Source organism: Gossypium raimondii, chromosome 10 (genome assembly GCF_025698545.1).
Source record: "Gossypium raimondii isolate GPD5lz chromosome 10, ASM2569854v1, whole genome shotgun sequence".
Taxonomy (NCBI): Eukaryota; Viridiplantae; Streptophyta; class Magnoliopsida; order Malvales; family Malvaceae; genus Gossypium; species Gossypium raimondii.
In genome coordinates this window covers 14,689,314-14,761,402 of record NC_068574.1, presented here as the reverse complement: position 1 = coordinate 14,761,402, position 72,089 = coordinate 14,689,314, and the positions used below count along the sequence as shown (strand labels likewise).

At 32.8% G+C, this 72,089-nt stretch overlaps 2 protein-coding genes across 5 annotated transcripts; one reads left to right on the top strand and one right to left on the bottom strand.

Moving 5' to 3' along the window:
- Window positions 1-26,890: 26,890 nt before the first annotated feature.
- Window positions 26,891-30,559, bottom strand: LOC105777669 (exosome complex component RRP4 homolog). 2 transcript variants are annotated; one of them, XM_052622772.1, is made up of 8 exons: window positions 30,242-30,559; window positions 30,043-30,144; window positions 29,912-29,957; window positions 29,683-29,772; window positions 28,631-28,696; window positions 28,437-28,505; window positions 27,308-27,779; window positions 26,891-27,217 (listed from the first exon to the last, which is right to left on the bottom strand). In XM_052622772.1, the coding sequence occupies exons 1-7, from the start codon at window positions 30,394-30,396 to the stop codon at window positions 27,342-27,344; spliced, it is 966 nt and encodes a 321-aa protein (XP_052478732.1). In that variant the 5' UTR covers window positions 30,397-30,559; the 3' UTR covers window positions 26,891-27,217; window positions 27,308-27,341. The 2 variants fall into 2 exon arrangements, with proteins under 2 accessions (XP_052478732.1, XP_052478730.1); XM_052622770.1 differs by having other exon boundaries at window positions 26,891-27,779; window positions 30,242-30,557.
- A 10,825-nt stretch (window positions 30,560-41,384) lies between these two features.
- On the top strand, window positions 41,385-49,969 carry LOC105777692 (crossover junction endonuclease EME1B). 3 transcript variants are annotated; one of them, XM_012601065.2, is made up of 12 exons: window positions 41,387-41,788; window positions 42,494-42,649; window positions 42,802-42,887; window positions 44,090-44,272; window positions 44,356-44,509; window positions 44,595-44,704; window positions 45,476-45,651; window positions 46,234-46,297; window positions 46,417-46,535; window positions 48,198-48,287; window positions 48,614-48,728; window positions 49,593-49,969. In XM_012601065.2, the coding sequence occupies exons 1-12, from the start codon at window positions 41,503-41,505 to the stop codon at window positions 49,761-49,763; spliced, it is 1,710 nt and encodes a 569-aa protein (XP_012456519.1). In that variant the 5' UTR covers window positions 41,387-41,502; the 3' UTR covers window positions 49,764-49,969. The 3 variants fall into 3 exon arrangements, with proteins under 3 accessions (XP_052478667.1, XP_012456519.1, XP_012456520.1); XM_012601066.2 differs by having other exon boundaries at window positions 41,484-41,723; XM_052622707.1 differs by lacking the exons at window positions 48,198-48,287; window positions 48,614-48,728; window positions 49,593-49,969 and adding an exon at window positions 47,860-48,157 and having other exon boundaries at window positions 41,385-41,788.
- The last annotated feature ends 22,120 nt before the right edge of the window (window positions 49,970-72,089 follow it).

The following is a 72,089-nucleotide window of genomic DNA, read 5'->3' as shown; positions in this document are numbered from 1 at the left end:
GAACTCACTCTGTATTAAACTTTGTTTTCTTTCTTGTCATGTTTCATCATGTACAACTATTTACATAGTAGTTGTAAGTGACTATTGGTTTCAACACATTCACGTATCCTATTTAAGTACATGCATGACTACTAGATATATCTACTCTAAATATATTCATTAAATAAAAGCACATGTAAGTAATGAGCAATTATATTCTAGAATGTTACAAATTCTAATATCTAACATTTCCCCTTAATTTGAACTTTTCTTGATTACACCAATCTTTGCACCTATTATTCGAAAACCTTCCATTTTTAGAGGGTTTGTAACGATATCTGCCACTTGATCTTGAAAGGTTTTGTCACAAGGAACCATATCTCCTATAAATGTGTAACCGTTTATAGTTAAATACAACACCAAAAAGTATAAGAAATTAAGAACGGCGATGTTTGCAAGTGCACAAATCAAATTGTAATATAGTTGTACAACAAAATACTGGAAGTATTTCATAGGTCGTACCCAATGGAGGATGGAATAAGTAATGAAAATACTTTTACAATAACAAGCCTAAGTAGTAATAATTAATTCCTATATTACGATAAATCATAAAATAGGTTGAGAGATAATAGTAAATAAACAACGAAAAGAATTAAATAAAGAAAAACAAACGAACGAAATAAACCGATAAACCAATCAAGAAGATTAATTGACTTCAGGTTTGTAACTAACTTCGGATTAAGATTTTAGAGTGGATAAGTAATCGATTAATTAATTATTACCTCTCTGCCTCAAATTAACTAATCGATTGGTTGATACTCGCTTATCTCTCGACCTCACTTTCTCAACCTAGATAAAGTACGATTTACTCGGTTTGACTTATCTTCTAACCTCGTCTAGCCTATGATAACTTATTAGGGCTTTCAAGCCTAACAGTTTAAGAACACATAATTTATACTAACTAATCTCTCTCAAGAAAACCCCAAATCTTTCGTTAATCACATCCCCATCCACTCGTTAATCTTTCCTAAGGGATTTATCCACTCATGTTATTCATAATCTCAACTTCAATTTAAAAAACCATGTAAAAAAAACACGATGAATAATCGTGGATTGAATATCGAATGGGAAATAGAGTAGTAAGTCACTTGATTAGAATAAAGAAATAAAACAAATACAAATGAAAATATAAATTGAATACTTTAATTAAATAAACAAACTCTTGAACCAAAACTAATTCAAGAAGAAAAACAAGACAGTTATGAAATCCGAAAAGAAAATAAACTACAACTGCTTCTAAACTACGAGGGTTTTTGAAGGCATCTCGGATGACTTAGTTACATTCAACCCCTAATGTCTTATTTATAGATGTGTTAGCAGCCCAAATTAGGCCTTTAGCACGTCCTAGGTCTTCATATAAGTTTGATTGTGCGGACGAAAATAATACTGAAATACTTGGGTAGCACGTCAGCCTTGTGTTGCGACACACCCCTTGCATGGCGCAACACGACACCCAAATACTAGCTCGTCTCTTTCATTTTGTGCTTTGACGTCCCGAGAAGCTTATGCATCAACCGACCTTTGCTTCCATGTCAATTGGGTCTTTATATCTCACATCTTATACACTCAATTAAACTAATTAGCACAACTTAAGGCCCGTGTTGGCCTATCAGGTCACAACACCTACAAAATGTGTTAAAAACACTTATTTTTATTGACTTTCAATCCTAAGGCACAATTACTGAAAACATAAATTAAAATCATAAATTTCTTAGAAAACAATCTCTTTAAGTGTGAAATTGACCCAAATTGACTACTACATCTGACCGCAGGTCAAATACCCCCACACTTAATTTTTTGTATGTCCTCAAGCAAACTACCCAAAAACAAAAACTAAAACCGAAACTAAAACTAAAACTAAAACTGCAAACAAGAAATAAACATGCAAGAAGAAGAAAATATACTTGAGCCAACTTGATACATGAGATTGGATCGAAACATCGACATTAGAACAATTTGCCTAAATATATACCTCTAGCTAGAAATTTAAAAATTTACAATTATTTACATTTAAGCAGGCTAATTAAATAAATTAAAAAGTAAACAAGTTAAAGAAAATTAAATATATTTCTTCATGAAAATGTATATATGAATATAGTATCTATTTTTTATAGTTAGTTCGAATATTTTTTGCCTACTCGATTTATTTTTATCCATGCTTTAAACTCTAATGCAATAATACTTTCTTGATGACCCTTATGATTTTTTTAATTGTGTCAATATTATCGAGATATTTCTGGACACTTTTTATAAGGGTTATACTAGTCATACTACATCGTTTCAATAACCATGGATTTTCTTGAGTATTTTCTATGTACTTCCAACATCCTATATTTCTACAAATATAATTACCTATTTGTATTTACCTTTATCAATTAGTATATTTAATCTCTTTTACCTATTTACAATTAATCTAATAAACTGAACTAATTAGTCTAAATATAAACAACTTAAATTATTTAATTTCAAGCTAAATCTACAATTTAAACAAAAAATCTAGGCGTATGCTCCTAACCAATCACTTGTCTATAAGCTCAAGCACATGCAATTAAAAACTACAAACTACTAAAAACCAAAAAGATACAATAATTGAAAATAATTTTTGTTTTTAAATTTTCCTAAGTCATCCCATACACTTTATGCGGCACATTGTCTTTAATGTGCAATAAAAGATATAGGGGAAAGAGATTACCAAACTTTCTTGATTCGTGCAATACAATTGGTGGGACTACTTCCCCCCTCTCGGTTTTGACTTTATATTGTTGTGTTGTCAGGAGTTCCTATTAGGAAAAACTAAACACACTATATATGTATATAATATTAAAGTCTAAAATACTTAAAGACTAAATTTAAAACATTCCAAATAAAAATATTAAGTCCAAATTTAAATAGAAACTAAAACTTAAATGAAATTGTTTAAAATTAGTCGGAGGCAGGATTCGGCGCTTCATCCGCTTTGCATTGTTTTCCTTTTGACTCTTCTTCTGGGTCTTTCTCTAGATTTGCTTTGAGATCTTCCACTTTCTCCAGCTCTCTCTCTTTCTTCACCTTGCTCGATTCGGTCACTACCTCGTACTTAGCTATTGGGAATAATGGCAACTTTAGCCCATTTTTCCTTGCATAGTCTTCAAAGATTGGTCCAACTTTTTGCATCCATCGCACGATCCATTTTGAATCGGGGTAATGGATTGTTGCCTTGATGTGGTTTAGTTTTTATTGCCCTCTTTCATTTTTGATTTCCTATAAAATATTCCACACTCATTTTCAAGATTGGAAACTTGCTTGGTTGAAGGACACGACATGGTTGTCCCATCGGCACCTTTGCTTGTCGGCATATGGATGTTACTAAGTGCGGGAACAATAATTCTACATCATTTTTCTGCACAAATTGGAGCATGCACTGATATATCCATGTTCCCACACAAATCTGTTCTTTTGCTAGAATTGCATACAACAAGGTTGCTTGGAATGTATCGATATTGGACATGCCCGTCGTTGGGTAGATTCAAATACTAATGAATTTCAACCACATCCGTGCCTTTGGAGTTAACTTTGCTTGACAGAACGATATGGGATAGTATGTGCCTAAGTGGCACTTCCACTCACTCGTCTTGTCCGTTAGGAGTTTGATTATGCCGTTCATATTCTCTCTCGGGAAAAACATGAGGTCGGTTCGTTGAACAGAATCATAGATATATAGTGGAATGTCATAATACATCACTATATCGACTGGCGAGATAGTCATCTCCTTTCCTTAGGAAGAGAACTGCATCCATGGTACCTCTATTGGTCTACTTGTATCCACCTCTTTCAACGCAGAGTAAAATTCTTGTACTATCGGAAGGTACACTGACTTGGTCGAGGTTGTAGAGAACTTCTCCCATCGATGATATTGGATTAACTTATATGTTTCACTCTTCAATGTATTTATAGATTTGAAACCTCGTTCTTGTAATGGAATTTTTCTTTGAGCTACAAGAAGGTTACTTTCGAGTTCCCTTTCCTGAAGGTAGGCGTGGCTATCAGCTATGGATTCACTATTGGAAAGGTTGTTATGCATGGCTTTGTTAGAGTATGCCCAATAGCCAATCATGAGATAATTGTAATTACATATTCATTTTACCTTGGTTGTTAATATAAGGCATTATCATTGTTATTTCTGCTGCTCCTTGAGGCTCTCCTCCAACTCCTTTTCTTGAGTTTCCAAGGACTGGTACTTGGTCTACCAGGCGGAGACAGAATTCGAAAGCTCGATAGTTTGTTGGACAGAGGCTTCATACGATTGGCAAAACTAGTTAAGGGATTTCTCGCCAAAAAGAAAGGCCCTATCAGATTCTGTCTGCTTAGCCTCAGTTTTAGCACAAGCTTTTTGGAAGGCCTAGCTTGCGAGACCGCATTCTGCTGACAACATGGAAAAAGAACCCGCCAGCTTGGCAATAGTGGTTTTGTGAATGCTGGAGGAAGGGGAAGAAGGATAAAAGAACTCCTTTAACTCCTAGGACAGCTCCTTATCCTACCTTTTTTGAACAACAACGGGAGAAAAAGAATATTGGCCAGCGTCGATATGTTTCCACTAGGAGAAAAAGGTTTGGACCTCGCCCAAAAGAGGAGTATAGTATAGGGTGCCAATTGGGGAAGTATGGGGAGCTTCGCGAGAAGTGTTTAAATTTGAGTCCACAAGAGGTGGAGCCAAAATGGATGCGAGAAAGTCTGCTACATTGGCGGACTCAATAGAAGGTTCAAGAATGACTGAATGAAGGAACATAGGGCATGTTGCCGAGGTTGATGTTGGGAATGTTGGGTTAATTTACCTAAATAATTTTAAAAAAATTAAATACTGAAATAGGTTGTCAGCTGGATTATATACGAAATGGTATGTTTTTTGGGTCGCGCTTATTTGACAAGCCCAACCACTTTTTTATATTAAAATGTTTTTTTGTTTTTATTAAAAAATATTATTTTATTAATCGCGCCTTTCTCATAGGTGCCACTACTTGTATTCTTTTCCCGAATTAGTATATGACCCGTGTAGAGATACGAAAATGGTATGAGGTAGGTGGCGCCTATCTGGTAGGCGCAACTTGTGGAGGCTATCTGGTAGGCGCGACTGGTGGAGCCTATCTGACAGGCACGACTGGTGCATAATTTTTCCCCTATATATTCCCCCGAAAATCAAATGAGCAAAAGATATACACAAAATTTAGCAGAACAGAAGTAAGAAGATAGGGAGAAGAAATAAAGAAAAGAAAACAAAAAGAAGGATAAGTTATTTTATTTTATTTCTTTTTAAATAGAATATAGAGTTTTGTTAGTAATTTTATTATTTGAAAGTTATTTTGTTAGGTTATTAATTTTGTTAGCTTCTAAATGAAAAATTTTGCATTAAAAATTTTATATAACTTTTGCTATTTAAAACTGTTTTGAGAATTTTAAATTTTTTTTAACAAATCTAGTATTAAAGATGAAGAATTAGTTTTTCGTATACGTTTATTTCGATGGAGAAATTTTGACAACAACTGTGGGATGTATATTTGAATGTCGCAAACAAGTAGAAATGGGATTTAATAGAAATATCTCGTTTGATGATATCAAGGAAAGAATTTTCTAACGAATGTTCTGGACGTTTAATCCATGCGTGCGTGCATTTCCCCACTGCAAGTTGTTTGTGCAAGTAGATGGGACATGGCTATACGGTAAATATACACAGATCCTACTTCTTGCAGTTGCTCAAGACGGGAATAAGAACGTGCTCTCGATTGTTTTTGCCATCGTAGATAATGAGAACATGGAGTCGTGGGAATTCTTCCTTACAAACCTGCGGAGGTATGTTATTAGTAATGATAATATTTGTATCATCTTTGATAGAGAGAAAGGATTAATTGCCACCATTAGGTGTTCCGGTGTGCCATAGAGATCCATTTACCACATCTGGCACATCATGGCTAACTTCCACCGAGATTATAAGAATGCAAACTGACCGAGACAAGTTGTGAGAGTAGGTAAAGAATAATCTTATCCTTTCAATATATAACCTAATATTTTAGGGCGAGACTGTAACTTATATTTTCTTAATACATACACAATGTATGAGCTAGAGCCACACATTTTTCGGCAAATGATGACTCGACTTAAAAGTGACATGGAAGGTTAGACGAACACATCTTTTTGACAATTGGTGGGTACCATGGAACCATGGTAATGGGCTCAAAGTTTTGACGAGGGCTTTCACTATGGTCATATGACCACTAATTTGGCAGAAGAGATTAACCCCGTGTTGCTGAAAATACAACATCTTCCGATTTCATCTGTCTTCTCAGCTACATTCTACAAGTTGGCTACCTTGATGCCAAGAGTGGGGCAGCACCAAGTCAACCAGATGGAGGCGGGACACATGTTTGTCGAATATATCAGGAATGCAATGGTTGCAAACTGGCGGATGGCAAGGTAGATGAATGTAGAAGTATATTCACGACGTAATGAAATGTTTTGAGTTACAAAGACCATCAGTCGTCGACTCGGTGTACCACCTAGGTCCTACGGAGTTGATCTCTGAAACAGACGGTGCGATTACAGGAGGTTCCGGACACTTCATTATCCCTGTGCACATGTCGTGGCAGCTTGTGCTAATGTCTCGCTCAATGTAGAACAATTTATCGATGAAGTGTACACCCTCGAGCGCACGTTGCGTGTATGAGAGAACGAGTTCCCCTTGCTTTCTGACCTATCTGCATTAGAGGTTCCTCCGATGACCTTCAAGCTTGTCCCAGACAAAGGGTTGCGTAAGAACCCGAAAGGTCGTCCACAATTATCTAGAATCCATAACGAAATGGACATTAGATATAACACCCCTAACTCGTATCCATTGCCAGAATAGGGTTACAGAGCATTACCGAAGTTTACAAATTAATTTACAGACGTTTCATTTCATCAAGCATTCATATTTATAACCAATCAAAATCAAAACATTAATGAGCTGACGTTGGCCAATTTAACTAATACATGTCATTATTACCAGAATCAAATCATCCAAAATTACCGATAAAACTAATGGATAGTGTGATATATCTCTAGCAAGCCTCCAACCCAATAGAGCTTTCGATAATCATTTCAATGCATCTAATAATTATACATATTACCAATAATAATTCAATTCCAATAATAAAACACATATTTATATAATATTCATCACCAAATAACATTCACTTTAAATAAAATTATACAGAATATAGTTCATACGAACTTACCGAGCTAAATTGCGAAATCTAAAATTCATGGACATTTTGGTAATTTTTCTTTTCCTCAATTTCCACCCAATCTTGATCTAAATTAATATTTCATTAAATTTATTAATTTAAATAATAAAACAATTCATTTCATGCAATTTGGTCACTTTTGACATTTTTACAAAATTACCCTTAAAATTTTACTTTTATTCAATTTAGTCCTGAACCTAAAACATGTAAATTAGCTATTTTAAAATAAAATTAGATTAGCTGAATACATATATTTTCCTCCTCCTCCACTCCATTCCACATCATTGATATATACATAATACCACTATTTACTTGTTTACTCATAACAAGCTATTCACTTGAGTCATAGTCACTAAATTAATTATATCTTAAGCTACAGAACTCCAAATTGAGATCCAAAAATTTTATATAAAACTAGACTCACATATATTCTTATCGTAAAAGTTTCAGAATTTTTTTTAGAAAATAAGTACATTTTATTCTTTAAAATTTTCTCTATTTCACTATTTGACAATTCCGACCCTCTTCACTAAAAATTAATTATCTCCTTGTACAAAATTCAGATCATGTTCCCGTTTGTTTATATTTAAAATAGACTCATTCATAATTTTAAAAATATAAATTTAAGCCTCTAATTATTTTTATTCAATTTTTATGATTTTCTAAATTCAGAATAGAAAACCCGAATTCATTCGACCTTGTCTTACAAATTTAATTATATCTCATGATTTACAATTCCATTACTTACACTGTTTCTTCCATAAGAAACTAGACTCAATAATATTTAATTCCATATTTATTCATACCATAATTCGATTTCCACGATTTATGATGATTTTTCAAATTTAACCTACTGTTGCTGTCCAAAACTGTTTTAGTGCAAAATGTTGATTACTAAATTTATAACACCCTTATTCCCTTTCTCTATAATATTTCCCATCACTTTCTCTTATTTTCTTTCACTAATTTATCAAAATATAAGACCTTATATAAGAAAACTCTACTATAACATTATTTCGATGCTTTTTCAATAATATCAAACTTAAAAATATATTGAAATCTTGATATTCTTACCTTGTGCTATTGATTTCAATCTTTAACTTAATTTTCTCTCTCCTTCAGCTTCTATTTCTTGAATCTAACTTGATATTCTAGCTCCCCATTGTCTCCTTGTTATTCTCCTCTCTTGGAAGCTATGGAAAATCTTTTGATTTCTAGGTGAAAATGATAAATTTTTGGTGGAAGGACCAAATTGTAAAGAAAGTAAATTTTTCTTTCTTTCTCTCTTCTTCTCACGTTAATGCATGGGAAAAATGGTGGGATGGTGGTTTTTCATCTTTCTTTCCACATATATATATACTAAATAAAATAATAAAATATCATTAAAAAAATCAAATCAAAATATTATAAACTAATATTTATTTATTTAATTATCTAAAATATCTCCAACACATCATTGCCTTCTAGATTTCTCTCTACTTCTAATTGACCATTTTGCCCTTCATGATCTTTTAAAATTCCATCCTTGAGTCATCACTTAATTTGGTAAAATTACGATTTAGTCCTTCATAATTCTTCACTTATTCAATTTGGTCCTAATTCATCCATTTTCCTTAGTTTCTAGATCATTCCACCATTAAAATATTTGCACTATTGATCCTTCAACTTTTCATATTTACACTTTAACCCCTCAAATTTTAAATATTTACTCTTGGGCAACAAAACTTTTCTCACTTTTGTGAATTAGTCCTTTCTTGCATTAATGTCATAATATACTTTCCAATGTTGAAATAAATCAAAATTTTCCTTTTTGTCACTTTATTTCTTTATTTTACTATATCAAGTATACCTACTTTCTTATTGTAGTAATTTTCGAGATATTACATTAGGGAAAAATTCGAGAAGAAGCTGTGTGGCGTATGCAGATTAGCCAGTCATAATTGGAGTAAATGCCCCCTCCAAAACTATCATATTGGAAAATCGTCACGAACGGGTAGAAATTGAGATGCTGTTCACTACATGTTGAGAGGATTGAATCTAAAACTTGTCTAGAATTTGTTGCAATTAATCTAATTTGAATTACAAAGTTAGTCTAAAGTTTATTTATTTAAATTGCAAAAAAATCCTAAAATTAATAACTGAAATAGCGAAAAAGTCATTACATAAATACAAAATTGACTATTTAAATTGCAAAAAAAACCATACAATTGATAAATAAAATGGCAAAAAAGTCATTACATAAATACAAGGTTGACTACTTAAATTGCAAAAAAAAACCCATAAAATTGATAAATAAAATGGAAAAAAATTCATTACATAAATATGAAGTTATTTAAATTAAAAAACCCCCTAAAATTGATGGTTTGATGGTGTGGTTCTAGGGGTATATTCTTGTGGACCTCGAAGTTCACGTTGCGGGTGATTGCGACGATCAACATTCTCTTCATCCGCATGTGGGGGTGTACGAAACATAGCTGAAAAATCATATGTCTCAAATGCCATCGATGAACTTGAGCCAGAAGTAGTGGAGTACGGTGGTGGATACGGGCTGGGAAGAGTGGAGTACGGTTGTGGATACGAGCCGGAAGTAGCGGAGTACTGAGGTGGTAGTGGGCTGAAGATATCAAACTCTGAATGATATTTGTGGCCTGACGAGCCCGGGAAGTTGTAACAAACCGATTTTGGGCCTAGTAGAAACAGTGGTTTCGGGACCACAAATCCGATGAGGAAAAATTTATCTTTTATTATATTTTTATGGTCTACAATTTTACGAAATGATTTCGTGAAAATTTCGTTCAAAAATTTTGATGTTTGGGCACTCAATTTAGCCAAAAGGACTAAATTGTAAAAAGTGCAAAAGTTGAGTTCTACGTGTTAGAAGTGTCCAATTGCTATGAAATTTTAAATTGGAGGTCCTTAAATGGCAGTTAAACCATTGGTTACATTGTGGACAAAAATGGACATTAGATAAGTGAAATAGGAAATTTTTAATTTAGGGGTATTTTGGTAATTTGGTAATTAAAATGTATTAAAAAGACAAAATAGGCCAAAAATCATCATCTTCAAGCCTTGGCCGAATTTCACAAGGGGGGAAGTCATTTCTAGGGTTTTCAAGCTTCCAAGCTCCATAGTAAGTGATTCCAAGCCCCATTTTTAATGTTCTTTACGTTTTTGGAGTCTCGATAACTTGATTTAGCTCATTCTAGCAATAAATTAATCTAGGGTTTATATTTGGAAAATACCCATAGGTGAAATGTGTTTATTTTGATGTTTTATGGTAGAATATGAAGCTTGAAATTATGTTAAACAACTTTTGCTAATCGATTTTAAGTGAAAACAAGTAAAACGACATAATCGGTAAAAAGACCTAACGTGCATAAGTAAGGGTTAGAGTGGGAATATGATGTTTCCATAGAAGATAAAATTGTTCAGCATGTCATAAAACATAAGAATAAGAGATGAAGTTTAATTTCCGAGCTTTGAGGAAAAAGTGTAAATATGCAAAAGTTTATGGGCAAAATCATAATTTTGCCAAAGTTCGAGTCAAGGACTGTTTTGATGAATGTGAGTCTTAAATAAGTTAAATGTGTCATTATAAGTCAATAAAGACAAATAATTGACGTTTATCAGTGAAAGAAAAAGTGAGAAATTCTTAGTTGAACCTTCGGAATAAACAGGGATACAAATGAAGTGACAGAAATGATCACATGTGTGGAACGGACTGTGTGTAGGCCACTATGTGAAAGTGAAAGTGATGGTTACGTGTGTAGTACTATGTGGAGGCTACTACGTGTACCAGAAAGATAGGTCGCATGTGTAGTACAATGTGCAGGCTACTATGCGTACCGGATAGCTTCGATCACGTGTGCAGTACTATGTGCAGGCTACTACGTGTATCGGATAGTGATGGTCACATGTGTAGTACTATGTGTAGGCTACTATGTGAACTCGTATCATTGATTATAAGGTGGTTGCTAAGTGTTGATTCCACTGTATCCTTGATTGTGAAAGGGGTTGCTATGTGCTGATTCCCCGTATCACTGATTATAAGGTGGTTGCTAAGTGCTGATTCCACCGTATCCTTCATTGTGAAAGGGTTTGTTATGTGTTGATTCCCCGTATCATTGATTTTAAGGTGGTTGCTAAGTGATGATTCCACCGTATCCTTGATTGTGAAAGGGGTTGCTACGTGTTGATTCCTCGTATCATTGATTATAAGGTGGTTGCTAAGTGCTAATTCCACCGGGATCCTTTGAACATGAGGTGGTTGCTAAGTGTTGATTCCACCGTGGAAGGGTTAAAATTCGGAAGTGTTCATTGAGGAAATTGGATAAGTGAAAATATATGTGAATCGAATAAGGTTACGTGATGAATATTGGGTTCGATATTTAATCGACCCTTGAGAAAGATGAAAAGAAGTAATGAAATTATGAAAAAGTAAAATGTGCAACAAAATAGTTTTGGACATTAATAATAGTGTGACTTCAAAAAATCACCAAAACTGGTAGAAATTGAATTAGAGATTGAATGAGATATGAAATGAAAGCTTAAGGAGTCTATTTTTAAATAAAAGAAACAGAGCAAGCAAAAGAGTTATACATTTTGAGATATTTGAATTTTAGTGAGGCAGGTTGGATTGATTTCGGAATCCCCTGTTCTGATTTTTGAAAATCATTAAAAATTGTAAAAAAATAATTACATGTTATAATTTATATGTTTAGAATCCTTTATGAGTATATTTTCAAAGGAAACAAACGAAAATATCATCCCAATTCTGTACAATGAGATAATTCATTTTTAGTGAAGAGAGGTCAGAGATGTTGAGTAGTGAAACAGGGGTGAATTTAAAGAATAAACTATACTAATTGGCCAAGTCAAAAATTCTGAAAACTTTATGGTAAGAATACATGTGAGTCTAGTTTCGGGGAAAATTAACAGATCTTAATTTGGAGCTCTGTAGCTTCGGATAAAAATGATTTAGTGACTCTAACTCAAATAGACAGCTTTGAATTTAAATATAAGTGAATAGTGAAATTATGTATAATGCTATTTAAGCATGTTTTATACATAAAGGATGTGGAATAGAGAGGAGGAGGAGGAAAATTAATTATATATATGAATGATTTGTGTATAATTGGTTATATGCTCGATTATAATCGATAAACGTTAAAATAGAAACGATGCTTACATTTGTGTATTATTGATCATGATTTAAGCTCATATGGGAAAATAAAGTTTCATAGTATGTGAGTGTGGTATATTTGGTATATGGTTTGGTATGAAGTAAGGACATGAATGGTCTATGGATTAACTCATGTTGATAAGTTTGATACATGAATAAATGTTGAACTCGGCCATACTTATAATGCTTACGCTATATGTTTATTTGGCTAACATGTGTGGTGTACATGCTTAAGTTTTGGCCAAGTGGTGGCTGAATTATGCCACGTTAAATTTATAAGTTATGCATTGAAATGGTAAGTGCCTAGATAGGAATATGCTTGTGATCATGGAAAGGGTGGTAATGTTTAAATTATGTAAACTTACTTGAAATGGTTTATCATCTGGTTAATTCCAAAAATAATTATGTTTAAATGTACTAGCTTGTGACTATGGTTGAATGATATGTTATTTTTTGTGTGATATTCGTAGGAAATGGGTGGGGAAAGGAAATGAAATACTAAGTTCATACTTGAAGAATAAAATGAAGAAAAGGGGATGATGAGTTGATTTGATATTGTTATTTAAGCTTAAGTGATGTTTTCATTGTAATACTAAGAATTTTATAAATGTGTTAATGAATGGTATAATCGATAAGCGTTGAGTTAAATGGTGAATACGTATTAGTATTAAACTTAACGATATTGAAGTGTACATGAATTAAATGGAAGTTTCTAGTGATATGATTTGAATTAAAAGAATTATTGTGGTATTGAAATATATATATTGGATTGAGAAATTGAAGGATTTGTTGTAAAGAATTATAAAAGCATGTTAAAAATTTGAAGAGTTTAAATTTGAATGAAATTTTGTAACTTGGTTTAATACGTTTACATGTGTAAGTGTTCTAGTAATGCCTCATACCCTATTTCGGAGTTGAATATGGGTAAGGGGTGTTACATTTAGTGGTATCAGAGCTACGGTTTAGTCGGTTCTCGGACCGAACGTAGCATATGTGAGTCTAGCTAGAAATGCCATGTTATTACTCGTGATGGTGTGATATCTCCGGGCTCTAACGAAATTGTTTTGTTAAGACGGAGATGATTTTCAATCGAGCCATTTTCGATAATGCTGAAAATGATATTGAGATAAATGTAAGTTAGAATTTGGAAAGGTAATAATAGAAATTCGTGATATGTATGTGTTCATGTATGAAAAGAGATGATCATAAGCTAAAAAAAAACGAAATGAAAGTTTATGTTGTGATAAGCTCATCCAAGTATGATAGTGATCATATGATGCTATGTGCTCAACATATTTGATTAAGTGAATATGGTAAACGGATTTACTTAAATAGATGGAATGTGTGTTTATGTACATTTGCTTGAATAAGTGAAATCGGCACGTTCATATGATAGAATCTTATGTTTAATTGTTAAATTAGAGGTAATATGATATTTTGTTTTATGTCTTTATTATTGAATCATGAATATTATAATAGTATGAAAATTGAATTAGAAGATTAAATTGAGTAGAACGCAGGAATGAGTACTTTCGTTCTGTGATATGTGATAAATTGACGAAAAAGATCATGGTTGGACCATGGCAACATGTGATATGTGATTTCCGTATAAAACCAAATCCGGGATATGACATTAGTGTGATATGTGCTACTGTGTAAGACCATAGCTGGGTTATGGCATTAATATGTAAATATGTGCAAGACCATAGTTATACTATGGCATAGAGAAAACGAAGTACTCAATTCTGTAAGACGTTCTCTAATTGAATAAATGTCGGTAAGTAAAATGGAAGTTAAGTATTGGAATTTAATTAGATATTAATATTGAGCTCGAGTAAGTAAATTCATTGTGTGAAATTATGGGTGACAAAATATTCATAATAAATAGATGTGTTAATTTGCTTGGAATGAACTACGTGATTATGATGGTATTACATTGATGATGAAAGCAAAGTCATATATATGTATCTATGAGAGTAAGTTAGAAGCTTTATGACTTCACCATCACCCCCTTATCAGTATTGTTTTATGACGAAAATTATCTTGAAGAGACAGATATGTTTTTCAACTGAGTTAATTCTGATAGTATAGAAGTAAACACTTAAATGTTTGAGTGAAAATGTATTGATTATGAGTTAAAACTCATAAAGGTATGGATCAAAGAGTATAACATTTTGTTATTGATAAATGTTATAATTATATGAGCACATGAGTTATGATATTTGGATTATGATGCTATATAGAAATTTCGATTGTGAATTAGTGATTTGAGTTGACATCTGAATTATGTGTTAAGAACAAAAGTGATTAAAAGCAAATGTTTATTAAATGCTTTGAGAATATGAAATTAGTAATGAATTGGCTGCTTGTGATAGTATGTGTTATGCGCATTTATGTGTAAGATAAATTTGAGGCTCTACTACACTCACCCCCCATATCAGTAAAATGTTACAATGAAATTTGTAAGATTTTGGTTGAATAAACTTACGAGTGTAGTGTTACAGAAGTTTGTGTACGGAAGATTAATAATGTGGTCAGAAAAGTGAATGAATTAGCAAATGAAGACAATATAAAAAGATATATATTGGATAGTTCTGAAAACTACTCAGATTCTGCAAAATTACTGTCACGAAAGAAGTTAAATCCGATTAAATGATTTATTCAGGTATGTTATTTAAAGAAAGAATTAACCGGAAGTTTTTCTAGATCGATTTACATTAGTAAAGAGATAATGTAAAAATTTTGATGGTGAATTAGACAATTGAGTAATGTTTGTATTGTATTAATAACTGAGTACGATGAGCTATAATGGGGTAATTACTATGATTCCTTTTAGACATTCTGTGTACAATTATCTTGAAGTATATATGATTGTTTAGTTTCAAAAGAATTCTTATCGTATGAGAACATTAGCTAAACATATTAATAGATGAAAGTATTATTGATCTGTTTGGGTTATGTTCGACATTGCCAAGTCTTTTTCTGGTAATTATTCCCTTGTGTGAATACGAAAATTGACAGTAAAGTCCGAGTGAGGCTAATATTTTGTTTCTACTGGTTATTGTTCTGTTGAATACACGTGAAGATTATATTACCTCTGTTACTTTAGATTCCAGTATTTATGAGTGACATTTATCTTTCTAGACATTTTCTGGGATATCATCGAAATTGATATCATTCCATATGGGTTATAATTTTTCAAAATTTTGTGTAGCTTCAAATGTTGAAATATCGCTGTTCTGATTTTCTTATGAACCTATGTGATTATCTGTAAGAGATATGAAAATCCAAAGTTATGTGTGAAATTGAAATGTACTGTGTGGAAGTAAATTCTTAATCTACCATCTGGTAAGATTTTTGGGGACGATAAATTCTTAATCTACCATCTGGTAAGATTTTTGGGGACGAAAATCCCTAAAAAGGGGGAGAGTTGTAACAGCCCGATTTTGGGCCTAGTCGGAACAGTGGTTTCGGGACCACAAATCTGACGAGGAAAAATTTAATTTTTATTATATTTTTATGGTCTACAATTTCACGGAATGATTTCATGAAAATTTCGTTCAAAAATTTCGACGTTTGGGCACTCAATTTAGCCGAAAGAACTAAATTGTAAAAAGTGAAAAAGTTGAGTTCTACATGTTACAAGTGTCCAATTGTTATGAAATTTTAACTTGGAGGTCCTTAAATGGTAATTGACCATTGGTTACATTGTGGACAAAAATGGACATGAGATAAGTGAAATAGGAAATTTTTAAGTTAGGGGTATTTTGGTAATTTGGTAATTAAAATGTATTAAAAACACAAAATAGGCCAAAAATCATCATCTTCAAGCCTTGGCCGAATTTCACAAGGGGGGAAGCCATTGCTAGGGTTTTCAAGCTTCCAAGCTCCATAGTAAGTGATTCCAACCCCAGTTTTTAATGTTCTTTACGTTTTTTGAGTCTCGATAACTTGATTTAGCTTATTCTAGCAATAATTTAATCTAGGGTTTATATTTGGAAAAATACTCATAGGTGAAATGTGTTTATTTTGATGTTTTATGGTAGAATATGAAGCTTTAAATTATGTTAAACAACTTTTGCTAAGCGATTTTAAGTGGAAACGAGTAAAACGACATAATCGGTAAAAATACTTAATGTTCATAAGTGTTAGAGTGGGAATTTGATGTTGCAATAGAAGGGAAAATGTTCATCATGTCATAAAACATAAGAATAAGAGATGAAGTTTAATTTCCGAGCTTTGGGGCAAAAGTGTAAATATGCAAAAGTTTAGGGGCAAAATCGTAATTTTTCCAAAGTTCGAGTCAAGGACTGTTTTGATGAATGTGAGTGTTAAATAAGTTAAATGTGTCATTATAAGTCAATAAAGACAAAGAATTGGCTTTGATTAGTGAAAAAGAAAAGTGAGAAATTCTCAGTTGAACCTTCGGAATAAACAGGGATACAAATGAAGTGACAGAAATGATCACATGTATGGCACGGACTGTGTGTAGGCCACTATGTGAAAGTGAAAGTGATGGTCACATGTGTAGTACTATGTGCAGGCTACTACGTGTACCAAAAAGATAGGTCGCATGTGTAGTACTATGTGCAGGCTACTATGCGTACCGGATAGCTTCGATCATGTGTGTAGTACTATGTGCAGGCTACTATGTGTATCGGATAGTGATGGTCACATGTGCAGTACTATGTGTAGGCTACTATGTGAACTCGTATCATTGATTATAAGGTGGTTGCTAAGTGTTGATTCCACCGTATTCTTGATTGTGGAAGGGGTTGCTATGTGCTGATTCCCCGTATCATTGATTATAAGGTGGTTGCTAAGTGCTGATTCCACCGTATCCTTCATTGTGAAAGGGGTTGCTATGTGCTTATTTCTCGTATCATTGATTATAAGGTGGTTGCTAAGTGTTGATTCCACCGGGATCCTTTGAACATTAGGTGGTTGCTAAGTGCTGATTCCACCGTGTAAGGGTTAATATTCCGAAGTGTTCATCGGGGAAATTGGATACGTGAAAATATATGTGAATCTAATACAGCTACATGATGAATATTGGGTTCGATATTTAATCGACCCTTGAGTAAGATGAAAAGAAGTAATGAAATTATGAAAAAGTAAAATGTGCAACAAAACAGTTTTGGATAGTAACAATAGTGTGACTTTGAAAAATCACCAAAAATGGTTAAAATTTAATTAAAGAGTGAATGATATATGAAATGAAAGCTTAAGGATTCTATTTTTAATAAAAGAAACAGAGAAAGCAAAAGAGTTATACATTTTGAGATATTTGAATTTTAGTGAGGTAGGATCGGATTGATTTCGGAATCCCTGTTCTAATTTTTAAAATCATTAAAATTGTACAAAAATAATTACATGTTATAATTTATATTCTTAGAATCCTTAATGAGTCTATTTTCAAAAAAAAACAAAAATATCATCCCAATTCTATACAATGAGATAATTCATTTTAGAGAAGACAATTGGAGATGTTGAGTAGTGAAATTGGGGTGACTTTAAAGAATAAATTATTCTAATTGGACATGTAAAAATTCTGAAAATTTTATGGTAAGAATAAATGTGAGTCTAGTTTTGGGAAAATTAACAAATCTTAATTTGGAGCTCTGAAGCTTCATATAAAAATGATTTAGTGACTCTAACTCAAATAGACGACTTTGAATTTAAATATAAGTGAATAGTGAAATTATGTATAATGCTATTTAAGCATGTTTTATACATAAAGGATGTGGAATGGTGTGGAGGAGGAGGAAAATTAATTATATATATGAATGATTTGTGTATAATTGGTTATATGCTCGATTATAATCGATAAACGTTAAAATAGAAATGATGCTTACATTTGCGTATTATTGATCATGATTTAAGCTCATATGGGAAAATAAAGTTTCATAGTATGTGAGTGTGGTATATTTGGTATATGGTTTGGTATGAAGTAAGGCCATGAATGGTTTATGGATTAACTCATGTTGGTAAGTTTGATACATGAATAAATGTTGAACTCGGCCATACTTATAATGCTTACGCTATATGTTTATTTGGCTAACATGTGTAGTGTACACGCTTAAGCTTTGGCCAAGTGGCAGCTGAATTATGCCACGTTAAATTTATAAGTTATGCATTGAAATGGTAAGTGCCTAGATGGGAATATGCTTGTGATCATGGAAAGGGTGGTAATGTTTAAATTATGTAAACTTACTTGAAATGGTTTATCATGTGGTTAATTCCAAAAAGAATTATGTGTAAATGTACTAGCTTTTGAATATGGTTGAATGATATGTCATTTTTTGTGTGATATTCGTAGGAAATGGGTGTGGAAAGGAAATGAAGTACTAAGTTCATACTTGAAGAATAAAATGACAAAAAGGGGATGATGAGTTGATTTGATGTTGTTATTTAAGCTTAAGTGATGTTTTCATTGTAATACTAAGAATTTTATAAATATGTTAATGAATGATATAATCGATAAGCGTTGAGTTAAATGGTGAATACGTATTAGTATTGAACTTAACGATATTGAAGTGTATATGAATTAAATGGAAGTTTCTAGTGATATGATTTGAATTAAAAGAATTATTGTGGTATTGAAATATATATATATATATTGGATTGAGAAATTGATTTGAATTGTGAACATGAAAGATTGTAAATTGAATAAAATGGAAATGAAACATTGAATTACATGAGTAAGTATCGGGTCTCGTAGGCCCTATTTGTTATGAATATAATATTTTGAGGATATGTTGTAAAGAATTATAAAAGCGTGTTAAAAATTTGAAGAGTTTAAATTTGAATGAAATTTTGTAACTCAGTTTAATACGTTTACATATGTAAGTGTTCTAGTAATGCCTTATACCCTATTTCGGAGTTGAATACGGGTAAGGGGTGTTACAGAAATAGTCATCGCCCCCAAATCTGGATGATAAGAACTATCCCTAGAGTGTAGTTCCGACTCTGTTTCCGTCTCTGGTGCATGATGCGGATCTGGAAGGGGTTGCCCAAGTCGTGTCGTATGCGGGGGGACTACCATCGACCGCCCACCAAACAAAAACAGTTTCCCTATCTCACAGTACCACTGTATGTACTCTAACGAGGGCTGCAAATCCAAAGCACGATCCATCTGAGGTACCCTCTCCAACCGGTTGTTCCACATCGTGATATATTCTTCATGCACTTCTCCCCAATCATTTTCATGCTTCCCCCTCCTGTTAACTCGATGGATATCCCCCAATTGTATTAGCAGTGTCAGGATATACTATATGCAATCGAACTACCGAAGCACTCGATCACCATGATACCACTCCACTGTCTAAAATTTGATAATGGGTGCACTAATGCACCATAGGTTTGAGTGGACGTGGGCAGACGAGGGAATAATCGCCATAATTTCTAGAACAGAATATGACATCCAAATGAACTGCACAGTTAGTAACATTGTTATATTAACGTGGGTCGAGTGAGATGAGATAATAAAATTAAATTGATTTTGGAAAAACTTACCCCCTCTCCAGCATGATTCTCGATCATCAGACGATATATCAGAACCATGTATGACCTCCCGATACCCGGATTAGTGCTCCATCTACAAAAACAAATTGTTAGAACAATATAATCCGAAAAAAAGTCAACTAATTGTTATAACGAGTAAAAATTCATCACCTATTAACGAGTGGAAATACATATGATTGGTGACTAATGGATGCCAAGAATGGCATCCGATAAAGCGCCCACGATTGCAGAAGTATGAGGCATTCGCCTATGTCTATCACAGAAGGATCTGTCGTCCGACAAAGTTCGCGTTACAACATGGCTAACACTGCGGACCCCAACTGTATGAACGGGTGTTATGCAAATTGGATAATAATGGTAAGTACATCAAGTGGACCGCATTGCCGTTTGCATTCATCATGAGTACACCCCCTATAAGGTGCATAACGTATGCTCGAACGGCCTGCATCACCTCCGATTCATTGGCAGTACTCGACAAATACTCAAAATTTGCCTTTAGTCATGAAAACCTCAAACTAGTAAATTTCCCCTCACTTGGCGAGCGTCCAAGTCATAGCAAAAGGCAGTCAGCCTAAAGATCGAACTTACGCCTGTGACTACATTCCCGTCGATGGGGAGCCCGAGCTATAGTGCAACATCCTCTAGAGTGATGGTGCACTCCCCGCACAGCGAATGAAATGTGTGGGTCTTCGGATGTCATCGCTTAACTAAAGCGGAAATCAAGTCGTATTGCAGATCAAAAATCCGAGTCAATGCCGCTGATCCAAACCCGACTAACTCCAAGTATGCCATTAGGCATTCATCTGGCAGAAACCCTACACTATTAACACGGCCCCACAATACGCGGTATGTGTAACATCCCGATTTTTGGCCCAGTCGGACCACAAATCCGATGAGGAAAAATTTATTTTTACTATATTTTTATGGCCTAAAATTTCACGGAATGATTTTGTGAAAATTTCGTTCAAAAATTTTGACGTTTGGGCACTCAATTTAGTCAAAAGGACTAAATTGTAAAAAGTGAAAAAGTTGAGTTCTACATGTTAGAGGTGTCCAATTGTTATGAAATTTTAAATTGGAGGTATTTATATGGTAATTAGGTCATTAGTTAGTGATGGACAAAAATGGACATGAGATAAGTGAAATAGGATTTTTTTTTAAGTAAGGGCATTTTAGTCATTTAGTAAATAAATGAATTAAAAAGGGAAAAAGATGTGAAAATTTTGTGTTCATCATCTTTTCTTGCTGCCAAATTTGAAAGAAGCCATAGCTAGGGTTTCTTCACTTTCTCAAGCTCATAGTAAGTAATTCCAAGTCTCGTTTTTAATGTTCTTTACGTTTTTGGAATCCTAGTAGCTTAATTTAGCTTATTCTAGCAATAATTTAACCTAGGGTTTATATTTGGAAAAATACCCATAGGTGAAATATGTTTATTTTGATGTTTTATGATAGAATATGAAGCTAGAAATTATGTTAAACAACTTTTTCTTGTCGATTTTAAGTGAAAACGAGTAAATTGACATAATCGGTAAAATACTTAATGTTCATAGGTAAGTGTTAGAGTAAGAATTTGATGTTGTCATAGAAGGGAAAAATGTTCAGCATGTTATAAAATATAAGAATAAGAGATGAAGTTTAATTTCCGAGCTTTGGGGCAAAAGTGTAATTATGTAAAAGTTTAGGGGCAAAATCATAATTTTGCCAAAGTTAAAGTCGAGGGCTGTTTTGGTAAATGTGAGTATTAAATAAACTAAATTTGCTATTATAGATCAAGAAGAACCGAGGTTAGACAAAGGAAAGAATAAGGTTGAAGACTAAATGGGTAGATTTGGCTATATTTTGTACCGAGGTAAGTTTACGGTAAATAAATGCAATATTTCAATAATTATTATTAATGCTGTTATTTTCCAGAAATTATATATTTATTTCATAAATTTATTTAATGTTGTCTCAAGTATGATATGATAGAGAATTAGTATTAAAAAGTCCCGTTGAAACTTTTGGAATGTATCGGATACAAATGTCATGACATTTGGGTGATGAGATCCATGTAAGACCATGTTTGGAACATGGCATTGGCATCATTGAGATTATGAGAGGTCCCATGTAAGACCATGTGCAGGACATGGCGTTGTACCAAGATGAGAGGTCCCAGTAAGACCATATGCAGGACATGGCATGGGCACCGATATGAGAACTCCCATGTAAGACCATATCGGGATATGGCATTGGCGATACAAGAAACATCCCATGTAAGACCATGTGCAGGACATGGCTTTGGCATGTTATTATCAGAAAAGAGACCCAAGTATCCTTATTATTCCAATGTGGCTCAACGGGCTAGTAAACAAATTATGTTCCATGAAAGTTCAGGTAAAAGCATAAATAGCAAATTCAAGTGAGTTATAAGAGTTAAGAACATATTATGTTATCAATTGAGAACCAATATTTCAGCAAGAGAAGGGTAAGTTATAATCATGAGTTAGCTAAGTGAACAAGCAAGAGAACGGGTAAGAGATTAAGTAAAGAGGAAATTAGGGTTATAATTATTTGTGTTAAGTGTTGTTATTTATTTACTTGTAAACTTACTAAGCTTTATGCTTAATTCTTTTATTTTTCTTTCTTTTATAGTATTGCAAAGCTACTTGAGGATCTTAAAGGCGTGGAGGCGTCCACACTATCAACCACAACAACTCGGTATTTTATGATGATCAATGTTGAACTATGGCATGTATAGGGACTTAGTCATTTTGAATGTATGTCCTTATGATAATGCTAAAGGATGATGTGTGAATATGTGATAATATTTAGCTATTAAAATGGCTAAGTAAGAATATGTTTGGTATTATGAATGCCTAGGTGATAGTTTATACCTAGAAATTGTGAAAAAGTAAAAATTTCCAATGAAACAGATTTTAGACAGCAGTAGTGACGTGACTTTGAAAATTCACCAAGGATACTATAAAATTAATTATAGGGTGAATGATATATATAATTAAATATTATTGAGTCTATTTTCATAGAAAAATAACGGTGTAGAAAAATGAATTTTATATTCTGAGATATGTGGATTTTAGTTAGATATGGTCAGAACTGTTTTTGGAGTCCCCTGTTCTGACTTTAGAAAATCATTAAAAATTGTACAAAAATATTTATGAGTTGTAATTTATATGTCTAGATTCCTTAATGAGTCTCTTTTCTGTAGAAAGAATTGAGAACACCATATCAAAATCATACAATGAGAAAATTGAATTTTAGTGATGAGAGGTCAGGACAGTCGAACAGTGAAACAGGGAAGACTTTAACTAATAAAATGTACTAATTGGCTGAACTAAAAATTCTGAAAATTTTATGGTAGGAAGATATATGAGTCTAGTTTCAGGGAAAATTTACGGATCTAAATTTTAAGTTTAGTAACTTGAGTTATAATTAATTTAGTAACTGCTATGCAATTGGACAGGTTTGTTGAAAATAGTAAAATTAATTTTAAAAGCAAATTTTTATGTCTCAAACTAGTAAGTTAAGTCAAGTAACGCCTCGTGCTCGACTTCGGCAACGGTCTCGGGTAAGGGGTGTTACAGTATGGGCCCTGACATTATTAAATTAGCAAAATAGTTAATACAATATAATTTAATTCTACAAATAACATGAGCATCAAATAAAAATTTCGTTACCATCTCATTAATAGTACTTGATATGTGATTATTATTAATCAAAGAACTCATTTGTTGCAAATCGCAATTAAAAAAGAATTCATTTAATTTGTTTCAAAATACAATAAATTATTTCAAATTTCTGAAACAAAAAACACGGTAAATATCTCATAATTTCTCATAATTTACCTACAATAAAAAATTGTGTTAGTTTACAATAATAATATAATTAAAATAAATATAAACTATTTAAACATAAAAACATACAATTAAAAAATAAAAATAGAAATAGAAACATACCGATTAGTTTCTTTCAAACAACCTATAAAATTATATAACAACAAATTTAATCAACATTTTAATAAATCAATAAAAATTTTCAAATAAATAAAAATCAAATAAAATTACATTAAAAAATCACAAAACACTAAACTAAACACTAACAATTTATATAACCTAATCATAAATTACTAACAAAATAACTATAAATATTTTTAAATACATTACTAAAAATCACAAAACACATAACTAAACACTAACAATTTATATAACCTAATCATAAATTACTAACAAAATAACTATAAAATTGTTTTTTTTAATTACATTCCTAAAAATCACAAAACCCTATACTCAACACTAACAATTTGTAACCTAATCTCATAAATTACTAACAAAATAAATAACTATAACAAAACACAAAACACTAACAATTTATAACCTAATCATAAACCACTAACAAAATAACTATAAATTTTTTTTAAAATTTACATTACTAAAACTCACAAAACACAACAATTTATAATAAATTACTAACAAAATGTTTAACAAAATAATTTTACATTACTAAAACTCACCAAATACTAAACTAAACACAACAATTTATAACATAATCCTAAATTACTAACAAAATAATTTTAAAATAATTACAAACACAACAATTTATAACATAATCACGAATTACTAATAAATTAATTTTAAAATAATTATAAAAACAAAAAATTTACATTCATACAAAATATTAACCCAAAACCATAAACACTAAACATAAACAATTTATAAATAATAATTAATAACAACAAAATTTCACAACATCTTAATTGAACTCTTTAAATTATAAACAAAATTATTTACTAAAATAATACATTACCTTTTTTTTTCTTTCTTTCTTCTTCTTCTTCTTCTTTTTTCCCTTGTGAAGGGACTCAACACTGCCAATGCAGTGTATTTGTCTTGAGAACACTGAGGGCAAGAAGTCTGTGTGGGCGAGAGGGCGCAGGGAGGCGGTCAGCCTACCTATTAGGCGCGACCGGTTACGCCTATCTGATAAGCGCGACTAGTCTCGGGTATTTTTAATCCGTATTTTGACCTGTTGACTGTATTTTGACCTGTACATATATTTAAATATTTTTAATAAAAATAAAATAATAATATTTTATTTAAAGTAAAAATATATTTTTTAATATAAAAAAAGTGGTTGTGCCTGTTAGATAGGCGTGACCCAATAAAACATATCATTTTCATATATAGCTAACGACCTATTTCAGTATTTAATTTTTTTATATTATTTAGGTAAATTAACCGAAATGTTGTCATGCTCACTGGAGGAGCAGGGATTCACTCTCTAGAAGGATTGGTTGCTTGTCAGGCCTGTGGCAGGACCTGTTGTCGCTACTATCCCTGGCGCTAGAGGACCCTCTTTCGAGTCTCAACCTCTTGTGACTGCTACTGCCAGCTCGTGCTCTAGAATCAACTGCATTCATGGCCTATTGCGCACTCTCAAACAATGCCTCTACATCCATGACTTCGGGCTAAAATAAAGGTGATGGGGGCAAGAGAGAAGTAAGACCTACAATATGAACAGTGAGGTCAGCAATGTTCTCAACTAAGTCTCTACCCAATGACTCACCCATGAATCTCAGAGTTGAGGAAATCCAGTGGCGGGGAGGAATATTGTAGACAGTATAGAAGAAATCAATGGGCTCCCTCCATTTCCCAGTTAAAGCCTAATTTAACTCATTATTGACCTTAAATGGTCACGCCTCTTCAACAGATTGAACCATCTTAGAACTCACGCCAAGATAAAGGTTTGATGCCCGCCAACCATTTGGGTTCATTCCCTTCAAATAGAAACGAAAGATATTTCTAACGGTGAAGAGTTTTCTTAACTCCAGAGTGCGCTCGAGATTTAGCCTTTCAACTTGCACCATGGCGATCTCGGTGTCTAAGGATTGGGTTTGGGGACAAGTAGGCTCTATAGGAATTAACCACTTTGTGGGAAAATTGAAACTGCTGGTGAGTCTGCTTTTGACCAGAATGAATTTATTTCAATCTAGGCGAAAATTTGGAGCCCAATCCTTGAGAATGAGTTTGCGGCCTTGGCGAACACTAAAATAAGACATCCCCATCGAAGGCCCTTAAGTCAGGACTTCTAAACAATAGAACGTTGGAAGACGCCGAGCATGGGTGGCTCATTCTGGCTGCTACAGTGTAGAAAGTATTCCATCAAGATCCACCAAGATAAATCAGTCAGCTGCCCCGGCGCAATCCCATATTCTTCAAGGACCATGCGAAAGAAAGGATTGTAGCTAGGAATGAAGACAAAAAGACCTTAATTGGGTGTCTTTCCGCTGACTTTTTAAGAGTGAGTCGTGTGTGCTTATATGTTATGATTTGATTTCTAAGCCGCAAAATTCCTCGTTGGCGAAATAACGGACCTTGACTATTAGCAGGGTATACTGACGTGGCTTGTAACAGATGCATACAACATACTGCCATCCTTTTCCTTTGTACTGTATTAATCTGAATTTTTATCTTTTTTATCGAATCTGGAAATTTCTTGATCGAAATCTGAACCCCATGCGATCCATTGGTATCTTGTACAAATCTACATCATGGTACTCGGCCTTTCCATTTTTGCAAGACTTAAAACCCTTTATGCCAAATAATTGATAAATTTAAACTTATATATTATTTAATCGTGACAAAATTAATGGCCGATAATTGTATCTTAATAATTCAAAAATTAGTTGAACATAGGTAACCCAGGAATACTATCTCCTTTTTGATGATTTCACTTTCTTATTCTGTAGGGAAGGAGTTATTTGTTCAAGAAAAACTGTAAAATGAGCAGCATCAGGAATAGCCATGATAAGTATAGCAGCAGGCTACTAGTTAGGTAGTAAAGATAGCCCAAACTTGGCTCATTCAAGCTGTTCGATTCGAATCAATAATGACTGAAGTGAATTTTAACTTTTTCGAGCTACACTCAAATAGATAGATTATGAAGGCAAGTGTTTAATTTACATCCTAATTCTCATTATTCAATTACCATTACAATGAAATTGTCTTGCCTTGTGTTCCTCGGATTCATCATGGACATTCACTAATTCTTTCATAATTTAAAAATGTAAAGCTCATATTTGTTTCTTCTTTCCCAGCCTACCGGAACCTTCATTCTAGATGCTATTAACAGTCTCAGCTCTACATTTTAGTGTAGTTTTTCCTTGCATATATAAACCTCTAAATTCCATGGCGTTTCTTCCATCTCTGCCGGAACCATTAAAATTCTATAAAATAAATTATAATGGTTATGAACGGGAACAATTTTGCACTAGGTTCACCATTTTCCTCGCATTGTAGCAAATTAGCGATGTTACCTTGAAAGATAACTGCTGACAGCTGAATATCACATCATCTTTTCCGCTTTCCCATCAAGCTTCTCCGCTCAGGTTCCCTTTCCGCAACCAAAACATGAAACTCTGAGCCTAGCATGTCATGTATGTCAATTTTCACTGTGCTGCTCAACTCAACTGTCTCCAAGATCAAATCTGCATCGATACTGAAACCTAAAGTTGACAGCACACGAACAGCATTCGCTATTCTGCATATGTTCTGCCTCATCTCTAGAGGGGTATGAGTTTGGTTTTTTTCTTCAGGAACCCTGGATTGTTCAGAACTATTAGCTTGATCCACTACCATACTGTCTCTGGCTTCAACATGTTCACCAACCCATATGAATCCATTACGTCCGAGTATCAGGTCAATTCCAAACTGTTCAAGGTGATGGAAATGCTGTTTGCTTTTCTTCACTAGGTAAGGATCAACTATGAGCAATTGACCCTTCTCAAGCTGTGTACATGTCAATTCCATCAGCAAAAGCATAATTAAAAAAGACAGTGCAAGCAAATAGAGTATTGTATGAAAAAAATCTAATTGAAGCAACAAAACTTTATGGCAAGACTTACAAAATGCATAGGATGCATCAGTACAAAGGATTCACAGAAACAAAATTGGATTATGTCTTCATGCCGCAAAGAAAAAGAAAAAATAAATAAAGTTCCTAATAACCTAAATACTTCTCTCCTGGTTTTGATTCACAGAAATGCTTCATGGAGCAAATTGATTTGGGGTCTTGTTGAGCACCCTATTTCCCTTCCTTTTGGGTGATATCCAAGTTTACCGCCCAATTTCATGACTAAGTTAAAGTAACTAGCTACATTGCAAGTTGCAACATAAAGATTTGGCTTGCAGCACTATAAATTCAGAAAGTTCCAACTTTCTCTAAACATAAACCGGGAAAGAAAACAAACAAACAGACAACAGCTAATGCTTTATTCTCTCCATTTGATTCTGATTCATAATTGTTTTCAAGACCTGTTGCATAAAAAAGCTTATACTGTTGTTCTTTTGTCACATATTGCTTAATAAAGAGATAAACACACAGAAACTGAACAACCAAGCAAGAAAAAAGCACGAGGAATAAACAAAAGCCTTCTAATTAGATACCTTCCCATACTTTTGACTTCTTGCTTGGAGTTGCAAGCTGCCATCATGCTGGAAATTACGAACCTCAGCCTGAGAAAAGAAAAAGAATGTTATATAACATTGATGTTTATCATTTTATTGCATTTGTTGTCATATAGCATGTTTACATTGGAACTATATAAAACAATAAACAAAAAGTATGCCACTACACTTACACAGACAACATCGTTCTCTTCAAAAATACAACGCATGTTGAGTTCATCCAAAGCAGTACGCCGCCTCTAACAATCAATAGTGAAATTTAAAACAAGAAAACTTGTAAGCAACAGAGCAAAATCTAATAAGACAATTATGGTTAGTCAACATATCACATCGAATAAGCAGCCAGTATAAGCATTCCCCCCCCCCCCAACTGGACATATGGTTAATTAGAACTGTTGGACTCAGTGGGATAAGCCATCCATCAGAGTCAATCTTCTAGCATGTCACTTAAAAATATAGACTTTCTTTTCTCTTGGCAATTTAACTTCAGCTAATCACAATTATTATCTAAAGAGACAATAAAAGAACTCTGATCCTTACTAAGATAAATAAATACAAACCGACACTCTAACTATCAGATAATTAAAGAGTAGAGACAGAAGAGCAACAAGTGAAAGAAACCTCTTCCCTCTAGAGGAAAAGGTCTCTTTTTCTCTAGAAAAGGGGAAAAGTTCCTTCTGCTTCCATTGTCAAGTATGAGATTTTTGCACTAGGGATTATTGTGAATTCAGCCCGTGTAGCTTCCCACTGCAAGATGATCGGGCCAGAAATTTATGAAAGGTCAAGGGAAACTCCTAGAGTCACTTTGCAACTTTTTTTATAAAAAAAAGAACATAACAAGTAGGGAATCAAGTTAAATCAAGAGTGTGGTTTTTATTTATCCAGTTAATTTAAATTATCCAACAATAACTAATGCAGAGAACAAATTATTAATCTTTGAGCTAATTTGAACAAACTAAAATAAACAAACGATCAGAAACTAATAACTCTTATTAAGATCAAATTCTAAGAATACTATGAAGCAATATAAAAAACAATGGAAGGCCGAATAAAACAGTTTTCCTAATCTAGGATATAGGACTGCTGAACTCTTAATACAACATCCTACCTTGATACAATTTCAGCAAATATTCTCAATGCTTTCTACTGAATATTTTAAGAGATCCATCAAAGTCTTGGTTTAGTGTCAAAGGGTAGTACAAGTTACAATTGATATACTAGTTACCTGAATACCATCAGGCATGTTCATGGAGGAAAGCATTAAAATGGCGTCTAGGCTGAAATTTATCTCCAATCTCCATCGCTTTTGAGAAACCTAAAAAATCCAAAAGAAAGCTACAAAAATTGTATAAAAATGCAGAATCAATTGAGTTTGTTTCCATAAAATATATATAAAGAAACTTCCTGCAATCTAGAAATGGTGAAAGTATTTTTCTCGCATTTTTAGGCATTACCTCAACTACACGTCCCACTACGATATCCCCAACCTCAGGCTTGTACCTAAATGATTTAACATTTGAAATCAATCAAATTACCACAAAAAAAAAAAGGCATTTGAACTGAACGGTAAAATTTTTAAGAATACCTAGCGCGTAAGGCGCGTACATAGACCAGTTTGTTGATGCGCTCCACCACGCCACACAGAGTTGCCACCAAATCGCCATTTAGGTCCGTTGTCCCATGCCCTCTTAAACAATTTCAAAAGGAAAAAAGTGTTAATCAATTTATATATAAATTCAGGTAAAGATATAGCTTAATTGAGTAATTTTGGGGGATGGGGGTACTTGAGAAAAGCGTCTTCGTAGTTGACGGGAATGGTATCGGCGACGGTAACGGAAGCGTCGGAATTGGCCTTACAAGAAAGAGACTGAAGCTTTTCCAATGCTCTTTGAAGTCGTATTCTTTGCGTTTGGCTCAAGGGCAGCTGTAATCCTCTCATTTTTTTATTTGCAAATCAGCAAAAGCTTGATGTTGGAGTGAGTATTTCGATCTCTGGCTGTAAAACAGAAAAACCCCTGTGCATCAATTATTCCCCCAAATTTTGCTCTGCGCTAATTAGGCTTTCAATGTGCTATTAATGGATAGGTGAAGGGGTTGTTTATTAGCTCTTTTTGAAAATTGATTTTAAAAGGTGTTATGGAACAACTTTTTTTTGAAAATTTCATTTAAAATTTAAGCGTTTAGTATTACTATTATAAGTTAAAATAATTTTTTTATATTCCTATTAAAATATAATAATATTAATTAATTTAAACATTATTTAAATGCATATTTGTTACTTGATAATAATATGTCTAAAATGAACATTTTATTTCTCAAAAATATTTTTTAACAAGAATGCTAAACACTCAAATTTTAAACTAAACTTTTCAAAAGTATTTATCAAAATACTTTTACACAACATTTTTCAAAAGTATTGCTAAACTAGCATTAAGTTACTTTGGACCGGTTACATTAAAATTGTACAATAACTGTCAATAAATTTCTTTTTTATTATACGTGGCAACTTATAACATTTTCATGCTAACAATTTTAACTTTTAATATTTCACCTTTTAATAATTTTAAAATTTTAACTACAATGTCTACATATTATCTAATTTTATCATATTTTTTACATGAAAATATAATTTACATAGAAATAAAAACAAAAATAATTTTTAAATTATATTTATTATTAAACTAGACAATTCTTAAATACATTGCTTTCCTTATACTTTAAATGTAACGACCCGATAGTCAAGGGTGTAGGAAAGTGTACTCTCGAGACTCTGTACCCGTAAATCGGACCTATAAATATTTTTATTAAATATTTATGAGACTAACTTAATAGCTAATAAATTTTTAAATTAGTGAATTTTGTGAAATAAGGAGTTATTAAGATACAGAACTAAATCACGTTAAAGTTAAAAGTTGAATTATAAATTAAAATAAATTAAAGAGGTTAAAGTAGGAATTGTGCGACTTAATTAACGTGTGTATAGGTGACCGACCATGGGCTAAGTTAAATGCATGAATATATATTATATATGTTAACTTTAATGTATGTTTTATATTAAGTAATAATAATAATAGTTATAATAAAATCAAAAGAAAAGGAAGAGAATGTTTCATTCTTTGTTACATGCAAACAGAAAAAAGAAAAAGGAAAGAAGAAAAGTCACGCACGGCTAAGGGGGTTTGAGATTCAAATTCAAATTGGTTAGTGCAATTTAGTCCTTTTTCTTGTAATTTTTACATTTTTAGAATCTCGGTACTTAGGGTTACCCGACTCATATTGTAATTTTTAGTATTGTTCAAGATTTTAGATGTTGACATTGTTGAATAGTTTAAGTATTAGGGATTAAATAGATAGATTTTTTAAGTTAGAAATGGAAAATGGCTAAATTGTGGAATTAATTGTTGATTTTGAACAATAGGGACTAAATTGTGAAAAATTAAAAATTAAGGGGTCAAATTGAAAAAGAGGAAGCTAAATGTGGTCTAGAGTGAAATTAGTATAAAAATATGAAGTTAATTGTGAAGGTTAAAATTAGTCTCGGTTTAAGGACTAAATTGAAGAATAAGCAAAATATAGTGTGAAAATTAAAATTTAATGTGAAACTGAAATGTGTAAAATTAATGTGATTTAATTGTTTTATTTCGTAGCTAACGTCGTACTGGAATCCTCGAGTAAAAAGGGGAAGGATAAAATCGACGTTGAATAGCTTGAAATTCACCATTTGTGTTTCTATAATCCGAATTAAATAGTAGATTATTGCATATATAGTTGTTTGCATATGGTAAGCATTGAGGTGAGTACTTTGGGATTGAATTAAATTCATAATTGATAATGAAATGGATTGATTTTGTATATTATAAAATATATTGATTATGAATATATGTGTATTGAGAAAAATGTGATTATTATCAAATTGAATATATGCTTATATGTGATTATATACATTCATGAAATTGAGACATTGGTTGCATTGAAAAGTGAAATGAAACCCTATTAATTGTATCGGGCTAAGTCGGATATAGATGGCATGTCATAGGATAGGAAGAGTTTAGGGATTCCTTCGACCTTGAGTCGATGAGGCACTGGATGTCAATTTGCTTCGGTTTAACCGATGAGACATTGGGTGTCAATTTATATAGCGCTAGGCACAATTATTACCTCGGATTTATCCAATAAGGCACTGGGTGCCAAACTGGTGTGTTGGTTGAATCCGTGTATCTGTCCGAGTCCGAGTCGTGTTAATAGGGGAAATTAAATAATAAGTTTATGTGATTAATATTGAAATGGCAAAAATGGGAAATGAATATGAGATGAGAAAATATTGAAATGGAAAAGATGAGAAATGAATACGAAATGAAATATGAAATGATGAAATGAGATGTGAAACTTGAAATGAATTCAAGTAGTGATCAAAGAGATGAATCATGTCATTGCATGAGTTGATATATTCAAATGTTATATAAAATACCATTGATATGTATATTACATATATATAATTGAATATGTGAAATCTTAGTAAATGTGAAAAAGGAATGAGTAAAAAATTATATTATTGAATTGAAACTTTTGAACATGGCTTGCTTATTGCATGTTGTATTTTAAATACTTATATTAAGTTTATATTATTCGGATTATAGAAATACCACTGAGTTTTACTCAGCGTATGGTTTTGTTTTTCGTGCACAGGCTAGGTAATGTAACACCCCTAACCCGAATCCGTCGCCGGAACAGGATTAAGGAGCATTACCAAAATTTACAGATCTATATTAGACATTTTATATCATTTAGCATTCATATCAGAAACCAATCAAAACTAATCATATTGTCCCTTATATGAGCCCTCGAGGCCCAAAACATACATTAGAAACAAGTTGGGACTAAACCGGGTACTCAGAAAAATTTTCAGAAAACATCAAAAAAAAATTTAAATACAGGGGACACACACCGGTGTGGTCAAGTCGTGTGTCTCACACGGTCAAGAGACACGCCCGTGTCTCTGGCCGTCTGGACATTTGAAATAGGGGCACACGGTCGTGTCCCAGCCCGTGTCCAAACTTGGGAGATCATTGCTTGGGTCACGCGGCTAAGACACATGCCCGTGTGCTAGGTCGTGTAATTATACTGACTTGCATAAATAAGGTGCAGGGGTCACACGACCAAGTCACATGCCCGTGTGCCAGGTTGTGTGAGTAATTTGAGCATTCTGTTTTGCAATTTAAAAGATACAGGGGACACACGACCAAACCACACGCTCGTGTGCTAGGCTGTGTGAACAATTCTGAGTATACTGACTTGTGCAATTTTCAAATTACAAGGGACATACGGCTGTGTCACTTGATCATGTGTCACACACGGGTGAGACACACACCCGTGTCTCTGGCCGTGTGGACAAAAATAGGTCATTTCCAAGCCACATTTCTCACCCAATTAGTCTTCCACCTACATTAACACTTTAACACATCAACAAACCATAACAAAGCATTCAAATCAAGCCAAACCAAGTCTTATGCAAGGCAAATCATCATATATGACCGAGTATCCATGCTTATCAAATTGATCAATTACATATATAAACATATTTGTACCAACTATACCAAATCAAACCATGCCTCAATAGGCCTATTAGTTAACCATTATTCAATCATACCAAAACACACATCAATCATGATAAGGCCATATACTTATATATCAAAATGTATCAAACATAAGCCATTCAAATGGCTAATCACAACAAAACATTTACATGCTACCAATGGGCAAATTAACCTATACATGCCATTATAAACAAAGTTGATTTACTAAATATACCGAAAAGGCCGATGGATAGTGTGATGTAGCTCCGACCAGCTTCCAACCTTAATGAGCTTCCGAGTTACTATAAGACAGGAGAAAAAAACAGAGTAAGCATTTTAATGCTTAGTAAGTTCGTATAACATGGAATTTAACTTACCATTATTTCAGATATAAGGTAAGCATCAAAACATATTTCAACAACTTGGCCAAAAGCCTAAGCACATATCCTCAACATGTTAGCCAAGTAATCACATATAATAACCCATAATCATGGATGAATAAGTTCACCAAAAAAGTTCCATCCACGTATTACTCATCTCATAATTTCCATGTATCATGTACTATTATTTCCATGTAATTTCATGTACATACAAATAATAGTTGTATTGTATTCACATTTTCTTGTATCAGAACATTTCCCGTTGAACCGTTTAAATATCGTTGGATACATGAGACGAAGTGAACAAATTGAAATCCGTCAATTCATATACAGGTATACCCATGCGAGCATGTAATCGGAAAGCTCTTTTGAGCCATATAACGAGAAGCTCATGTGAGTCATGTAACGGGAAGCTCATGCGAGCCATTATCGAGAAGCTCATACGAGCCATAAATGGGAAGCTTAAGAGAGCCAAATTCAGGAAGCTCATACGAGCTAATATCGGGAAGCTCCGGAGAGCCTTTAATTAGGAAGCTTTTGAGAGGCTATTATTGGAAAGCTCCAGAGAGCCAAATAACGAGAAGCTCGTGAAGGCCAAGTATCGGGATGCTCATAAGAGCTGTGCTGTGTCTGCAACACACGTAGGACCACAACCAATCCGATAACCCTTAATGACAATGTCATTTGTATCTATCGAATTTCTTAAGTTCAAACGAGACTTGGTACTTGTCAGATATTTTCGGATATGTGATCAATGTTTATACATGGCAATCATATATTTCACAAACATAACATTCAATTTAAACATATAAACTTACAATTTAGTTACACGAACTTACCTCGACAAGTGTTCGTGGATTGAAAGCTATTAACCCGATACTTTTGCTTTTCCTCTATCCAATTTCGTACCAGGTCTATCCAGATCTATTCAAAGGAATTTAGCTCAATTTAATACAATTCATATTCAATTCAGTTCAATACACATCTTTGGAAAAATTACTATTTTACCCCTATACTTTCGATTAATTATGATTTTGTCCCTAGGCTCGGAAAATAAAATTCATACAATTTAATCATTATTCCAAGCCTAGCTAATTTTCATATGTTACAATAGCAACCCATATATTTCATAAAATTCAAAATTTTCCATAAATTTTCCATCTTTTCAATTTAGTCCCTAAATCACAATTTCATCTCTTTACAAAAGTTGTTTATCTATCAACAACCTTTCATTTTCTACCATAAAACTTCAAAATTCCTCATCCATGAAAAAACCATAACACTTTAATAGTTTTGTAAATTAATCCCGAGATAGCTAGATTAATATATTACGATCTCGGAAACATAAAAATCATTAAAAATTGGACAAGAATACATACCTAATTACCAAATAAGTTTGCTTAAGCTCAACTCTCATGGCTAGGGTTTCCATGTTTTAATTTTAGGAAAGATGATAAAATGATGATATTTTTATTATTTAATTCATTTATCATATTTATTTTATCTTCTTTCCAATTTAATCATTTTCTTTATTTAATTTTCCAATGATGAATAATCATTATTATCTACTAACTCTTATAAATGGTCTATTTTCCATATAAAGACCTCCAATTTTGAATTTTATAGCTATTTGATCCCTTTAGCTACTAGAATTCAACTTTCACACTTTATGCAATTTGGTCCTTTACATCAAATTAAACATGTAACCGGTAAAATTTCTTTACGAAATTTTCATACGATATTTTGATCATAATGTAGACCATGAAATAATATTAAAATAATTTTTCTTCAAGACTCGAATTTGTGGTCCCGAAACCATTATTCCGATTTCACTAAAAACGGGATGTTACAGGTACTGTTCGAATTATTGCCGACTCAACATCAAATCACAAATCTCAAGCTCAAGTGTGGTGATATTTCATTTTGTAATGGCATGTACCTAGAAAGTCATTTGTTGATATTGTTTATAAGGTGTTGTTATCTTAGTTGTTATTGAAATGATGGTTCAATATGTATATGGTTGTGGTTAAGGCTATGTTGGTATGTTAGCCTAGTTATATTTTGGTATGTGATATTTTAAAGTTTAGTAGCTTAGCATAATGCTTGGTAGGTGCTTATCTTCAAATTTGGTAACTTTAGAAGTTGAAAGTCAGTTCAATTATAGTAAATGTAATATGAATGGAGGTCTTGAATGTTTGATGTGTTGTTGATGTATTTGAACATATAAAATATGGTACCAATGAGGGTACATTGGTTAGGCACCTAGGATTATTGTTTTGGCATGTTTGATCGTACTTTGAATAGGTTAAATGATTGGTTTTTGAGTTGCTTAATGCCCAAGCAAGTAGGAAATGGTAAACTTGTTGTTTAAGGTACACTTTGGGTCCACACGGGCGTGTGTCTTTTGTTAAGTGCTTAGGGTGCAAGTCATTTAGCACACGGCTTGATACACGAGCGTGTAGGGCCATTTCGAGAATTACACGGCCTGGCACATGGGCGTGTGACATGGCCTGGCACACGGGCGTGTGATATGGCCATGTGACCCAAGTCAGTGAGTTACACGAGCAAGGACATAGGCTGGGACACGGCCGTGTGTCCCTAGTTCGAAGGTTACACGGCTTGAGACACGGGCATGTGTCTCAACCGTGTGAGGCACACGGCTTGGACACACGGCCGTGTGACCCCTTTATCAAAATTTTTGTAATTATTTCCTAAACTTCCAGAATTATTTCAAATTAGTCCCTGGCTATTTTTAAACTAGTTTTAGGGTCCTATAGACTCGTAATAAGGGCTATAAGAGTAATTTTTACTCTGAATTGGAATGGATTAGCAAACCTATATTAGTTGCATTCTACTAACATTATCGAAGATAAATTAAAAAGATAATTATAGTAAGAGTATGGACCAATACTCTGATGCTAATAATTGGAATAGTCTTGTATGTATCTGAATTTTGACATTTAAGAAGGGATAAATATTGATAAGAGTGTAGGCAGTGGAAGACCAAGTTTAGCATTGCATAGCATGAATCACTATTAGATTGTATAATATTCTAGTATGATATGATTTGATTTGTTTGTGACCTGCCTTTCTATATTTTATTGTTAATGGCTAGTATATATGTGTAATTATGATTGATTAATTGTTTGAAGTGTTAGTAATTCTCGTGACCCTAATCTGACGATGGATAGGTGTTAGGGGTGTTACATCAAATGCCTAAGAACTTGATACATCTAAATGACAATTAATTAATTTTTTGTTAGCTTGAGCTAATCACCATTGATGAAGTAAATCAAAGCTTGGAAATATATATATTTAATTTATTAGACTTATAATTAGATTGAATTAACGAAACAAATATCTTTTTCAATCAATTGAGTTGGATATTTCTCAAAATTTGAGGTCATTTTCTTCTTCTTGTTTTTCATTTTTTTATTGAATCAAATGCATGAATAATGTTGGAAAGTGTTGCAAAGAAAAGCAAAATTGTAAAAGGATCAAATTGCATGATGTGTAAATGTTGAGGGTTAAAAATATTATTATATTAATTTTAAAAGCTAATAATAAAAGAAATCAAATAATCATTTTGTGAGTAACAAAAAAAGAGTAAGTTTACCGAAAATTATGACAAGTTTTAATTTTGTCTGTTTTACAAATCTAATCACTTGTTTTATGGGTATGTATTCGTTATTCTATAAATTTATATTGATTTTTTTAAAAGGTAAATTAATTAATTCATTCCATGAATGGAACCATACAATTCAAGAAATAAAAAAATAGCAAACACTCGTCGTAGATAATAAAGAACAAGCTTCATCAACACAACAAAGGTTTTAGCCTTAGCATCAATAGAACATTATGACACGTTGACAATTGGGTTTGTCGCAACTCAAGCACGACATATCTGGAATGATTGCAAGCACTTAATACGATAATAAAATCAACTACGAATGACCCAAAGCGGCGAGCAAAAATCGACAAAAGAATCGATCATTCACCAAACTAGAGAGGACGACAACAAAATCATCCCTAACATCACTTGTAAAACTAAAAGAACATGCATAAGCAAGACTAAAAAACATGCTACAAGATCAAACAAAAACTTCTAAAACTGAAGGCTTATTAAACAATGAAAAAACAAACAAAAAACATATAAAACTTAAGAGAACACGAGTCTAAATCGACACGTGAAATTATATATTAATCTGGAATACTCTCAAACTAGAAACAAATTAAGAAGTTGGCGAATAGCCACCCACTTTCCAAGAAAAACTACTAGTGGCCGGTGGAGTTTTAGAGAACAACAGGCACCATCATCTGTCCATCACAACTTGTAAAGACAACAAAGATAACCACAAAATAGATCTGCAAACTGAAAAGAAAGAAGACGTATGTAGTGAATGAGAAAAGAAAGAAAGAAAGGGTTGATGGGAGAGAAAAAAGACGGGTGATAGCCAGCCCGGAGGTTGACACCGTCGCTAAGCAAAACAAAAGATAAGAAGCAAACAGCTTAGAGAATTTTATTGAAAAATATATGAAAAATATAAAATTTTCCAAAAAAATTCAATAAAAATGTATTAGTTTTTTATTGAATAGTTAGGGGTGAGCATTTGATCAAATTGAGTGAAAATATTTTGAGTTAATTAAGTTGACGAATCCTATTTTATCATCCTAGCTTGATTTGAATTTTTTTTCGAATTGAGCCGAGTGAAATGAAGTTTGAGTCGAGTCGGATCGAATCGAGTGAATTGTTCAAGTTAAATTGAAAAATTAAACATGTCAAATTAAAATTTTGTTACAGTATAACTAATTCCATATTAGAGCATATAAATTTGAAACAATATATATTTGAAAAATGATACTTTAGTATGGCAAACTTGAATTATTAATTAACTTATTTAGATCCCAAAATTATAATTTTAGAAAAAATTTAAAATTTTAACTTTATTTGTATATTCTTTAGAATTTTTTTAATTTTTATATTTTTAAAATATAAATTTTAGAATTTTCATAAATATGTTGAATTTTAACAATTATTTTAATTTTTGGGTAATTTTATTGAGAGAGAGATCAATTTGCTCATTTTCAAAATTAACAGGGACCAAAAGGGTATTTACACCAATCTATTATTCGAATTATTTGAATTGTAAAATTCAACTCAACTCGAATTTGAATTACTTATTCGGGTTGACTCGAATAACTCAAATGGGTTAACTCAAAATTTGAATTCTTTTTCGATTTTTTTCGAATCGAATCAAGTTTTGCTCACGCATATAAATGATAATAAGGCCTCACTAAACTTTAAGCTATTTGTTCAATCAATATTAAATCAAATTTGAACAATATTATTTTATTTTAAACAAAATTGATTATATATTAAAAAAATTCAATATAAATTTAATTATAAAATATTAATATAAATTTTTTTAGAAATAATGAAGCAACTCTAAATCCATTCAAACTATAATCATTTGAAGATGGGAAGGGAGATGAGGTTTAATGATACAGTGCTTGCTCTTCCTTTTGGGGGCTTAATTTTGATTTTCTGCGAATTTTTGTACCGTGGTTTATTTTAGATTTGAACCAAGTTTTGTGTACATATATTATATATAAATTATAAGAATTATATGTATTAAAAATTTTATCATACGCATATGCAAGTATGAATCACGTATTTAGAATATAATAGTGTGTTTAAAAATAATATTTAATAAATAATGACATCATATATGCAATATGTACAAAATAAAAATAAAAATTAGTTTAACTTGTAAGTAAAAAATTTGAAATAGGTAAATACATAATATTAAAAATATTAAATGACGTATTGTCATTTTTTATAGCACGTCAAAAAATTATAAAGTTAGTGAAAATAAAATTCAATATTAAAATATTATTTTAAAAAATTAAATATTGAGTTAACTTGTGACACCAATACAATTAGTGACATTATTTATACCGAAATTCTATCAAACACGTATGCATGTGAAAACCACATATTTAAAACATAGATGATTGTTTAAAAGTAACATACAATAAACAATTGAGCGTATGGTTTAAAATTAATTGTTAAATTGATGAAGATAATAAATTATGTATATGAAAACAAAATTGTATAAAATATATTAAAAGTTTTGAATGAGTGATAAATTTAAGGCTTTTGTAATCCCATTGACACGGTTTCAAATCCTACTACATACATATTTTAATTGGTTTTGTTAAAATTAAAATATTAAAATACCCTTAAACAATGTAAGTTTTTAATTATGAATGGATATTTTCATATTTTATTAATCGAATTAGCGACCCAGTTAAGGGTGACACTAACTTAGTCAGGAGCTTAATAATAAATATAGATATACAACTGATAGAGGTAATAGAGTATACATAATAAAATTAAAAATATAAAAATGTTAAAATAAAGCTTTAGTTTAGCGGTAAATTAAAATTTTTACTAATGTAATTGGTGTGGGCTTGAATCTCATCATGTGCATATTTTTATTGGTTATTTTTAAGTGAAAAGACTAAAATACCCTTAAATAATATTACCTATTTTAATTATGAAAGAATGTTCTCATAATTTCTTAACTGAGTTGGTGACCTAGTTGAGAGTGACACTAACTCAATCAAAGGTTTTATTAATAATATAGATAGTGCTGTGAAACATTGAATCCAGACTTGCTAGCGATAGATTAGGGCTAAAAGAGTTATTTTATCTTTTTAATAAAATTCACATCGGAAAAAAATAATTTAAATAAAAAATAGGGACTTAATGTCTCAAAATTAAATTATAGGGACTAAAATATGGCATATTTAAACCAAAATATATACTCCATATCTAAGAAATCAACCCAATAAAAATATCTGGGCCAACATATGGTACATTAAGATTGGATTACAGTTGAAACTTGGGCTGAGCTTTTTGCGGGAACCCCCAGTTCTAACTAAACTTAAGCAGAATAGCTTAATCCTTGTTACCAAACGCGACGTTCTCTTCACCGATCTCGCGCTTATTCGAAGCCGAAAGCAAAACACTCCCAAAGGCCAAATTTTTTGATTTCAGAGTCCAATTAGCAGCGCACAGTAGCTTCAATGTCGGATCCAATCATCCTATCCGATGGAGACGACCCAAAGACCCCCCGCCCTTCCATCTACAAGAAGCCCAGAACCGTACTGGACAGTCATTTACCTCCGGTTTTGATTCTCGACGATGACCCTACCCCGCAAAAACCGTCACTGGGCCCCCCCTTCACTTGCGGCTCCACTCCTTCCTTTGTGGCCGAGACTCCGATGTCAGAGCCTTCGGTCGTCAGGTGCTCCAATGCTGGCCCTTCAATTGAGGCTTCGGATCCTCAAATTGGAGATGCCAAGCTCTCTGGTCTATACCTTTCTCTTTTACATACTCACATTCTTTAGTTGAATTTTGGCTTCATTTTAGGGTTGCATTTTGGAATTTATTCGTTTTCATTTTATTTTGAAATAGAGATGGTTCAATTTTGGTAATTTTGTCTTATGTTGATGCAAAAGCAAATGGTAACGATGAAAGCTGTGTATGATGAAAATGGGTAAAATAGCTCAAATATAACTGTATTTGAACATATATTTGCTTGCTTTATGTAAAAGTAAACTAGTATATTTTGTTGTTAAGAAATGTTAAATATTTAACTTTTAATCATGCAAAAATGTTACATGCTTTTGTATCCAGAGCTATTCTTTTACTTCATTTTTCCTTGTAGAAGCAAAAAGCAAGCAGCGAAGTTAAAACGAAATAAAATTAAAGCTTTTACTAAATCATGACAAGTGTAATTTTTTGACATATTTATTGCAGTTAAAACTTAGGAGGTTAATTCTATTAGCAGTTTTTGGATAAAATAATTTGGCATTTGATGTTTTTATGTTTCTTTTTGAGTTTTTGTTTTTTAATTGCTTTTCTATCTGGAGTCATTTCGGAGTGGTTCATCTTTCATTCATTTTTTTTTCAAAGTTTTTTGTTAGTTGAAAAGAAACTCTGAGGGTCACCATCATTTATCCTTCTGCATAATGTTTACTTTTATTTTTCTACCTTTGTTTCCTTACCTAACAGGAATAAGCAGATTGATATGTTTGGAATCTGATAATGATTCTGAAACTGGTTCTAAAAGGGACAATGATCAGGAGAATGGATCAAAGTGTTCCTACATTGATGAGTCCGAAGAGTTAGAATGGCATTCTAGAGTTTTTGATTATGAAGCTCATCTAGGTTTGTTGATGCTGTCTGTTGAATTGTTCTATATGTGATTGTCTGGTTCTTGAAACCTTGCTACAATTTTGAAAATTGCCAAAGGAAGCATATCCAGTAGTTTGGAATCTGTTTTCTTGTATATTAATGGAAGATAAAGAATTATGTTTCAGGGAGTTCTAATCTAATCCAAATGTGTGAGGACAGTTCTTCTCAGCCATTGTATGAAGAGGATGATGGTGATCCACAACTTCTTGAGGTATGATTACATAAATGATGCATTACTCACCTTCTGAAGTAGCCAAATGGGTTGCTGTTGTGTTGTTTCCAAATTTCAAAGCATAGCCAAACATGTATTTGAAGTGCTAAACAAATATATTGATAAAATTTTCAAAAACTTAATATATTTGAATATATATTTTCATAAAAAGATCACATGAGAAATTCAGTTAGACAGTTATGCCAACTTAAGCATTGGAAATTTACTGGTTCTTATTGTATTGGATGATAGTGATCTAAATTCATTTTCTTTTCTTAATTGATCAATTGGACTTTAAATCAAAACCTATGACTCATTTAGGCAAATTTGCTTGGAACTTTGAGTCGGCAACACTTATGAGTATTCCTCTTTTAGTTCAGATTTTTGGAGCGGTGAATGTTGTGATGTTATGAGCCTGGTAGAAACTTGGAACATTGACTTAAAGTTTGTTGTGGAGGGTAGGAAGGTCTAAGAGTGAGGTAGGTTGTTTTCATGCTATATTTTGATAAAAATGAAAATGACAATGAAAACATTTTGTTTTTTCTTGTGTGTGTGGCATGGTTAATTGTTGGTCATCTTTTTAGTTCATTTCTCTATTTCTTCTCAGTTGCGTGATTGTTGCTTTTCTCCTTTTTTGGCATTATAAATGTCATGGGAGCAAGCACTGTAATTTAGCCATTGATGGATTTGAGAGGGAGTATTGTAAGGCTTGGAGTTTAATCTTGAAGAAGTTATGTATTCCTCTTCTTGAACTTCAAGGATGAAAGAGAATAGTAGACAATTGGAAGATTTAGAAGTTTGAACATGCACTTGGTTGGCAAGGTTGAAGACTTTAAGGACCATCTGCATTTTATTTTACATCTGGTTATTTTTGAGTTTGTTGGTACTTTTAGTTTCAGGTCCTACATGATGCTTCCTCAATTCCTTCTTACTTTACTTTCGTTTTTAATTTATTTTTCTTATTGTTGCTTGCAACATAGCCATTTTGCTATTGTTCCATCTTATTAGCAAGTTTTCACCCTCCTCCTCTTCCCCTCCCTCTTCCTCTCTCTCTCATATACACTTGCTAACACACAGACCTAACTTGCTTGTCTATTTGAATTCTATAAGTTTAATAAAATTTTGGAGAACTGTGAGAGAAACTTAGGTATTAGGAATTGTTGGCTGCTGTATTAAACATATAGTTTGATGAAATGGATCAGGTAAATGATGATCCAGACAAAGAAAATTTTGCCTTAGAGCAGATGGGGAACACAATAAAGCAGAATCGAGAAATGAAAGCTGATTCTGATAAGAAAAGTAGCACACATGGAGCAACGGTAAAAAAAAAGATGACGAAGGAGGAGCGGACTCGTATGTTGGAAGAAAAGAAGCTAAAGAAAGAGGCTAGTACCTTTTTTATTACAGATTATTGTTACCTTTTTTATACTTCTCTTGCATAAGTAACTCATCAAAACCTAACATGCAGCAAGAGAAATTGCAAAAAGCTGCTTTGAAAGCTGAAGCTGTTGAGTTCAAAAAATTGCAGAAAGAAAGGCAGAAATGGGAAAAAGGAAAGTTTGCTCTAAAATCTATTGTAGCTGAAATTGATACTAAGGTGGTTGAACTAGGGTCAATAGGAGGTAAGGGCTTCATTGATGTTCTTAGATTATTCATGATAATATTTGACTTATGCATATCCTGAGAAATTCCCTAGCTTTTATGTAGGACATTTACTTTCAAGGTTGGCTGATAAAGGCCTTACATATCGCATAACGTCAAATCCAATTGAAAAATCAATTGTATGGACTATGACAGTTCCCGAACATATTTCACAGGTAATAAGTTGGATTGAAGTTTTGAAAATTCTGATATCCTGCACAACTTTTTGTTGTAGTTTACCTTTATATGTATGCCTTTCATACCCTTCATCCGAATCTCTTGGTAATTTTATGCTAGCAGCTTGGATTTAATGAATTTCTTAATTCTATGGTCAGAATTTGATTTATCTTTACACTGGTGGGTTTGAGTTGATTTTTTTTAAACGTCGTCTATAACATATTATATTGTACTAGCCATCCATGGCCTCAGGATCACAGTGAGCTTTTAAATTAATTCTGCTTCTTTTCTTCTCCTTTTCTCCTATTTATTTACTTGAAAATTTTGGTTAATTTTTTTGATATGGTGGTGTTAACTGTTTAGTACCATTGGACTCTAGTCTTTGTGTAGCTTATACCTTATTACCTAATCATGTTGGCTGGGCTCACCTTTAAAAATTTAGACATGTTATATTTTCCTAGACTTTTCATGCTGAACTTGACTGTCAAATATGTTGCAATTGTTGGTTAGGTTTAGTGCTTCTAAGGTGCAAAGATATGCTTTTAGATGATATTCAGTATAGTGAAGACGCATTGTATCGTATGTTACTGATAAATTCCGGCAAAAGTAATTGCTCAATAACAGGCTTTCAAAATATTTTTTAATTTGGGAGTTTTGCTTCTTCTATCTATCAGTTGGGTATTATTCAATTCTTTGCTCGTAAACAAAAAAGAAAAGAAAACCTTTAGTAACTGTTTCTTGACATAGATCATCTGCTTTTCTTTTTGCAGCTTTCTCCTGAAGGACTAGAGATTCAGTATGTATTAATTGTATCTGAGGCTGCAGAGTTTTGTGATCTAGTAACTAGTGACACACTTTTGGATCACATTTCTAGAGTTCGAAGTAAATATCCATCGTATACAGTTTGCTATCTTACAAATAGACTATTGGCATACATTAATAAAAGGTCAGAGTTGCTGAACTTTACCTTTATATAGATGTTCAACCCTTGTTGTTTTTGATGATTTTGTAATTCCTCTCTCCTCTATGTTTGACTATGTATTCATGCCTTTTGGATGCAGTTTTCATGCTAGTAATGCTATTGTATTATGTTTTGGTTTTGTTATCTGCCATTTCCTTTTGTATTATTTTCTCTTTCCTGGCCCCCTTCCCCCTATGTGATTATTACTTGTGAAGTTGCACCATTTCTTTGTAGGCAGATAGTATTTTATTTTTCCTCTTTTGGCTTTTAAGATGAGATAGTGAATAAATTTTATGATATCATTAATGCTGTCTTGATAGACGTTTGTTGATAGAGAAAAACATGTTAAAATTCCAGGTTGGATGAAACTGTATTAGACCTAAGAAATGTTCATAAACTTGAGAGACAATTTTACAATCAAATAGTTTTGTTATTTTTTTCATAAGTGGTTCTGTTGTCTTTTTCTGCTTATAATTGATAATGAAGTGATTTGTAGTTTTTTGTTGGCTACTTCATGATGCTTAAATAATGTGATGAAATTCAATATGGATCTTGGCAATGTTTTAGGGAAAATGAACAATACAAGAACCCTGCAATTGATAGTGGTTGGAGACGTCCGCCGGTTGAGGAGGTCAAACTTCTAACTGCATATGCACTGAATCATGTCTAATGATATTGTCGTTTTAGCTTCTGTATATTATTTTAATATCATTTTTTTCTCTCATTTTCTGTCTGAATTTTGTTTTATAGGTGTTGGCAAAGCTGACCACATATTATGCTAGGGTACACTCTAGGCAATGTGCTGATGAATCTGAACTGGCCGAACATGTTGTTGGTTTGACATGCAGTCTAGCCTCGTGCCAATTCAGGTACCACTCTAGATTTCAAAATGAATTTTAAGGTCAATAACTCAAGTTCAGTTAGAGCATAGAGACAATTGTTAGTCTTGGGGTCACATTACATTATTTTGCCTTAACCTGCTTGTGTGAAATAATGGGAATAGATATTGATTATGTTGCTTCTTATAAAGTAATTCCTAAAGTCCATAAGATGTGCTGGTTGCCTGGTAACTGAATGCACCACGCTTCCTTAAAATGTAGTAATCAATTAGCTGCACTTGTTCCTATCACTTTCAGCAGGCAACTTACTACTCATACAGAAATATTTAAAATTTTGAGTTTAAAGGGGAATGTACTATGCCAATATGCCATTCATTCCTTTAAAGCTATGTAGGCAAAGTTATCAATGTTGTAGTGGACTGGTCTATGCCATTTTCATGGATAACTGTTACATTGTGCCTTCTTATACCATCTCAATATGTGTAGTGTTTTAAGTTATTATCGGCATACTTATTAGATGTAATGTTCTTACAAGTCATAATGGCCATACAATTAGTTACATCTTTGGTGTCCATAAAGCTTACAGTACAGTTATTATTCAATGGTGGAATGTTAATCCACCATCCAATGACCAAACTTTATGCTGCACTTTTATTGGCATGGCATGACTAATCAACATTCTGAACAGATTACAAGAACTTGTGCTCTTTTTAGTTTTATATATGGGAGGAGGCATCATGTGGTGACAGATTGCATCAATGACACCTCTATCTTGATAGATGGAAGGATAAAAATGATTTACCTGTTGTCATTTTATGAAAAGTCTATAGGTTGATCCACATTTAGGAGGACCTGGGACATATAAAATTTATGACTCATTAATGGTAAATTTGCATTATCCTTGAGCTGCTGTATCAGATTGCTTTTATTTTGATTGCAATACTGAATGCAATGTTACCCCAAGTAGTTGCCACTTGCCAGCATTATATTTCCCAATTGGTTAGTTGACAAAGCTCCACAACTGGCTTCTTTTACTCCCTAGGTTGGTGACATAAATTTGATTGAAATATTTGAGGAAAATGAAAAGAAAAAAAGAAAAGAAAGAAAAACAAAACAAAGAGGCCCTTCTTCAGTGTTACAAGAGTTATATTTTTATTGGTGCTGAATATGGACATAAGTGGTATGAATGATGAATCAATGTTATTCTGGGTATAACTTTTAAATTGCTACAAAAGTTATGTGATCACTTTCTTTTTTCTGTTTACATTATCCAATGATTAAGATTAACATGTAATGCATTCAGAATCATGAGAGTGTTTGATCCTGGTTACTTGTACGGTATTTTACTTGCTAGGCTAGCAACTCTTGGGGCTGGTGCTGTTTGTGGTAAATTTGAGCTCATGGTGGGCACTGAGAAAAGAATCCTCAGGCTTCTTAGATGGTTGGAAATAGTTTTAAATATTATTCTAACAAGAAATTGGTAAAATAATTACATTCCTCATACCCTATCACTTTTCTGAATCTAATATGCAGTTTTTGTTTGCATTGAAAAGTTCAGTGGCCTATTTTGTAAAATTGGAAAGCACTATAGATGCATATATTTTAGTGTCCTAGTCTGTTCAAATATTATCAATGCCTTCACTGAGCAAACTTCTCTGTATCTGCTAAATTAGTTTATGTATTTGTTTGCAGAAAGAAGTTAACGCGACTCTGTGTAAGTGCTAATGGATCCCTTATTCCTAAGGATTCTATTGACAAGAATTTAATAAAGGGGAACTTGTGGTGAGTAAAATCTCCAACACTTGTGTGTTTGATTTGTTTCTATTTTTTCCCTTAATTTGTTCATTCTGGTGATGTGATGCCATAATTGTTCAGAAACAGAATATGAATTAACTCCCATTTGTTAGTTGAGAAACATCAGATACTGTGAACATAGCATTTAAAGTAGTTATTGGTACTGGTGGCCAAAAAGAAAAAGAGAAAATGGTTCTCCATAATTCTATATATTTTTCTGCAATTATAACCTACTTTTAAACCTGCATTGACTGCAATTATTTCTTTCTTTTCGTGCATTGCATTTTATTGCTGATTTAGCTTTTCATATCCAGGTTAAAAGCTTTGCTCGCCATCCCAAAGGTCCAGCCACGATTTGCTCTTGCCATAGGGAGAAAGTACCCTACCATGAAATCTCTTTTGCTCGTTTACATGGACCCTACTAAATCAGTAAGTCAAACAGCCCTCTTTATATTATAAAGCGTTTCCACTGATGTCACATTATGAATGGCCAATGGCCATGTTTCCAACTTCAGTTTTGAGCAGCTTTAGATTTTTGAAGCTAAACAGGTGCAACTGTACTTTGCCGTAGACAAACTTTTTGTTTATCTCTATTTCAGGATTCTCAGTTTACTTTTGGACCTTTGGTAGCATTTATGGTTTTTAAGGGCCTAAGATTTACTATATGTGGCATATTTTTAGAGCGGGCTAATATATATTGATACAATGCCTACTTCTACCCATAACCCTTCTCAACCCTTAAATTGAAAGAAAAATATGCTTAAGTGCGCTCGAACCCACACCCTCCTAGTTGTTACAATAACAGTGCCAACTGAGCTAAAGCTCAATCAGCGAGGGGGCTAATATCAAAGACATGACTAATGTGATAGGAGAATTAATGCTTCTACCACCAAGAATTAATTCCAAACAGAAATTGGTTTTTAGCAGATTTGATTTTTCCTGCAAAATCAGAACAATATATTTTAAGGCATTTCTTCTAGGGGTTTGACTCTATTTACTTTTCAATACATTTATTGTTAGTTCATTGCTGTTCACCTATGTAAGGTTCTGGATCGAATGATTAAAAAGACAAAAAGGAATTTCAACCTTCCATATGAATCCTTGTCTGAAATGTTACTTGTTTCCTTTGTAACAACTTACTAAAAGAATGGAAGACGAAGTTCCATTTCCTCATCTTTGATCCATTCTCTTCATTTCCTTTCTTCCTACCACGTGAAGTATTACATTTCATTTCTCCAATGGGAGCCTTACTAAGTTGAGTCATTTGGTTTTGGTATTGTATTGTAATGGCAGGTGCATGACAAGGAATTTCTGCTCAAGGACTTGGTGGTAGAAGGGTTATTAGGTAATGACAGAAGATTAGGTGAGATTTGTTCAAAGAGAGTCTATAGAGTACTCATGGCTCAGAGTGGAAGCGTCAAAACTGATGATATTGAGGATGGTGCTGATTTCTTCACACATTAGTGATACTCAAACTTTTATTGTTTGCTTTCCTTATTTTTCTGTCTAGCTTTTAAGATAAATGATTGCATCATGTGGATAAAATGGGTGTCAATATCAAGTATATTGATAGCCATTATAAGGAGTAAAATTCATTGATAATTCGTGAATTTATATTAATGTTTTATTTTCATTTATAATCTTAGAACTATTATGTTTATCGTCTACAACCTTTAAAATGCATCATTGACGTACAGTATTAACGAAAGTTCTCAAATGAGCTTCACTTGTCAGTCCAAATAATAGTTTGTATACAACAGAAAACAATGGGCAGCATATCCCCTTGGGATTTCGTCCCATCGAAATTCTCAAATTTTCTGTAATTTTCTCTCAATCAGTAGTCTTTTCTTCTTCCGGGACAGTGTTTCGGGCTTCCCTTTTTGATTCCACCTAGATTTGGGAAATGCCTTTTTTTTCCTCTGGTTTTCATTACCTAGGGGATGGTTTAGGATTGGGGAAGTGCCCCACCTCTGTTTTCCTTTGTTGGGATCGGGTTCTTCTTACAGGTCTTCACTAATGTCTTTATTGGCGCTCTTTTCTGTTTGACAAAAGACCTTGGGTCTTTTCGTTTGGAATTTTGGGTTTTGTCTGGGTTTTTGACGCGGATTGGGTTTTCTCCAATTTTGTATACCGAGCTTCTGAAAGGATCCCGCCCAATAGCTGCATGTACCGTCTTTCTTGCCTTGTGAGTGGTGTTGGTTGCTACTGTTCATTCCTTGTTTTGGTTGTTGACCATTTCTCCTTGCCGAGGGTTAGGGAATCCATTAGCAGTTGGCGCACTCAAGGAACTACTTCCGGTGCATAATCCATCTACTGTTTTTCTGATGGAAACTAAGCAAAAGAACTCTATATTGGATAGACTTTTTTTTCCTTATGGAAACTAAGTTAAAGAAGTGTCAGATTGGATAGACTCAGAAACATTCTAGGTTTAAAGAAAGCTTCTATAAGGGTCTCCTAGGGAAATCGAGCAGCCTCGCACTGCAGTGGGCACAGGATTAGGATACCAAAGTGCTTAAGTTGTCAACCTACTTTTATTTGTTTATTTCTGTTATGAAGATAATTACAATGTGATGAACGGTTTGGTACTGATGTACATGGGAACCTTAAAAGAGAGGGAATGGAATGAGTGGAGTTTGGGATCACGTCACTAGATTACATAATCCTTAGGAAATGAAATGGCAGTGTATGGGGATCTTAATGCCATTTGCTACCAACATGAGGAAAGAAGGGGAAGATTAAATGACCGTAGACAAGTGGCGTTGTTTAATGATTTCATTAATGGCGCAAATCTAATACAAGTGGACTTCGATGGGGTAAGATTCTCGAGGTCCAACAATTGTCGAGGAGTCCAATGCGTTTTTTGAAAAATTGAATAAAATCTCGATTACCTCTGAATGGAGAATGATTTTTCCAAAAGCTTTAGGCTTATGCGAGGTGTCTCTTTCTTCAGATCATAATCCCATATAACCTTGGGAAGGAAGCTTAAACATAGAAGAGGAATTTTGTTGTTGTTTTTTTTTTTTGAAAGAATTAAGAGGATTTAAATTTGAATTAAAGTCGTTGGTTGATAGAGGAATGCGGTCCGACAATATAGGAGGCATAGAGTATCGAAACATAGGGTTCCTAGTGTTTGAATTCTCCAAGAAGTTTAGTCAACCAGAAGGGCTTGGAAAGTGAGGAAAAACTTAACTTCGAGCCAAAGATTGATGAAAAACTCGGTAGGATAAATTTTTTTTTCAAAACCAATCACTAACAGAAGATTTGCATTGGAAAAGAATAGTCATGAAAAAAGGAGGCTGAATTTTGGCAAATGGAGGGGAGTTTTTGGCACTAAAGATTGAGAATCAATTCGATAAGATATGGGGACCGAAATACTTGATTTTTCCATGTTATGACTATAAATCATAGAAGATGAAATGCTATTATACAGATTCACAATATGAATGACTTTTGGACTTAGATGAAGGGGAAGTTAAGGACATCATAAATGACTATTCCAAGTCATGTACTTTACTAGCATGGCCGAGGAACTTCTTAACTCAGTTCAAATGGTAGTCATGGATTAGATTAATGCTGAGCTATGTAAGGAAATAAGGGTAGAGGAGATTAAAGACACGATTTTTGATTTGGGATCCACAAGGCTTTTTTCCCCGATCGGTTTTTGGGCACTTTCTACCACTATTATTGGGACACGAGAGGATCTCAATGCTTGTGTAACAAGTTTTTCGTCAATATTTGAGGACAAGAGCCTATTTTAGATAGTTGTCTCTTGTTTTTATATTTTGTTTGGCTTTGTCACCTAATCTAGATTATATACATAATGTGTTTCATGTTTCAATGTTACAAAGATAGATTGGATCCTTCACATGTTATTTCAGTGGAATAAATTAGAGTTTGCCCAAGTTTGTTGTATAAGGGAAAACTAGTGGAGATCTTGGCTTGGGAGGTGAAGGAGTTAAGGAACAAGCAAATCCATTAGTCAATGTGTTATGAAGAAGCCATAGTGTTGAAGAGGTGATTTGGGAATCAAAAGAGTCCATGTGCTTATAGTTTTTACATCTCATTTTAGGTAAATTTTAGGGATGAAATTTCTTAAAAAGTGGGGAGAGTTGTAGTGCCCTGAATTTTGAGATATTCAATTTTCGATCAATTTGCTTAAACAAACCATTCCAAGAAGTCAAACCAAGATGTTTCTGGGAATGAACATGGTATATGTTCAAAGGTTCGTTAATAAGGAATAGTTGTTAATTAAAAATATTTATTTGGTTAGAATTGGTAATTTAGATACTTAGGCCTATGGACTAAATTATAAGTTAGCAAGACTATTGGGGTCAATGTGTGAATACTAGAAAATATGATTTTGGATGGGAGAGGTCCTTATTGGTAAATATCCCAAGCCTATTTTAGTAATTTTTCCATTTTGAAAATTGGTTAGGAGAGAGCAATTGTTGGAGTATGCCCAACAACCAATCATATAGTGCTTGTAATAACATACTTTTATTTACCTAGTTTATTAATAAATATATTGTCATTATTGTTTTCAATCTTTATTTCTGTGCTAAATAAGTTGTATGATGATAAAGTCATAAGAATTGTCATTCTTAAATGTCCTTAGTCAAATATTATTGTGGGCTTGGATAACACTAATGCACTGAGACTAATATGTGCTTGATTGATTGCAATTATCGTTATGGATATGTGATATCAAGTAAACACATAAGTATATGTTAGAGAACAATATACTGGATTGACCCACCATGAGAATGGTTCTTGAATTATTATGTAAGAGTCACAACATTTCTCTTAGTGTGGAGATCATCATTGTTTCAACATCGTAAGTCGTATGCACAGTCAAACTGTAACAACCTATTTTTCAGCGGTGCTGGAAACAGTGGTTTCGGGACCACAAATCCGACGAGTGAGTTTGTAAATATTATTACTTAACATTTATGAGTTAAATATGGTATTATATTGAATTTTGATCTGATAGTTTTTGCTAATTGAATGAATAGTTAAGTACAAGTGGTTTGCCCCTAAAGTCAAGTGGTTTTGGAAAATAAGGTTTCGGGACCTCGTTTCTATAAACCGAGCCAATACATATTAAATATTTATGGAGTTACTATATAGGTGTATTAAAATTTGATTCAGAAATTTTGAAGTTTGGATAGTTAATTAAGGAAAAATTACTAAATCGTAAAAATTGTAAAAGTTAATTGATATTGATGTTTATTAATTAAATGACTTAAAAAGTAAAAGTGAGAGATTTTATGTTACAAATAGACCATAATTGGTCATATTGGACGGTGTCTACTTACAAAATAATTAAATTATACGTGATTATATATTAAAATGTTAAAATAATAATAAAAGTTAAACTATTGTTGTCATCTTCCCCATTTGAGGTTTCCCCACTGAAACTCCATAGTTTCTAAGTCTTCAAGCTTCGGTCTTGGTTATAATCTTGAATGTAAGTTTATTTTTTACTCGTTTTTCATAAAATTTATGTTTTTGAGATCGTTGTAGCTTTTAGCCAGCCTAGAGACTATTTTGTGAAACTGTCAAAGTTTTGAAAACTTTCCATTGATATTATTGAAGCTTTTTAGTTGTTAATGGTTTAGTTTGAAGCTTGATGACGAGTTTTGACTAATTTGTAAAGTGATTTTGCATAGTTTTAAGCTGAGGGACTAAAATGATAAGACAAGGAACTTAAGGTGAAATTCTTGTGAAATTTCAATCATATTAGGTTGTAGATGAATAAATAAAAATTTGGCTAGTTTGGTTTTGAGCTTAATTGTGTTAATTGTAGTTCATGTTGAATAATGGTTAATTAATCATTTAAGCCTTTTAAATAATTGCTATCTAGGTCCTCAAGCCTTTTCTAATTCAAAACTCAATAGCAATTGAGCTTTTACAATTGAGTTCCTGAACTTTAATTAACTAATTTCATGATTTACTTAACCGAACTTCAACATATTTTCATACTAACTTCATTAATCTTTATATTTCATCCTTATGGACTAGGTTTACGGAAATGGGGTTCCAAAATTGCATTTTTTGCCACTATTGAAAATCGGGTTGTTACATGATGGGTCTCGAATCCATGAAAAATAAATTCCTACACCTAAATAATATATACATAGTAGTATAGTTCAATTTAACCAAGTTGCGCGCTAGGCAACTATAGTGCCCACAACGCGTGATGATTTGTGCAAAAATAAAAATGGGTTTAAATCCAATTAAAAAAATAAAGATAACAGAAAGAAATAGAAATTAGAATTGCAGTAAAATAAACTAAAAATAAATTAAAACTAAATAAACTGATTTGACGATGATCTAGCTTCATGCTCTGATTTCGAACTGATCCTGGACAATAAATTTTCTCCTCCAAACTGACAAGTCAATTATAGTGACCAAGGATGCCTCAGACCACCAACCCTTCTATGTGTAAATTAATTGCGGTAACACCCAACAACTAACCCTTATTGAATGAATAACCACGAAGTATGAGTCTATGATTTAACTTATTGGTAGCTTTGTGAACTAGAAGGGCCCAACTTGAACCAATGACCTCAGTCCTGCGGGTTGTTTAAATATGATTTTTGTTTCCCTTGACGGATCCAACCAAACACTTAATTGGACAAGCCAATGTGTTCTTCGGTAGAATGATTACAATAGACAATCATATTGATTCTTCCAAGTGTATGCCTATCAAAATCAAACCAATGAATTCTTTTTGACTTAATACCAATACAACTTTATGAGACCATAGTGTCTATCTCCTAAATTGGAAAAATAACAAATACTGGAATAAGGGCTTTACATACAATTTGAATCTTATGGCTCCAAAAATCAACCTAAAGCTAGATCAAACTCTTATATGTGAAATCAAGCTCTCATGCAACACACATATATGCTTGTTTCCCTACACATTGAACAATAACTGTTCCTACAAAAAAAATCGATTAAATTGTCAAATTTGATAAAATTCATATCCAAAGTTAATTAAAATGGATAATCAGTGACAACTTTTCACTATCCTTAATTATAATTACAATATTTTTATTTCAAAATAAAAATAATTTGAGTAAAAGTATTTCATGGTTAATAAAAGAAAAGATTAAATAAAATTTCTTAAAATTTGGGCAAAAAGCAAAGTAAAATAGTGTATACATAAGAAAAGATAAATAAAATATGCTTTCCATCATTAATTTTGTGCTGTACGGTTGATAGATTTTTTGATAAACATTTTAATATAAAACATTCTATTTTTGTGCATATTATCAAACAAAACTAAAAATAGAAAAGCATTCAAGATACCAACGGCATCTACGTAGTTGTTTGTATGACAACTTCCAACTAAAAATCACCAAGAAATGCTAGTCTCTTCTCTAATTTCTCGTACAGCCAAGAACTCTGCACCAATTTCCCCTATGTAATAACCCTTATTAGTCTTAAGTTTTTCCATTTCCCAATGAGTTAAAGACATTTTAAAGAAATAAAAAAAAGAAGAAAACAAAACCCATAGTTTCACTTCTTGCTTAAACAAAGAAAAACCATAGTTTTCCTTCTTCTAACTTAACAAGTTGAACCCTTCTTTGAACCAGCTCCCACAATGCTTCGAGCTCAGGTCTTCTTATGGGCATATATATTGATATTTTTCCCTGCTAGTGTTGTAGCGCAAGGCCTTGGTGTCAACTGGGGTGTCATAGCATCACATCCTTTAGACCCTAAGATTGTCGTTAATATATTAAAAGATAATGGCATAAAAAAGGTTAAGCTTTTCCATGCTGAGCATGACATTCTAACTGCCCTGTCTGGAACCGATATTGAGGTCATGGTGGGGATCCCCAATCATTCTTTGGAAAGTCTTTCTGAGAAATATAGTGTAGCACAAGCTTGGGTGAAAGCAAATATCACTGCATATATGGGTAAAAAGGGTGTCAACTTCAAGTAAGTTTCTCTTGTTACAAATAAAAATCAATTTTAAACCATGATCTTATTATAACATTTTATGTAAAATATTATGTTTATAATTTCCAAGTTTTGAAATGATTTTATCTTCCACTTTCTACTTAGTTAAAGTACAAGAGTTAACTAAAATATTAGTATTAACTCAGTTTTTCTAAAACGCTAACTATATGCAAAATTTTAAAAATTAATAGAATAAAATAAGATGAATGGGTAAAATTTTTAAAAGTATAAACTAAATCATTATGAAGAAGAACCTAATTGAAAGTTTATGAATTAAACATTAATTCCTTTAGGATGGTGAAGATAGTTTTAATTAACCAAAGAGAATTTAGTTAAAGCAATAAAAATGAATTATATAAATTATTGATGTACTTATTGAATATCTTCAACTATTTTACAGGTACGTGGCCGTAGGAAATGAACCATTTCTGGCAGCCTACAACGGTACGTACAATAACCTTACACTCCCAGCTATGAAAAACATACTGAAAGCACTAAATGAAGCGGGTGTTGGAAAAGATATCAAAGTATCAACACCGCTCAATGGTGATGTGTACATCACACCAACTTACAAACCATCAGATGGAACATTTCGACATGACTTGGCAGATATCATGAATGGAATATGTGAATTTCTCCATAAAAATGATGCTGCTTTTATCGTCAATATCTATCCTTTCCTAAATCTTTACCAAAATCCTGGATTCCCTGAACCTTATGCCTTCTTTGATAACGATGACTCAAACTCTATGGATGATCATGGTGTTAAATATCGTAGTGTTTTAGATGCTAATATTGACACTCTTGTCGCGGCACTTAAAGTAGCTAATTTCTCGGATATACCAATCATCGTGGGGGAAGTTGGATGGCCAACTGATGGTAATATTTACGCCACAACAAAAAATGCTAAAAAGTTTTATAATGGGTTGCTAAAGAGAATGGCAACAAATGAAGGAACTCCACTTCGCCCGAAGCAGTATCCTGATGTGTATATGTTCTCTTTGTTGGATGAAGATCTTAAGAGTATTGATCCTGGAATGTTTGAGAGGCATTGGGGGATTTTCAGCTTTGACGGGCAACCTAAGTTTCCAATGGACTTGTCAGGGAAAGGACAGAACAAGTCGCTTGTTGGTGGAAAAAATGTCAAATACATGGAAAAGCAGTGGTGTGTGTATAACAAAGATGCTTCTAACCAAAAGGATTTGGCTGTAAAGGTTGCATGGGCTTGCAATAGTACTGATTGCACAACCTTGGTACCTGGAGCTTCATGCTCTGGTATGGGTATTGACATGAATGCCTCGGTTGCCTTCAACATGTACTACCAAATGGCAAATCAAACTAAAGGTGCATGTGATTTTGAAGGTTTAGCCAAAATTGTCAAGCAAGATCCATCTAACGGGACATGTCGATTCCCAATTATGATTAAAACTATCCAAACTACATCCAATTCCAATGCGTCTGCTCCTAAATCATCAAGGTCTTCCACCCCTAGCTCTTCAACATCTCACTCTCCCTTTCAAACTCACTCTCCTTCTCCCTCTTCCTCTCCCTTTCATTCTCCCCTACTTATCTTTCAATTTTTTGTAGGTATTTTTACTATTTGGTTTGTGTAGATATCACCTTTTATTGAAATAATGAAAATAATTTAAAAATTTGAAGTTATTGAGTTGTTACTCATACAATTGTAACTAACAATGTAACAAGTAGCAAAAACATAATGCAAATGAACACAAGCAAATGTTGTAGCGACCCGAAAGTTAGTGGTGTCGAAAATTATGGTTTCAAGACCTAATTTTCGTAAATTTAGCTCGTAAATTAAATATGGATATTTACGGAGCTAGGATATAGATAAATTGAAATTCGGCTAAGTAATGTTGCTGAAATTGTGGTTAATTAAGACCCAAAGACTAAATTGTAAAAGTTTCAGATTTTTAATTGGGATAAGGCTTAGAGACTTAAATAGAAATTATCCAAAGGAATAAATGGTTAATAAACCAATTCTATATAGTAGATAGTGGATGATGGTGATGTTGGCCGTTAAAATTAAAATAATTATAATTAAAATAATTAAATAAGATTAATTAAAGAATAACCATGATTAATTAAACTAAACATCACTTAATCTAATTATAAATAGCAACGTTAGTGGATGATGACAAAATGTCATCTTCTCCCTAAAAACATACCATCCATTGAAGAAGAAAATAGAAAGAATCACCATTGATAGTTAGCTTTTGACCATTATTTGTAAGTAAGTTCCTAAGCCATTTTCTTTTGATTTTTATAGATTTTTTTTTTATCATGGGAGCTTGATTTAGCTAGCTCATGTATCAATTTTTTTTTAATTGTTCAAGTTTTGATAAGTTGCCGATATTGAGAATTGGATGTATTAGGTGTGAAATTGATAGAAATTAATCTTAGTTTAAGAAAAAAGGACTAAATTGTAAAGCTTAATTGTTGATTTCGTACATTAGGGATCAAATTGAATAAAATAAAAATTGTCATGAAATTTTGGTAGGAATAAGATGTAGAGGGTCCCTAATAAATATATGTGAAATCAGATTTCAATCTGAAGCTCTAAATAGAAAATTATGCTTGTCTTGGTTTTAAAGACTAAATTGAATAATTTGAAAAATATGTATGACTTTGAATTTGAATGTGATTTAATATGGAATTTGATATTATGTTATTATTGAGTTATTATTCTTAGCTAAAGACGACACAAGACCATCGAGAGGGAAAGGAAAAGAGAGAGTCAACGACAAGTGATGCGAGCTTTCAATTTGTATTTCTTTGACCCAAGATCAATCTAATTATTGCATATTCATGTTAAATTGCATGATTTAGTAATGAGGTGAGTATATAATACTAGTATGAGTTAAATTATGGTGATTGATATGGTATATCGAGATAGAGAACTAAATTGAATAAAATAGAAAATAGCATGATGTAATTGATATGTGATACCGAGTATGAAATTGAGTTAAAACATGTTATATGCTGTATTTTAATGGTGAATTGATGAAGAATTGAGAATGATGGAATGTGAATTGAACTATTTGATGAAATTGGAAATTGGTTACCTTATTAACTGTATGGGTTTATACTTCAGTTTAGCCGATGATGCACTTATGTGCTAGTATGATTGCTTTGGTTTATCCAATGATGCACTATGTGTGCTAGTATAATTGCTTCGATTCGACTGATGATGCACTTAGGTGCTAGTATTTTTGCTTCGGCTTTCTCAATGATGCATTGTGGTGCCAGATTGAGATGCAGGTTGACTAATCCGTGTATCCATTTGAGCCCGAGTTATGTTAATAGGGGATATATTTTGTGAATTGGTTGATTGGCATTTGAAAATGATTAAATGTTACAAAGTTTCACTACAAGTACTTATATATGATGTTTGATTTTTGATAGCATGTGAAAGAACATGTGAATCGATTAATGAGCTTGAGGGCCGATACGGTATGATAAGATATAGATTGTTTAATTTGGTAATGAAATGAGGTATAATCAAATGTTGCAAATTAAGTATATATGCAAATATCATTGGCAATATAATATCGGTATGAAATGTTCATATAATTGACTAATTCAAGTAATGTATAGGTTATTCATTTAAAGCTTTAGTATAAATATGGCATTAACATATATAGATGTGTTGAATGAAATTTTATACATGATGTACTCATATTGGCTGACATTAGAACATATAAATTGTATGCATTTGATTATAACCTAAGTTGTATTGTTTTGAATCATGGAAATACCAGCAAGCTTTATCGCTCAGTGTACTGTTTGTTTTCTATGTGCAAGTTTAGTCCTGAGCAGTGAATCCAACATCTAGCCTAAGATCCCCGACTTATCAATTTTTGTAAACTCTCTTTTTTTTTGTTATACGGCTTGTACCTAGGTGGAGTTAGTTTTGGTATAAAATGTGATATTGTGAATATTTGATGTTTAAATGGTAACTTGAAATGATCAAATAGGTTGAATCCTTGTACTAAGAAATGGGACATAATGAAATTTCTCAAATGTAGCTAATTTCGTAATCTATACATAAGAATGACTAGGTGAATGAGGGAAAGGCTAAAAATGATCATAAGTGTGAGATTTTAACATGTATCCTTGAATTCTAAATGAATGAATGGTAATATATGTTAGAAATGAGGTGTTGTGAATGGCACAATTTAGTTGAAATTGTATGTGACCGCCACCAAATGTGTTAACATTTGGACTGGAAATGCTATAGCAAAAAGATATGAAATTAAGCAGCGATGTTCACAAGTATACGGGTCAAATTATAATATAGTATTGTACAACAAGATACAAGAAGTACTCTGAGGATTAAGGGTGAGCAAAGCTCGATTCGGCTTGAAAAAATAAAAAAAAAATTGAATTTCAAGTTAAACGAATCGAGTTATTCAAGTCAACTCGAATTTTTTTGAATTTCGAGTTCAAATCGAGTTGAGTTTTTTTATTCGAATAACTCGAATAATTCAAATATCAAACTATAATATTTTACATTTTTACCTCAAACTCCCAAACCTTTTTACTTTTCCCTCAAAACTTTTACTCCTTCCCATTTTCCCCCCAAAACTTTTACTCCCCTCCCATCTCATCCCCCCATCTACCCAAAAGCCATTTCCCACCAAAATTTTACTCTAAAAAACCCTCAAAAATTTTTTCCCCTCAAAATTTTTACTCCCTCCCAATTTCCCCCTAAAACTTTTACTCCCTCCCCATCCTACCCTCTATCTACCCCAAACCCATCCCCCCCAATTTTTTTTAAATATTTTCCCCCTAAAATTTTACTCCCCCTCTCACTTTTACTCCCCAAAACTTTTTATTTTCCTCTTAAACTTTTACTTCTCACCCTTTACTCCCAAATAAAAAATCAAAATTATCCGAAAAAACCCCCTAAACATAAATACTAATAATTTTATTTATATCTACTATTTATATTATTAAATTAAATTTCACATTTTATATTATTTATATTATTGAATTGTTTAGTCATATTGAATATTTATATTAAAATTGAATTATTAATGATGCCATAAAATATTTGTGTTAAAATTTTATATTGGTATCAATTTCACATTTTATCTTTAAAATAACATTTATTAAAAAATCACATTTTACATTTAATATATTTTTAATTCCAAAATACATAGTAACAAGAATCAAGATAATTGAAACAACTAAGCAATCAAAGAAGCTAACTCAGTATATAAAAGATTAATAAATAAATTATGAGGTGATGAAAGTTAAAAAAAAATTAATTACGGTGGACAAATTTTATTACAGTGGGTGATAGTGGTTACAAGGACCCAAAATTATTTTTTAAAATTTAACTTGAACAAATATATTCAATTTTATTCGATTTGAATTATATTTTACTCGAATCGATTTGAGAAAATTTCAAATCAAATTAAGATGATAAAATATGATTCGTCATGTAACAGCCTGGTCTAGCCCCGTGACACTAGTCAGACAATGGTTTTGGGACCAAAAATCTGAGTCAAAAAAATATTTTAATATTATTTTCCGTGCTTATAGTATGTGAATTGATATGTGTGTAATTTTCGTGATTTAATTTATCCGTTTGTGTGCTTAATTTGTGAATAGGGCTAAATCGCATAAAAAGTAAAAGTGGCATTCTCATTGTTAATATGCTAATTTGTTATGATTTGATTTATGGGAAGTCCTTAAAAGGCTATTATGCCATTATAAGGTTAGTGGACATTTATGTCCATGATTCAAGTGACTTATATTATGATTTTATTAAGGTTAAAATGGTAAAAAGTAAAATGACATGTAATTAAATAAAACAAAACATGAAAATGGCCATGCATGTTCATATTTTTGGCCGAAAGTTGAGAAAGAAAATGAACTCTTGAGCTTTTGTGTATTCGGCACTTTGAAGCTTAAAATTAGGTATGTTCCTTGTTCGGTTTTTGATAATTTTTACGTTTTTGAGATCGTTGCTTCGAATATTAGCTAACCCATGTTTGAATTTTTGAATTTGTTGATGTATTCATGAGTTACCATTGATGATAGCTTGTGGTTTTTGTTGTTTAATGATGGAAAATAAATAGATGTTGATAGATTATTATGTTTAATTAAGTGATTTTTAGTAAAAATGCCTATTTAGGATCAAATTGTAAATTTTGTAAATTTAAGGGTAAAAATGCAAAATAAATGAAAGAAATGGGCTGCTAGGGACCCTAGTGAAATTCGTCCAAGCTTGGGTGTGGTGAAATTTTGAATATTTTGTGTTTTGTGAAATATGGACTAAATTGTGAAAAATATGAATTTTAGGGGATAAGTGCAAATTGCCCTAATTATGTGTTTTTGGTTTGAATTGAATGAAATGTGTTATTAAATAGCTAAATTTTAATTTATTTAGATCAAGAACAAAAGAAAACGGAATTAGATTGGGGGAAGTCGAAAGTGGTCGAGTAGTTGATTCCATCAATTTGTCTTTGTCCGAGGTAAGTTCATAGGTAGATATATGTTGTTAAAATTCGAATATATATGCATTACATGTTCTGAATTTATTTATATTAAATATATGTGTATATGTCGAATTGAATTAAGCTTTGGAGGACTAGTTATGAGCTTGAATCGATCGAATTACTACAACCGAAAGCCCCGTACAAACCACAAGAATAGTTAGGATACATATGTCATGACATAGGGTTCCGATACGTGATTTTGTGTAAGACCACGTCTGGGACGTTGGCATCAATTTGAGATTTATGTGTAAGACCCTGTCCGGGACAGTGGCATCGATGTTTGATAACATGTAAGACATTGTCTGGGATGTAGGCATTGTACAAGCTTTTCGAGTTAGCCGAGTATCCTTATTGATTCCGAATGGTTTAATGGGAAATGATAAGTTAAGATCGAACATGAAAGTGAGCTAAAAGGTTCAGGTATGTGAGAAATTAAATGTTTATGAATATAGAGTAAGTATAATACTTGAGATGATGATATAAGTTATACATGTTAAAGGTGTGACCATTATGTATATGAGATTATTTATGTTCGGCCTTATTGAAGCAATTATGCTAATAATCATTTGATAATTTATTTTCTTATGACTTACTAGGCAATTTAAGCTTATTGTATATGTGTGTTTGTTCGTTGTTTTATAGATTTCTGGAAAGCTTGTTACGAGCTCAGGGATTGTCAAGGAAGTCCGTCACACTATTGATCTTAATTTCGGTATTTTAACAGCTTGAAACTCTTAATATATGGCATGTATAGGCTAGCATTTGTTATGTTTGGTCATGAAGTTTGTATATATTTAGCCATGCAAAAATGGCTTAATCTTGACATTAATGTTTATGTGTATTCGATCATGGAAATAACTTATTATGGAAGTATATTTTATGGTATATATATATGTGTGGTATTTGGATATATGGCTTGGTTATAATGTTGAAGTTTGTGTATATGTGGCTAGAATTTGAACCTATTTTGTGAAGTATGTATATTGGTATATATATGCTTGAGATTTTGGTTATATAATTTGGCAATAAAAATGGTAAGTATGTTAATTAGTCGGTTTAATAGTTACCTAAATTCGAAGTATGAGATGTGGAATAATTTGAGTGATGGATAATGGTACAATTTAGCTTAGTAATGAGTTAATGGTGGATATGTATTTGATGGTATTTTGGCTATGTAAGTTCAGTTGCTAAATGTAAGTAATGGGTATGTTCTATGAATGTTTTTGGTTGATTGTTTTGGTATGGATCTAAATGATGAAAGATGGTTATGATTTAGGTATGTAATGGTTAAGCATACACATACTATATACTTGTATGAGAGAGTTTTTAGGTACGGTTCAAGATGAAAATGGCATGAATTATTTTTGGAGGTTGAATGTGATGACCGAATATGTGGTTAAGGTATATGACATGTTGTATATGTCTTGGTATTTGATGGTCAATTTGGTTAGTTTAAGGTTAGATTTTGTTTAGGTGTATTATGTGTTAGTCAATTTGGTTAGTAGTATGACCACATTAATTCAATTATTTATTAGTGATAATTTGCTATGTCTAGGTATGCATTCGGTTTTAAAATAGGATAATTTGGATTGATCACATTATTATGTTATAAGCATGTTTGTATTCAGCTAGTAGTAGGTAAGACCAATAAATATATGCTTATGGTATCATTGGTTGTGAATTGATCATTCTATTAATGATAGGAAATGGCATAATTCAGTTTATGAATGAATGGCAAAACTTGTACCATTTGTGTGGTTAACCTTGTTCGCCGATTAAACAAGGAATGAATTTAGAAAGCATGTGTAATTTTGGCATGACGCATAGCTCTTGAAAATTTGGTATATTTGATTCAGAAATTGTATTTAGGAAATGGAAAATATTAGTCAAATGAGTAGTGCATGAATGGAGTATAGTTTTATATGGTAACATGCTAGCCGAATAGAGGATAAAAGGAATGGCAATGTGTGCACATGATTATGCTTGAATGATTTATTTCAATGTAGTTAAATGTGCATAAGATTTTAATGTTTAATGAAATATGCTTGATCATATTATGGAGTGGTTAATGCATCATTTGCTTATAGACATTAAGCCGTGTATAAGCATGTACAGAAATATGAAGTAAAGTATTTAATTTATGTTAGGTATTCGAATATTATTAAAGTGATGTGCATATGGTTCGAGGTATGTGTTTTGTAAAGCATGTATATATTATTTAACTTTGAGCCGTGTATAGGCATGGTTCGAGGTATGATTTGCATTTGCAATATGAGTAATAATGTATATTTAAAATTTAATTAGCTATATGCTTTATATATATATATGAATATGACTTGCATGAATGTTCGAATCTGCAATTGAGTTTGGTAATACCTCGTAACCTTAACCCGACGATAGATATGGGTTAGGGGTGTTACACGTCAACTTGATTAGAGCGAAATTTTCTCATTCGATTCGATTCGATTGAACGCTCACCCCTACCGAGGATCATACCTAAGGGAGGATGGATTAAACTTAATCTTATCTTCTACAATAACAGGTTTAAACAATAATAACTGAAATTTATATTACTACAAATAACAGTAAAATCTAAGATCATAAAATAAATTAAATTGATTGAAAAGAAATTAATAATTAATGAAATCTCGAATAATAGGCAGAACATTAACTAGGTTCAGTGTTTGTAATTAACTTCAAAACTCGAGTTTTAGTGAATTAGCTAATAACTAACCAATTATTAACTTTTGACCTCTAACTGATTAACTAATTGGTAAAAACCCACTTATCTTTCAACCTCAAAGTTTAAAATCGGGATAAATTATGAGGTGCTTAGTAGACTTATCCTTTCAACCTATCTACCTAGATTACTTCCTAAGTTTATCAATCCTAGGGTTTAAACATGCACAATTTAAGCCAACTAATTCTAAGATAAACCTTCGTTCTTCCGTTAATTACTCCCATATCCGCTCATTAATCTTCCTAAAGTAATTAGATACTCATGAATCTAAATACCATTTTCCCTAGAAATAATTTAATCATGCAAAACACACAAATTAAATTAAAATGATAGGAAGATAGAACTTGATCCATTTGATAAGCTGGATGTGTTTGATTTCGCAAATTCCTTTAACAGCTAGTGAAATATCGATGTTGACAAGAGAGAAGTGAAAGAAGAATACTAAAATACTTAATAATGAAAAATTGGACTCAAATTGAATCCAAATTAAAAACAAGTATTCCCTTCGGCAAGAATGGCTACTGTATTTTCTTATAATCCATTGGGATCCCGGATTTGTAACAACATTAAGTACTTGTTGAAGAAAATCCTAATTGATATTTGTTATCATGGCTGAGTACTCATCTTCTTCGACATCAGGTAAGTTAGACAAATCATTAATGGACTTAGAAGTAAGGGGTACCTTCTTTTTACGAACAAGAACCTCAGTGTGGTTAAATTGGCGTAAAAATCTTGCACTAATTCCTCTTTTGGTAGTCACCGTGCATCACAAAATTGATTCTAATTTAAGGCACCAGTTGTGTTTTGACTTGAAAAAGGCACAATAATCTTGTCATTGCTCTCCAAATTGAAACATTTTCTTTGGCATCATGGGTTGATTTTTGAAGATGGAATCAAAATTTTCCCTTGCTCATTCATCTCGAATCACAATTGAATTTTCGGTAGAAGTTTTGTAGGGTCTAGTTCTTTTACGAGACATGATGACTTTTCTCGAAAAGCAAAAAGAATTTTGACTTTTTACGGTGAAGGTTGCGAGAACAAGAAGTTTGTGGTGGTGATAGAGATGGTTGCTATGGCGAATGAATGTCGCACGGAGGGAATGCTACGGTGAAAGGAAGAGGTGGCAGCTAGGAAATTTTGGAAAAGAAATTTAAGGACTTCTTAAGGCCGATGGCAAGGAGAAAAGTAGTTGGTGGCTAAGGTTAAGGCTAATTGCTTGAGTGGTGTGAAAAATAGGATGGAAGACAGGGGTTTATATAATAGTAAACTAGGGTAAATTTTTAGCTAAAATCTAGCTAAAAGGGATTCTTGGGCGGCAAGGCATGGAGGGAAGGAGATGTGGCGGTAAATTAGGGTTTTGAAGGGTCTTATGGATGATAAAGTGGGTATTTTTCCTCCTCTTTTGGGCCTCGAGCCCAAACTACGATTACTTCTTAATCTGAACCAAAACTAGACTAATTAGTACTTGGGCCAACTTGACCTTCTTATTGAACATAAAAATAGAAATAAAATTGAAAACAAGAATTAAAAAAATCATTTAGGCTATTTAGAAAAAAAAAATTTCTCAGAAAATTACGATAAATTAAGTTCCCAAGAAAGGTTGCTTAAGTCCCAATCTCCTTAGACACAATTAATTTAATTTACTAATTCAAGAAAATGTTTTCTAATTGTGTCATTTATTAAAAATAAATAAATTAAGGGTCCATTAAGTCGAACACGGTCTCAGCTTGCTCAACATCATTATTGTAACAACTCGATTTCCAGTGGTGTCAGAAATAGTGGTTTCGAGACCATAATTCTGATAAAATACTTCGTGAATATATTTTAATTAGTATAATTATGAGGTCTCTAGAGTCATATTAAATTTTGGTTGAAAAATTTAATTGTTTGGCTAGTTTAATAAGTAAAAAGGACTGAATTGTAAAAAAATGCAAAGGTTGAGAAGTTAAATTAATGGGGTTAAAAGGATAATTAAACCATGGAAATTAGTTAATGGATTGGAGTGGTGATTGGCTTAAGTAAAACTGGTTTAATTAGGCTTAAGCACGGTTAATTAGGAAATTAATTATGAAAGTTGTAATAATTACCAAAAAACCTAACTACATAAAAAAATTAGAAAATTAAAAGATGAAATTGGATGAATTATCTCATCTTCTTCACGGCAAGGGTGAGAACTTTAGGGTTTTTAGTTTCCAAGCTTTGAAGCTGCAATTTGTAAGTGAATTCTAGCCTGTTTTTAGTAATTTTTATGTTTTGAGTTCGTATTAGCTTGATCTAGCTAACTCGAGGATCAATTTGTGAAAATGTTAAATTTTATAAATGTTTCCATTGATGATTTGAGCTATTCTTTGAAGTTTATGATGGAAATATGAAAGCTTATTGTTTGGGTAGACTATTTTGTAAAGTGATTTTTAGTGATTTTGATGTTTAGGGACTAAGTTGATTCAAATGATAAATTGCATGTACTTTAGGTGAAACTATTGCAAATAGGAGCTGATTTGAAGGTAGGGAACAATCGGCTACCATGGGTGTTAAGGAAAAATGGATAATTTGGATGATTAGGGCTTAGGGATTTAATTGAATAAAAATAAAAGATTGAGTGTAACACCCCGAATTTTGTGCCTAGAAGAAATATGTTTTGAACAAGGGAACAGTTAGAAGACTACACATAAATATTTAGTTGTGCAAGAAAGTGATATAAATGAATGTTTGCTTAAGTGGTTAAGTGATTTAGGAGTGTTTGGAAGTGTCTGAGAAGTCAGGGGTTCAAGTCTTGGCTTTTACAGAATTTTTGGTTTTGCTCTTAATTAAATCTGGACAGTGGTGTTTAGGCCTTATAAATATTAGTGTCTGTTTTATGACACAAAAAGAACTTGTGGTTTAGTGGCAAGGTGGCGTGCTGTGTAATTATGAGGTTTGAGGTTCAAGTTTTAGGTTGCGCAATGGAGTATTTATTTTATTGCTTGAGCCGTGTATATGTGGCAGATTTGGAGTGAAATACTACCGAGGGAAGTTTGAACTGGTCATAGAGGGAGTTGAGGAGAAATCGGTGGAGTGATAAGGGGAGAGATTTGTGGAGAAAATCGAGGAGTTGTTGAGAGGAAGAGTTGTGCCGAAATTGGACTCATTTTGTGCAATTGGAGACTTGTGTTGTTTTCTCTGCTTGTTTGGTTCTGGTCAATTTTGTATTGCAGCTATTGTTTTTGGCAAGTTTCTTCTCGGGTTTGTACATTTTTCTATTTTGTTTCTCCTTTCCTCTTCTCTCTGTTGGCCAAATATCCCTCCCTTCTCCCCTCTTCTTTTTGCTGCCAAACCTTTTTCTCTCTTTTCCCTTTCCATCTCTCTCTTGGCCGAATTCCATTCCTCCCCTTCTCTTTTTCTTTAACTGAATGTTCTCCTCTCTCTGTTTTGATTCTTACCTGGTATTATTTTATTTTTCCTTTTGAACTGAGAACTATCTCATTTCTTTGTGTGGGGTTTAGCCAATTGTACTCCTTTGTTCGATCACTTCCTCGTTGATCTTCTTTTCACTGCTGTTGCTATTCAAGTGCTGCAAGAATTGCAGATTATCGGTAAGTTGAGATGCGCCTTACTTTCGTTTTAATCGGTTCCTTTCCAATCTTTATCTTTAAGCCGAATACCCCTATTGGCCACTATTATGGCCTAGTTTAGTCTATGAAAGTCATTGTTGTGGTGCAGATTATCGTTGTAGCGTGTGATCACTTTTGGGTTTGCGGTTTGGAATAGTAGGGTTGCCCTCATACAAGCAAGGTAAAGATAGTGATTTTGGGGTTGTGTCTTGTAAAAGAGAGGGTGTCTTACCCTAACGGTTAAAGGACTAACGTTGAATTATGTTGAATCTAGGTTGGTGTATGTAGAGGTTGCGCTATTCTCGTAATTAGGTGTGTAACAACACTTTATAAACAATATCGGTGAAATGTCGAGAAGTGTGTGTAATCACACCTCCTTAACTACGAATCGACAAAAACTGAAAAGCCAGAAATGACGGCGTTCGAGGCCACATGAGCGTACGAATGCTCGTGGGGTAATCTGAGCCCACGAAATATGGTGCTTGATTGTAGAGGCCGTCATGAGCATTCTCATGGGCTTAGGCCGAAATGGGTCATGTTGGGCTAAAATGGGCTGTGTGGGCCCAATGGGCTGTGTGGGCCCCACATGGATGAAATCCACGAATTGTGACAAATACTGGACTGGGCTATTTAAATCTTATAGCCATGTTGAAATTTGGGCTAAACGGGCCACACGAGAGTGTGGGCCCACTTGGGCCGAGTAATGGGCATTTAGCCTATTTACATTGTTATGACCATTTAGATTACCTGAGTCGCTCGAGGCGATTACAGACTTTTCGAGAGGTCGATAAATGATTGAATTACCCCCATAGGGTAAAATGGCTGAAATACCCTCGAAGGATAAAATGATCGAAATACCCTCGACGGGTAAAATGACTGAAATACCCTCAAAGGGTAAAATGATCAAAATACCCTCGAAGGGTAAAATGATTGAAATACCCTTGAGGGTAGAATGATCGAAATAACCTCGAAGGGTAAAATGACCGAAATACCCTCGAAGAGTAAAATGATTGAAATACCCTTGAAGGGAAAATGACTGAAATACCCCCAAAGGGTAAAATGACCGAAATACCCCCATAGGGTAAAATGATTTTTATACCCCTAGGAGATGAAATGACTGTTATAGCCTTATGCTATGTCTGACCGTTTTGGTTTATGATATTTTTATGATTGTTACTGAGTATGACATATTACATACACATATGATCTATGACATGACATACTGCATGGGGTTAAGATTCTGATATAGGGAAGTATATCGATCGGTGGCTTTGCCACAAATATCATTATCGCAACTTTGTCGCTCATCGATCTCGGCGCTCGCCGCATTATCACATCGCGCTTTTGTTGCGTTACTATTACATCGCGCTTTGTTGCGATATTGGTGTGTTGGCTGGGTGGGTCGATTTTATCCCCACATGGTGTGTTGGCAGTACGGAGTGGTGTGTTGGTTGGATTGGGATGGGTTGCATTACTGCATTTGCATTGTTACTGTATTGGGCTAAGGCCCACACTTTGTTACTGTATTGGGCTATGGCCCACACATCTGCATCAGATAGGGCTCGTGCCTGCATCGATTCTCGCATGTTGTGTGCTGATTGTTTGGTAGAGGATTACACACTGAGTTTCATAAACTCACCCTCTCCTTTAACTGTGCAGGTAATCCTCAGCCTTAGGCGATTCGGTGCTGTGAGGGACTCGGAGATGGCCACACAGTCACTGCGGTTCACATTAGCCTTTATTTTTAATTTAATAATAAATTGGGTTTTGTTTTTGTAATAAGGCATTTAGTTTGGTTTAAATTTTTAATTGGGCTATTGCTTTATATTTTAAACTGCTAGTTAGATGAAAATGAGTTTTCAAAATAATTACTGTTTTCAAAGACACGAACTTTAATCGTTAGATTTAACAAATGCTTCCGCGTTTTAAATCAACCTTTTATAACAATAGCAGATAACAAGGTAATCCTTTTTGAGTAGATGATTTGTTAAATAATAAAGGGGTTTTTAAACCTAGAAACGAATTTTTATCGAGTTCAATTTTCGCTATACACCTCAATGTGACATCGCCAGATTCAGCCATAACTCCTAGGCAGAGTTTGGGGTGTTACATTGAGGGGTAAATATGTAAATTTACTAAAAAAAGACTCAATTGCGTGAAATGGGCCAAATTATGTGTTATTCTAATCAATGGAATAAAATTATTATTTTTAGATTAAGAATGTGTCGATAATCGTGGAAAAGGCAAAATCGCAGAGTAGTCTTTGTACTTTGGAATCTTCTACAAAATAGTCCGGTAAGTTTGTATGTTTAATTATATTCTTAAATGCTAGATTCTTATTAACATGTTGTTAATGAATATTGTTTCATATACTAGAAGTACGCTCTATCGAGCCAGATCTTACTGTTATACTGAATGACGCTTAATCAAGCAAATCATACCGTTATACTGAATAGAGTTTAACTAGGTAAATCTTACTATTTTACTGATTGATGTTTAAATCGATCAAATTTTACTGTTATACTGAGTGAAACTCAAATGAGTAAAAATCTACTATATACTAATGAAAAGTTCAATCGAGCAATGCTCACTGATTATATTGAACTACTAAATTGGTTGTGATTACTGTTATAAACTGCGTATAATGGAAATCTCTAGGCTTAAGTTGATTGAATTTATGTTGGAATGAAAATGTTGTGAATTTCTAAACGAACTTACTAAGCTTTATTTAAGCTTACCTTTAAATTTGTTCATTTTGTAGATCACATTTTGAAGGCTAAGAAGATCGGGTCAACGCTAAGAATCACACTATCCGAGAACCTTGGTAGACTTAATTTCTCAGTTTTGATATACGACATGTACTAGGACCCTATGTATTGTTATGTCAAATGCCTAGCTTTTGAGTAAAATGTTGTGACATGTTGTGCACTTCATCAACTTGTGATTTCCTACTTGTTACTTA

Bases quoted from the DNA above. Each gene is read 5' to 3' on its own strand.
- LOC105777692 (XM_012601065.2), top strand. From the start codon at position 41,503: ATGTCGGATCCAATCATCCTATCCGATGGAGACGACCCAAAGACCCCC. The intron at 42,650-42,801 runs GTTTGTTGATGC...ATTATGTTTCAG, and splicing joins TGATTATGAAGCTCATCTAG to GGAGTTCTAATCTAATCCAA. The intron at 46,536-48,197 runs GTACCACTCTAG...ATTTGTTTGCAG, and splicing joins CTAGCCTCGTGCCAATTCAG to AAAGAAGTTAACGCGACTCT.
- LOC105777669 (XM_052622772.1), bottom strand. From the start codon at position 30,396: ATGAGAGGATTACAGCTGCCCTTGAGCCAAACGCAAAGAATACGACTT. The intron at 30,145-30,241 runs GTACCCCCATCC...AAATTGTTTAAG, and splicing joins TACGAAGACGCTTTTCTCAA to AGGGCATGGGACAACGGACC. The intron at 28,697-29,682 runs GTAACTAGTATA...ATTGATTGTTAG, and splicing joins ACATGCCTGATGGTATTCAG to AGGCGGCGTACTGCTTTGGA.